Below are 71570 nucleotides of genomic sequence, written 5' to 3' on the forward strand. Positions count from 1 at the left end.
CTGTCTCAGCCTCCAGTATTTATGCTGCAGTAGTTAATGTGTCGGGGGCTAGGGTCAGTTTGTTATATCTGGACGACTTCTCCTGTCTTATCCGGTGTCCTGTGTGAATTTAAGTATGCTCTCTCTAATTCTCTCCTTCTCTCTTTCTTTCTCTCTCTCGGAGGACCTGAGCCCTAGGACCATGCGTCAGGACTACCTGGCATGATGACTCCTTGCTGTCCCCAGTCCACCTGGCCTTGCTGCTGCTCCAGTTTCAACTGTTCTGCCTGCGGCTATGGAACCCTGACCTGTTCACCGGACCTGCTAAAAAGCCAACTGACAATTACTCCTGAGGTGCTGACTTGCTGCACCCCATAACTTACTGGTGGATATTCATTATTTGACCATGCTGGTCATTTATGAACATTTGAAAAATCTGTTATAATCTCCACCCGGCACAGCCAGAAGAGGACTGGCCACCCCTCATAGCCTGGTTCCTCTCTAGGTTTCTTCCTTGGTTTTGGCCTTTCTAGGGAGTTTTTCCTAGCCACCGTGCTTCTACACCTGCATTGCTTGCATTTTACGCTGCTGCTACTCTCTGTTATTATTTATGCATAAGTGACTTTAATAATTCTACCCACATGTACAGTTGAAGTCGGAAGTTTACATYCACCTGAGCCAAATACATTTAAACTCAGTTTTTCACAATTCCTGACACTTAATCCTAGTAAAAATMTAGGATCACCACTTTATTTTAAGAARGTGAAATGTCAGAATAATAGTAGAGAGAATGATTTATTTCAGCTTTTAATTCTTTCATCACATTGGCAGACAGACCATTGGCCACTKTACCATAAAGGCCTGATTGGTGGAGTGCTGCTGAGATGGTTGTCCGTCTGGAAGGATCTCCCATCTCCACAGAGGAACTCTGGAGCTCTGTCACAGTGACCATCGGGTTTTGGTCACCTCCCTAACCAAGGTCCTTCTCCCCCAAATACTCAGTTTGGCCGGACAGCCAGCTCTAGTTAGAGTCTTGGTGATTCCAAACTTCTTCCATTTAAGAATGATGGAGGCCTCTGTGTTCGAGGGGACTTTCAATGCTGCAGAAATGTTTTGGTGCCCTTCCCCAAATCTGTGCCTCTACACAATCCTATCTCGAAGCTCTACAGACAATTCCTTCGACCTCATGGTTTAGTTTTTGCTCTGACATGCACTGTCAACTGTGGGACCTTATACAGACAGGTGTGGGCCATTCCAAATCATGTCCAATCAATTGAATTTACCACAGGTGGACTCCAATCAAGTTGTAGAAACATCTCAAGGATGATCAATGGAAACAGGATGCACCTGACTTTGATTTTGAGTCTCATAGCAAAGGAACTGAATAGTTATTTAAATAAGGTATTTTTAATACATTTGCAAACATTTCTAAAAACAGTTTTTCACATTGTCATTATGGGGTATTGTGTGTAGATTGCTGAAGATTTGTTTTTATTTGATCCATTTTAGAATAAGGCTYTAWCGTAACAAAATGTGGAAAAAGTCAAGGGGTCTGAATACTTCCCGAAGGCACTGTATGTACTTATAGTAGGGCAAAGTGACTAGATAAGTAACGGATACACACACACGTTCTGTACATTACATAAGGGATGATCAACAAGAGGCTTTGCGTTCTATGGAGAATAATGATGGACGTGGAAGGTGTGTACCACGACATGCTAGAGGAGATCAAATTTCAATACTGACGCAATGCTGCAAATTTCAGAGAGACAGAGAGCAAGGTTATTACAAATCTCCACTGTTGAAAACCAAATGCTAGTCTAAAAGAAATGGTAGATAATGCCTAGATGCTTTTTACAATGTAGATCTAGTATATAAATTGCCTGGCTGAGTTGATGAGACAGTGGATTGCGCAGTCAGATGGAACAGAGTAAATAGGCATTTTAAGGTCATAGATTTAGCAGGTGGTAACTTGTGGAATAGACACCGTCTGGAATGCGGTTTTAACCAATCAGCACCCAGGATTAGAAACACACGGTGTATAAGATGTCAAGGCACCAGTCAGTTTCCCAACACTCCTTACTGATTCTCTGGACAMGTCTGTCTGTTAGCTCCATACCAATCAACAGGAACATGTGTTATAGTCAGAATATAGTGACAGGACCAAGTAAATCACCCAAAACCATTCACCCAAAGCCTTTCACATACATTGAGTAGAATTCTAAGTTGYGTAGAATTTGTATATACGTATTTCCATATTTGAAGAACTAAAGTTGTAGATATCATGGTCAATCTGCCCTCCGTTGCCTTAGTTATGTTTATTGCTCTGTGTCTGATTAATAAGTAAGCCAGGGWACAAAAGGAGAGGGCGTGCAGGTCTTCTTAAAGAGAAAGACATTATAGTCTCCCTCATTCAACAAAGACTATTATCCCAGGAGGTCAATCTTTTTCTCTTAACCTTCCATTTGGTGTTATAGACATGTAAGAAACAGTTTATTCAACTCGAATTTGCTTGTTTTATCTGGCGAAGGACATTGCTTTTTGGACTGGGGGATGACACAGGTAAGTCATAGTGTTGTTTGCATGTACAGTACCAGTCAAGTTTGGACACACCTACTCATTCCAGGGTTTTTCTWAATWTTTTACCYTTTTTARCATTTACCATTTTTCTACATTGTAGATTAATAGCAAAGACATCAAAAATGTGAAATAACACATATGGAATCATGTAGTAACCAAAAAAGATAGGCACCTGGAATGCTTTTCAATTAACAGGTGTGCCTCGTTAAAAGTACATTTGTGGAATTGCTTTCCTTAATGCGTTTGAACCAATCACAAGGTAAGGGTGGTATACATAAGATAGCCCTATTTGGTAAAAGACCAAGTCCATAGTATGGCAAGAACATCTCAAATAYGCAAAGAGAAACGACAATACATCATTACTTTAAGACATATATACTGTATATTTACATATATATATGTTGCAAAAAAAGATATTTGTCCTCCGAAGAGGGGGGGCGGTGGAGGGGTTAATAAAAAAATTAATAAAGAATAATAGAAGGGGAAAAAAAGAAATGATGGTCAGTCAATCTGGAAAATTTCAAGAACTTTGAAAGTTTCTTCAAGTTCAGTCGCAAAAACCATCAAGTGCTATGATGGAACTGGTTCTCATGAGGGTCGCCACAGGAAAGGAAGACCCAGAGTTACCTCTGCTGCAGAGGATAAGTTCATTAAAGTTAACTGCACCTCAGACTGCAGCCCAAATAAATGCTTCACAGAGTTCAAGTAACAGACACATCTCAACATCAACTGTTCAGAGGAGACTGCGTGAATCAGTCCTTCATGGTCGAATTGCTGCAAAGAAACCACTACTAAAGTACACAAATAAGAAGTCTTGCTTGGGCCAAGAAACACGACCAATGGACATTAGACTGGTGGAAATCTGTCTTTTGGTCTGATGAGTCCAAATTTCCGATTTTGGTTCCAACCGCCATGTCTTTGTGAGACACAGAGTAGGTGAACGGATGATCTCTGCATTTGTGGTTCCCACCGTGAAGCATGGAGGAGGAGGTGTGATGGAGCGGGGGTGCTTTGCTGGTGACACTGTCTGTGATTTATTTAGAATTCAAGGCACACTTAACCAGCATGGCTACCGCAGCATTCTGAAGCGATACGCCATCCCATCTGGTTTGCGCTTAGTGGGACTATCATTTGTTTTTCAACAGGACAATGACCCAACACACCTCCAGGCTGTGTAAGGGCTATTTGACCAAGAAGGAGAGTGATGGAGTGCTGCATCAGATAACCTGGCCTCCACAATCACCCGACCTCAACCCAATTGAGATGGTTTGGGATGAGTTGGACCGTAGAGTGAAGGAAAAGTAGCCAACAAGTTGGAACTCCTTCAAGACTGTTGGAAAAGCSTTCCAGGTGAAGCTGAGAYAACGCCAAGAGTGRYAAGCTGTCATCAAGGTAAAGGGTGGCTACATTGAAGAATCTCAAATCTCAAATATATTTTGATGTGTTTAACACTTTTTTGGTTACTACATGATTCCATTTAATAGTTTTGATGTCTTCACAATTATTCTACAATATAGAAAATAGTAAAATAAAGAAAAACCCTTGAATGAGTAAGTGTGTCCAAACTTTTGACTGGTACTGTATATTGTACTCTTGTCTGATAACGGTTCTATTTGCAGATAGACTTCACTGTTCCCCTTTTCTGACATGATATTTACATGGAGAGATATTCCTCTTTTGTTTTAGACTGGTGATGGATTCTGCCAGGAGGCCCTGTTTCATGACAGTGTGTTTGTGTGTACTGGCAACCACCTGTCTTCCATGTTCCGGTATGGCCATAAATAAATCAAATCAAATTGTATTGGTCACATACCAATATTTAATTAAGTGATTATGAAGCAATTGTATAAATGCTAGTGTAAAAGTAGTGTCAATAGAATGCATTATGGCTGAAGACTGAACTCCACTAGAGGAGGTTTTGTCCAATTGTCCCCAAAATGTCCAATGTCAGTGTGTGACGTTGGTTCTGTGTTTGTGCCAGGCTCTCCGAGCCCCAGCCTGTGGGGTAGGAAGGCGGTGTTCTTGGGCCGTCCATGTATGTGGCAGCTGGGTAAGGAGTGTGTAATGCCCCCCCTGGAAGAACTCAGTGTGTGTGTGCACCTGTGCCAGAAGATCATGACGCCTGAGTGGACCGGCTTTGTGTACAAGGCGCCTGGCGAGAGGCAGGTAGAGCTGGGGCTTGCAGGCCGGGTAGGGCTCCTGGTGGCATGGCTGTTTGGGCAGGAGTGGTCGGTACCAGAGAACCTGCCCCTGGAACACTGGCAAAACATCTGCCTCACCTGGTCCAGCAACTCAGAGAGGCTCAGGCTCTACATCAATGGGAGCAGTCGCCTGGACGCCCACGTTAACGCTAGCCTGCCCCGGCAACTGGCCCACAATGGCACCCTGACCCTGGGGGTGTCCCATAACATAGTAGATGGGGTGATGGAGTTTGAGGATGGGAAGAACTTTCTGGGGGACATCAGCCTGTTCAGGATGTGGGGYCGGGAGCAGACGGCTGAGGAGGTGAGGGCCCATAGCTGTGCCGATGGGAACGTGGTGAGCTGGGACACCCGCGACTGGGACTACCAGAGCTGCCTACCTGAAGATGACACTAGCCTCCAGTGTGGTTAGCTTCCGTACTTATTGTCTTCTACTGTATTCTATTTTGAGTCCTATTGAGAAAGGCAGCCCTGGGCACGATTCTATTCTATTCAAAGGGCCCCACTGAACAAATGTACAGTAAAGGGGTAAAAAGGATTGTGACAAAATATGTATTCTTTGAGTAAGTAGGGAGATTTCATCCTCTTGATATAATGTGTGAGGGAACATCTGTAGGTAATGTGAGGGAACATCTGTATGTGATTTCTATAATGGAATATCTGGTTAATGCCCTGTCTTCTCCGGTTGGATTGTCTCGGTCACCTTTCCCAGCATGGTCAATGTTCAAAATTCAAATGAAGGTCGTCATAGCACAACGGCACCCTCTTGACAAGTCTGTCAATTCCCCAGAGGACATCATACGCATATGGGTAAGAAYAATGTGATAAAGGATTGCTTTTTCCATTTCATAAAGGTGCCATGATATTCAATCCCAGTTGAATATGAACCCTATTTGTCTCTTTTGTCATTTTCCATCAGCTGGGGACCATATTTCCTGGGAACATTTCTGTGCGTGACATCTTTGTGTCGTCTCCAAGGTAGTTTTATGTGTCAATTGAACGGATTTGTCCATTGGAATACAATGTACAGCATTGCTCGAATGGGGGGGGGTGTTTTTGTATGTGCATGCGTATGTGCGTACGTGTGTGCAAGTGTGCGTGTATGTTTGTGGGTGCTTGTATGTGCGTGTACTATAGCGAAGCCATGTCTATATGAGAAACTAACATAAAGAACAACACTGTCTAGACTTTCAACAGTCGGTTGGATGCAATTGTTATTTTAACATACATCACATCTTGTGTGAATATAGATGACGTGTGTATGTGTGTGTTGAAGCAACCTAGAACATTGAAATGAACACTGTGTGGACACATGCCCCTTCGTCTAATCTCTAGTGTTATCTGTGTTCCCACACAGCCAGATCTGTCAAGTGGGCTATAATCCTAGTGTGCGAGACACAGAGAAAGCTCAGGTACGTCACTATCCAGTGCCTCATTTTGATTTTCCATAATGAGGATTGCAATATCCTCAGAGAAGCACCGTGCTGATAGGGACAGCACTGAAGGACTCCAGATAACGTTGTTATTCAACAGGACAGGCAGGAAACTGTCAGACAGGCTTTCATCGTAAACCCTTTTGTCAGGTTACAGACGAGGGGAGAGGTAAACTCATGAACAAGTAGGAGAATTGTAATTAAGAGACCTTACAAGTTAGAACTAAAATCATAAATATGTGTCTGTTTCCAGGAATCAAGAAAAATTCAAATTAAGTTCAACTCAACTTCTGACCAGTGGTACGAGGAGAATGCATAAGTAATCTTCCTCAGGAAAGTCAATAGTATGCCAGCATGAGGATGCATAATGGACATTATAGTTTCTAGTCTGATGTTGTGTTGCTTCACTGTAGTGTCTCTCTCCATAGTGTCAGCTGTCTGGTCTATGTGAGTGTTAGTCCTGAGACTGATGTTGGAGTGGCCCAGAATGAGATCTTTGGAAAGCTGAGTGTAGCCTTCAACTCTGGCCYAGTCACCCTTATTGCAGACCCCAGCAGCCTCAGTGTACGCCCCATAGGTGGGTAGACACACACGCATACACATACACACACATACAGTACCAGTCAAAAGTTTGGACACACCTAGCTGTTCAAGAGTTTTTCTTTATTTTTACTATTTTATATTTTATACATATAGAATAATAGTGAAGACATCAAAAGTATGAAAAACACATATGGAATCATGTAGTAACCAAAAAAGTGTTGAACAAATCAAAATATATTTGAGATTTGAGATTCTTCAAAGTAGCCACCCTTTGCCTTGATGACAGCTTTGCACACTCTTGGCATTCTCTCAACCAGCTTCACCTGGAATGCTTTTCCAACAGTCTTGAAGCAGTTCCCACATATGCTGAGCAATTGTTGGCTGATTTTCCTTCACTCTACGGTCCAACTCATCCCTAACCATCTCAATTGGGTTGAGGTCGGGTGATTGTGGAGGCCAGGTCATCTGATACACTCCATCCACTCCATCACTCTCCTTCTTGGTCAAATAGCCCTTACACAGCCTGGAGGTGTGTTGGGTCATTGTCCTGTTGAAAAACAAATGATAGTCACACCAAGCGCAAACCAAATGGGATGTCAAATCGCTGCAGAATGCTGTGATAGCCATGCAGGTTAAGTGGGCCTTGAATTCTAAATAAATCACAGACAGTGTCACCAGCAAAGCACCCCCGCTCCATCACACCTCCTCCACCATGCTTCACAGTGGGAACCACACATGCGGAGATCATCCGTTCACCTACTCTGTGTCTCACAAAGACATGGCGGTTGGAACCAAAAATCTCAAATTTGAACTCATCAGACCAAAAGACAGATTTTCACCAGTCTAATGTCCATTGTTCATGCCTCTTGGCCCAAGCAAGTCTCTTCTGCTCTTTTTTGTCCTTTGTAGTGGTTTCTTTGCAGCAATTCGACCATGAAGGCCTGATTCAATCAGTCTCCTCTGAACAGTTGATGCTGAGATGTGTCTGTTACTTGAACTCTCTGAAGTATTTCTTTGGGCTGGAATTTCTGAGGCTGGTAACTCTAATGAACGTATCCTCTGCAACAGAGGTAACTCTGGGTCTTCCTTTCCTGTGGTGGTCCTCATGAGATCCAGTTTCATCATAGAGCTTGATGGTTTTTGCAACTGCACTTGAAGAAACTTTCAAAGTTCTTGAAATTTTCCGTATTGACTGACCTTCATGTCTTAAAGTAATGATGGACTGTCATTTCTCTTTGCTTATTTGAGCTGTTCTTGCGATAATTTGGACTTGGTCTTTTACCAAATATAGCTATCTTCTGTATACCACCCCTACCTTGTCACAACACAACTGATTGGCTCAAATGCATTAAGAAGAAAGAAATTCCACAAATGAACTTTTAACAATGCACACCTGTTAATTGAAATGCATTCCAGGTGACTACCTCATGAAGCTTGTTGGGAGAAAGCGCAAGAGTGTGCAAAGCTGTCATCAAGGCAAAGGGTGGCAACTTTAAAGAATCTCAAATCTAAAATATATTTTGATTTGTTGAACACTTTTTTGGTTACTACATGATTCCATATGTGTTATGTCATAGTTTTGATGTCTTCACTGTTATTCTACAATYTAGAAAATAGTAAAAAAATWAAGAAAAACCCTTGAATGAGTAGGTGTGTCCAAACTTTTGACTGGTACTGTATATATTCACATATACACATACAAATAGCATGCCCACACATGCACATGGATGCAAATGGATTGCACATTCACATTTTTGCATGCTGTTATGCACACCGTTGTGTAATATCTTGCTCATTCCTCACAGGGGCTTTCCCCAACGTAACAGCTTCTCCTCCCACTGACACCAACACCACTGCTGGCTCACCAACCAGCACCACTGCTGGCTCACCAACCAGAACCACTGCTGGCTCACCAACCAGCACCACTGCTGGCTCACCAACCAGGGAACATTCATGCTGGTCATCTTCTTGGTGGATTGTTTGTTAGTATTGGATGATATGAGATTGTGGGTATCTATTTTGTTTTTTTTTTTTTCATTGTTGTAAATTTGTTCTGATTGTTTGGCTTGATGTTTAACTGCCACCCCAGGGAAACTGCTGGCTACAACCAGCACCCTGGCTGGGCTTGCACCAACCAGTACCACTGCTGCTCACCATCAGCACCACTGCTGGCTCACCAACCAGCACCACTGGTGGCTCACCAACCAGCACCACTGCTGGCTCACCAACCAGCACACTGCTGGCTCACCAACCAGCACCATGCTGGCTCACCAACCAGCACCACTGCTGGCTCACCAACCATGCCACACCACTGCTGGCTCACCAACCAGAACACTGCTGGCTCACCAACCAGCACACTGCTGGCTCACAACCAGCACCACTGCTGGCTCACCAACAGCTACCATTCGCTTGGCTCACTCATAGACTACTGCTGGCTCACCAACCAGCACCACTGCTGGCTCACCAACCAGCACCACTGCTGGCTCACCAACCAGAACTACTACTGGCTCACCAACCAGAACTACTACTGGCTCACCAACCACCACTACTGCATCTGGTGACACAATTCTTTCATAAAATAGAAATGCTTAACTGCTATGCACTAAGGTTGACCTGAAATTGGCTTCCATTACATTTTCACCAATCTATTCTAAAGAAGCTGGTTCCTTTCTTGTCTGTAGACCCTGGCACTTCTACAGAGACACCGCAACCATCCATTGGAGTGCCTGCAAATCCCACTGGCCTGTCTACAACCAGAGAATCTTTAGACTTCAACTCAACAAAACCAGGTCAGCCAATACGACAGATTTGATTACCTGTCTGCTAACGCTACAAAATTTTCATAGAAAAATATCAGTGACTCTGAAATAAGTTTATTTTCCATAGGTGTAAGACCTCTAGGTTGAGAGATGAAGGCTGTTCAAATGTACAATCATTTCCACTGTTATGCTGTTATTAGGCATTGCATCCACCTTCTACAGAGTTAATATGAAACTGAATATGACAACTACTGTAACTGGCAACGACCCAGGGGAGACCATTCAGAAGTGGGTAAGAAGCACTGGAGGATGAGAAACGTATAATAACATTCTCTTCAGCCTAACGGTCGATACAGCGTCTTTTTGTCTGGGTTACAGGTTCAGAGAAAGCTTGGGAAAGCCCAGATGAACGTATTAAACATCAATATTTTAAACTCGACTTATAAGTAAGTCCTGGCATTACCTACATTATGACATGTTGTGTAGCATAAGAAAAACAAGACCCTGAGGTGTGCCTTTTAACGGGGGCTTGTTCCATGTGTTTTTGTTGTAGAGTCAATGATCATAAAAAGATTCAAGAACTGGAGATGGTGAGGCTGTTTTTAAAAAGATGATTGTATCAACAATGGAAATTGATTTAGGGTGTAACTACATTGAATCATAATCGCAGCAGTAAGGAACCAGTTATACATTTGCCAAAATGAATGTGCATAATCTTTATTACCACACTGTAAGTTTATGGCTTTCAATATGAGTAAACAATTTATTGCCCACAAGCCATGAATTGTGTTTGGTTAAGTAAGATGTATAGTGCATATTTAATTGTGGTGTCTTCTCTGTTAGACTGCTGAGCTGAGACATGAGAAAAGGTAAGAGATGATAACAAAGTTAAGAGATGATAACAAAGTTAAGAGATTATAAAAATGGAAAGAGATGATAAAAAAAGTTAAGAGATGATCAAAATGGAAAGAGATGATAAATAAGTTAAGAGATGATAAACAAAAAGTTAAGAGATGATAAAAAAGGTAAGAGATAATAAAAAGGTAAGAGATTTTTTTTTAAATGGCAAAAAACAGTTGCCATTTTGTTATGTAGACTTGATAGATATTGATACCAACATGTTGTGTTTTGTTTTTTCCCCAACTTGTTTTAGTATGCTGTTGACATTTCAGTAACCATTTTTTTACTGAATCTGTTTTTTTAAATTGACCTTTTATTTAACTAGGCAAGTCAGTTAACTTCAAARTCTTATTTACAATGACAGTCTACCAGGCTAACTGCCTTGTTCAGAGGCTGAACGACAGATGTTTATCTTGTCAGCTCAGGATTCAATCCAGCAGCCTTTCGGTTACTGGCCCAACACTCTAACCACTAGGCTACCTGCGGCCCCAGGTTGGTTGCCAGGTTGGTTTTGGGTTTTCATCCCACATTTTGTCTGTAGGTTTAGATGTACCTTCCAGGTTGAGGATGCTGATGCACGTAACGTCACGACCACTCAAACACTCATCACTGACCTTCTGTCTGGGAACCATGTTGATGAAGAGATCCAGGTTGACCGCAGAGATGTCCACGTTTCACATATAGGTACAGTATGGCTGACCTTTGACCGTTCCTCCATCTGTATTCGATTTTCGGATCTATATTAGAGTGAATGAATGGTGTCCACCCAACTGCTGTCACCAATCATACTTTCTCAGATCATACCTTCAGGAGGGAGGCATGGAAGAAAGAAAGAAAGAAAGAGCGAGAGAGAGAGAAAGAAATATAGAAAGAAAGAAAGAAAGAAAGAAAGAAAGAAAGAAAGAAAGAAAGAAAGAAAGAAAGAAAGAAAGAAAGAAAGAAAGAAAGAAAGAAAGAAAGAAAGAAAGAAAGAGAGGAAAGGAGGAAAGAGAGAAAGGAGGACGGAACGTGCCTGACTTATTAACCTATTTTCTCCTCTCCAGATCCTGGGAGCTGCCATAAGGACACCCATGAGAGTTTCTGGGGCGTGTATAAATGGCCAATCACAGAGGTCCAGATGACAAAAACTATGATCTGTGAGAAGAACCGTGGATCAAGGGCTTCCAGGAAATGGTGAAAGGCCCAGCTAACGTTACATTTGCAATAATGCTTGTTAATTGGGGTCGGAAAATCTCATGGCTGTAGTGATGATGGTGGGAGTACCATAAATGGTGGTTTATATAGTAGATACTGTGAAATAAAATGATGTGCATTATATTCCATGGTTTGGTAGATCTTGTTAGCTTTATTCAAAAGCTRTATTCTTGCTGAATCATCTTAGCGCTATACGTCTTTCTGAGGGTTCAGAATATGTCTTTTAACCTGTTCAATAGCAGAGCTGTGACTACGGTCAGAGMGCAAAATCATATTTCTATGGGTAAAATCACCTGTTGCCATAGAGACGGCTCAGCGAAGAGATCCTTCAAATGTCTTCTAGACACAGTGCAACCCTGTCACACACGCTCTTACCTATGTGCACACAATCACTCAGTCACAGAGATGACACTGGTGGAACACTCAGTGCGAGCAATCAAGCAAGAATAKATTTCCTTCAATTGAATTGGGTGGACGGAACGCCTCTGGTGTCAGAGTGAAACATTGTCCTAGCGTGTATTATGCAAGCAGTGATACATTATGTCAATGTTTATTAAGCCTACCAGGGGAAGGTTTACTGCAGGAAGTAAACATTGAAGGCGAAAGAAAAGGATCATCACCTATAATTGAAAGAAAGCCCTTTGAGCCCTTTGACTTATGTTTCCCATGATGCCTCCGTAGTACACCCTTCTCCCTGAAATGTCAATACACAAGATCTTTGTTTTTGATCATCGTAAAAAGAGGTGTGCAATTATGCAAAATAGTAACAAATTGGTTATTGACTACAGATCAGAACAAGACAAGACTGGTCCTCTCGTCTTCTGCTCATTTCACCTTCATCTCTTTTTCTCCTGGCCCCCTTCTTCCTTTTAGTGAGTTAGATGGAGTGACTGAGAAAGCCAAATGGGCTAAGCCAAACCTGAAGGCATGCAAGCCGGTAATCACCATCTCTGATCTGGATAAAGTCACCGTCACAGCAAGTAAGTGCCTTGTGCAGTCTAAATACCAGTCACTATGTTTTGGTGAAATAACAGTCATTTGTTATGTATTGTTCTGTAGCTATGGCATGCATGTTCTTCCCTAGCCTCTTCCCRTGTGTTTTTCAGTAGTATTATATTGAAATATTCCAAAGTGCAGTGTGTTACATAACATTGGACTTTGTGTCCTTTCCTCCCAGACAACTCAGCAGATGTGGTGGACARGATTAAGAACCTCCTGGGTGACGAGGGGGACCTGAGTGACTCTCAGGTGGCCACCGTGGTCCAGAAGCTGGATGAGGTTCTGTGGGTCAGCACAGTGACCCCTCAGCTCGGCGGGGATATTGTCAACATCATCGCTGACATCCTGGTGTCCAATTCTGACCTGTCAGRGGTCGCCAACGAGTAAGGGGAAGGGGCAATGGGGAGAGGGAATATGGTTGCAAGATTTAATGTAATTTTTCCTCATTTTCTGATGTCACCTGTGTATTTTCCTCCTCCTCTGCTGTTCTTTAAGACAAATCTGTCACTCACATTTTCCATCATGTTCCCAACAGAATTCTGGGTATCACAGACAGCATTGGGGACCAGATGGATTTCCCTGAGGAGTCARTAAATGTGACCGTCCCTTCCCTGGCCCTCTCCATGATCAACGTAGATCCCGAGCAGTTCCAGGGCCTCACGTTTGGTGTCTCCTCGTTTTCGACTGGCCTTGATCCAGAGGTAAAATTGTAACATGACCCTATTGTCTGATCAAGCACATTCTGGCTTTGACTGGGAGACAGTGAGTATCACAACTCAGAGTTACAGTGTCCATGCTCCAGCAGTGCAACCAAATAACTGTCCTGTCAATATGTCAATATAAATGTTCTGTTCTTTTTTGCTCCCTGTGATATACTGAGCCCTTCCTTACCAAAAATAAATMACATGATTAACTGGACTGTTTTTATTCCATCTAAATGAGGACATGTCCTTAAGTGAACAGAGAAATGTATGACACATGTAGATGTTATATGGAAAAAGGAAAAGATACATAATCCTGCATAACAGCAAATGTGAATTATTATGTGGACATTACAAGTTTTTACATTTCCTGCATTGCAGAAAAGCTCTCCTGCAACAGGGTGATCAAATTAAGATCCTACATCTGTAGCATTCATTTCAACTGTGCTGAAACAGCAAATAGTAATGAACTTATGACGATTTACAGAAACAAGGACATTGCTTTACAAGAACATTGTTTATTCCAACACGTGTCCATTGTTGTCATTGTGGTGCAATGAACAAGGACCATTAGTTCCATGATGAAATTTAGTTATATTTGTCCACTTGAATAAATTATTGTACATGCGTTTTGATTATTTGTACACCACTTTCTTTTATAGACCTTTGTCAACCAGACATTCCTGAGTCGGCCTTGTGATGGCACAGTCGCGTCKATCTCCCTTCCGCAGTCCCTTCACAACTTCTTCCCCCAGGGAAACAAAAAAAAGAGAGTTCAGTTCCACTTCTATGGCATACAGGAGCTTTTCAAGGTACCTGGTTAAGAATGGCTTGCTGTCGTAAACAACGTATGAGGTGCATCATGGTTTTTGGTTAATTAATAACCTTTTACTTCAGTGGACTAAATCAGGGTCACACAGAGTGTMTCTTGGTAGTCTTAAAAAAATCTACTTTGAAACAAAAGTATACACCTCACACACAAGGTTATGGCTTAAAAAAAGAAGACACCTGTACCATGTCAGATATAGAGTTGAAATGTATTACATTTTGAGTTTGCATCCCAATATTACACTTAATATATATCACAGAAAACTGAAATATATATAATTTAAAAACGTTTTAAAAGTAATTTTGGAAATGATGAACAARATTAATAACGTTCCACCCATGAGGCCACTAGAGGGCGATGTGGTCACTTGACTGCAGGAAACTATGAAGGATGGTTTACTTATTTCGAAGGAAAGCTTGCAGCAAATGTACAGTAGTTCAGTGTTAAAGTTTTATGATCATTCACAGGACCCAGCAATCAACTGGACGCTGAATAGTTATGTGGTGTCTGCCAGTGTCAACAACAGCAATGTCAGCAACCTCAGGGATCCCGTGGTGGTGACACTTCGTCACCTCAAGCCTAAAGAGGTGAGGAATGAAAAATAGCTTCATCTTACCACTGAACYTAGTGATGATTCTGCTTTAGAGCCTGACTAGCTGCACCCTTTGCTTCCCCAACAGAAAAACGACAAGGTGGAGTGTGTATACTGGGACTTCCAGAAGAACAATGGGAGCGGTGGATGGGACAGCAACGGCTGTGAGACACTTCCAACCACCTCCGCTTATCAGACCACCTGCCAATGCTACCACCTGACCCATTTCGGCGTGCTCCTGGTGAGTCATCTTTGTTGTCGACTGAGGGAAACAAAAGACATTAGTGCACTGCATCTGGACTGATATGAGGCTCCTATTGACCTTTGACCTCTGTGGTGTCCTACAGGATGTGTCCAGGACTCCTATCAGTGAGGCTGACCAGGAGATCCTAACGGTCATCTCTTACCTGGGCTGTGGTGTGTCCTCCATCTTCCTGGGCATCAGCCTACTCACCTACGTGGTCTTTGAGTAAGTCAGCATCCGGACAGATAGTCAAGGAGGCAGATTCATGGATGGGACAGACAGGGCAGACTATTTGGTGATATTACTACACACTATGTTCTCTACTTTTCTGTAGCCTTTCACATCACATTCTCCATCTCTCCTCCTTTCTCTCTGTGTCATTGGCTTATTTCCTCCTGTGCTTCATCTGCCACTCACACTATTCTTCTCATTCTCACCCTCTTTCCATTCATCTCTCTCTCTCTCTCTCTCTCTCTCTCTCTCTCTCTCTCTCTCTCTCTCTCTTCTCGGCTCTCTCTTCTCTCTCTCTCTCTCTCTCTCTCTCTCTCTCTCTCTCTCTCTCTCTCTCTCTCTCTCTCTCTCTCTCTCTCTCTCTCTCTCTCTCTTCTCTCGCTCTCCTCTCTCTCTCTCGCTCTCTCGCTCGCTCTCTCTCGCTCTCTTCCACTCCGTCAAAGGAAGCTGCGTAGCGACTACCCATCTAAGATCCTCATCAACCTTTCTGTGGCTCTGCTGTGCCTGAACCTAGTCTTCCTGCTGGACTCCTGGCTGTCCTCCTTCGGCAGCTACGGTCTCTGCATCAGCACGGCAGCCACYCTGCACTACTTRCTGTTAGCCTCATTCACCTGGATGGGCCTGGAGGCCGTCCACATGTACTTCGCTCTGGTCAAGGTCTTCAACGTCTATGTCCCCTTCTACATCCACAAGTTCTGCGCCCTCGGCTGGGGTAAGGCAGTCTGAAGCAAAATAAGGACACTTGTATTAAAATCTTTTAGAGTAAGAATTGTATGACTACAATTATCTTTTTATATTTGCTTGTATCGGAATAACATTGAAATATGTGTTGAGAGCCTTGAGTCGAGAAAAAAAGAAAAGATAAATCAATTCAAGGTAAATGACAGTGATTTACTTTCCTTTTCAACGCTTTTGTATTGTAGTCAGTGTTTGAAACGTTTACACAGGCCCTGATCTAACGGATTAGCTGACCATGTTTGATGAGGGAATAGAATGAAGAGGTAAAGTTCTCTGTCTCCACACAGGCATTCCTCTGGTGATTGTCTGCCTGGTCCTGGCCATAGAGAAGGATGCCTATGGCAGTGTTCTATCTGAGGCCTCGCTTGACTCTCTACAGGGCTCTGAGCCATTGTGAGTGTGCTGCACGGCCAGTTGACCAGTGTTACTGATACAGGTTATTGATAGGGGTGTGTGGCAGTTCATCACATCCATGTTATTAATCATCTCTCTCTCTCCCACTCCCTTTCTCAGCTGTTGGATACAGAGTAATGTTTTCTTCTACGTCACGGTCGTGTCTTTCGTGCTGCTGGTCCTGGTTTTTAACGTGGTCGTGTTCATTGTGGTTCTGGTCCAAATTCGCCACATGCAGACCAATAAGCCTGCAGCAACAGGAAACAAGCACTGTGCCATGCATGATTTGAGAGCGGTGGCCAGTCTCACCTTCCTATTGGGTCTCACCTGGCCAATAGCCTTCTTTACCTGGGGACCAGCCAGGGTCCCTATGCTCTACCTCTTCTCTGTCCTCAACAGTCTGCAAGGTAAGGGGACCAATATAATGGTGTCTATTGTGCAAGAAGGTATGGAAGAAAGAGAGAGCGAGAGCGAGAGGCAAGTAAGCAGGCAGGCGGAGAGAGAGACAGGAGATAATGGGGCTTCTCTTTTTCTCTCTGTCTATGTTTCAGGGTTCTTTATCTTTGTCTTCCACTGCCTGATGAAAGAGAATGTGAGGAAGCAGTGGAGGATCCATCTGTGCTGTGGCCGATTCAGGCTCAATGACTACTCAGGTACAGTCGAGGGACCTCCGAGCAGTTTGTCTGCTAAATGACTCAAAAGTAAATGTAAATATGGTTCATAGAGAGTGTTCCTGAAGTTGCTTCATTTTTACCTTTAACCCGGTTTAGATTGGAGCCGCTCCATGACGATGGGCAGCAAGACCAAGCAGAACCAGTTGGTGCACCGCTCTCCATCTGTCAAGTCTGTCAACACCTCCTCTAGGAAGATCTCTGATGACTCCACTACAGCTAGCTGTAGCTCTGGCACACCCTACCAACAGGGGGCCTAGTCTACTGTAGCTCCACCATGGGGCCTAGTCAAGTGCCACCAGGGAACCTAGCTCCACCAGGGGGCCTAGCCTAGCTCCACCAGGGGGCCTAGTCTAGCTCCACCAGGGGGCCTAGTCTAGCTCCACCAGGGGGCCTAGTCTAGCTCCACTAGATGGACTAGCTTGGCTCACAGCATAGGGACACTGAACTTTACACAACATGTGCTATAACATCCTTCACCTGAAACAATGGGAAAAGCTTGAGCTCAGGACATCATAACAGACACCTGAGTTCAGTGCATTCTGAATTACACTGTCGTATGTCTCTCTGCAGTGCAGTCTCAACTTCCTCAGGAGATAAACAGAATCTAGGTGTAAGTGTTAGCCTGTTCTGTGCATTAAATGACACAAACTCTATGAATGATGTGTATTGTAAGTGGACTATTGTTGTAGTAAATTATCAATATGTTGGTACCTTGTGCATTCTATTTGGTAAATTGCATTTCTCTTCTCCATAATGTGTTTCTGTTTATCTTTTCATGATGTTAAATTAAAAACTTTTGCAAATAAAGAAGAGGAATGAAAACCTTGAAGTTTAAAGAGTCAACGACACTTCAAAACCTTTCTAGACTTCATAGAAACATATATTTTCAAAGCCTCGTAATGTAGGCATTCTGTTGGGCTGTGTCTCTCACCATTTTAACAGGAAACAATCCATGACATTTAATGAAACACGTTATGTTTACCGCCATCTCTAAAAGACTTGAAGGTTGATGAATGTGGTTTAGCATAGGGTAGAATCTTTTATTTTCAGTCTTTTCTCCATCTCAAATACAGCTTATGAATAGCACTTGCATTTTGACACAAAGACAAGGCTATGTGGTCCATTCAAAAGGTGCCGAATATGAACTTGGGGACATTTCAATGGAAAGTTCAACACATCTGACAATGACGATCTGTGTCAAGCATATGACAGCATAACATCTCATGTTGTTTCAGCTGTATGGTTACAAGGCAATGTGTCCTTGTGTTGACTAGTGAAAAGATGTCTGCATCACCTCTTCATTGGTGGCTGTGACTTTCATTGTGGTTCTCTGTATGAATATGGAATARTGCTCTCGTTTTCTAAAGAGAGCTGTTTCAAATAAGAATTTCAAGTCTAATTGTCACGTTCATCTGAATGAATGGACCAAGGCGCAGCGTACTTAAACATGAGTTCCACATGTTTAATAAATATGAAACTCACCAAAAACAATACAGAAGAAAACGAAACGTGAAGTTCTGGGCTGCTCACAGGCAGCTACACAAAAACATGATCCCACAAACAACAGGTGGGAAAAGGCTGCCTAAATATGATCCCCAATCAGAGACGATAGACAGCTGCCTCTGATTGGGAACCATACCAGGCCAACAAAGAAATAGAAAACATAGATTGCCCACCCTAGACACACCCTGACCTAACCAAATAGAGAATTAAAAGGATCTCCTGGCCGTGCTGCTGCTCCAGTTTCAATTGTTCTGCCTGCGGCTATGGAACACTGACCTGTTCACCGGACGTGCTACCTGTCCCAGACCTGCTGTTTTCAACTCTCTAGAGACCGCAGGAGCGGTAGAGATACTCTTAATGAGATCGGCTACGAAAAGCCAACTGACATTTACTCCTGAGGTGCTGACCTGTTGCACCCTCGACAACAACTACTGTGATTATTATTATTTGACCATGCTGGTCATTTATGAACATTTGAACATCTTGGCCATGTTCTGTTATAATTTCCAACAGGCACAGCCAGAAGAGGACTGGCCACCCCTCATAGCCTGGTTCCTCTCTAGGTTTCTTCCTAGGTTTTGGCCTTTCTAGGGAGTTTTTCCTAGCCACCGTGCTTCTACACCTGCATTGCTTGCTGTTTTGGGTTTTAGGCTGGGATTCTGTACAGCACTTTSAYATATCAGCTGGGCTATATAAATATATTTGATTTGATCTCTAAGGTCAGYGCGTGACACGAATATAAAATATTTATTTATTGCATTATTGCAATTACGTTACTGTCTGAAAATGCTCAGCTGTCTGKATTCTGCTCGTAGGAAACCATCTATACTGAGCATTCAATGCTTGTCTTATATTGACATTAGGATTATTACTTGCACAGTGCACAGAAAGTATGATAATGTAAATATCACAAAGCAATAGCCATTCTATAACCATGCTATTATTTATTTTAACCCTTCCAATATCAAACTGTAGATAGWTCCAAACTTTCTAACTGACAAACCCTTCCCATAGAGAATGTGTTCCCATAAACTCTTTTCTAAAAGTGAACAGACGTTTTTGGCAGTGCAGTTCACTAAGGAATGTTTTTATAAAGGTACTGCAAGTGTGTGGAGGAACTTGTTGAGTTACATTCTCATCATACCGAGTTTATAGCGCGTCACACCCTCCCTCCCGACGTCTACTGCACAGCAGACAGCTGGAGCGCTGGATGTGTTGAATGGAGGCAGGTTGTCTGACTCCAATAAGCGGAGAGTTTGATGTTTACTCCYTCAATCTGGAAACTTGAGAGAGCACGACGATCTTCAAAGGTTGTGTTATATCAGCAGCATTTGAAGAATGCCAGTTCTGTTGTCAAAGGAATGATATTTTGACTCATTTTTGGCAATTACATGTAGGCAACAACAGCAAAGGTTCCTTCAATCAGTCAAACCAGGAACTTGGTCCTTGGTCAGAGGAGCTCACCTGCTCAGGTAAGAGTACATGTCATGTATTCCTTTCTTCTGATATAATCTAAGAATACTGTCAATGTAATATATGGTATTAACAATATTTGCAAATACATCTCTGATTATTATAATTCACCACAACKATTTATGGTGTATCTATTATTCTCTGATTTATGTCACTTAGGAACTTTTTCATTCAATATTATATGGTTGTTGATTTTTATCAGATTTTTATCACTAAGTTGTGATGAAAGTATGTAGCCTGTAACATGTGGACAGCAATAAGCATCGATTTACTTTGTACCTATAATGTGTGTATTGACAAGCAGACATTGTTTTCAAATAACAGATATCTGCAATTAAAATATGTAATTTCAGTCACGTTTTGGAAAGCTTATCCTGCCCATTCTGTTATGGTCATACATACACGGCTGACGGGGATTTTTCAACTGTTGGTGAATCAAATAAGCCCCTCAGGACTTTCCTTTTTTTGATTAAAACAAAATAAAAAAATAACTATTTGACTACTTCATGGCGAGATGATCGGTTAATTCCCCTGGATGCTACAGCCTCCATCCAAGTCAGGAAATCCGATCCAAACCGAGAGAGTTATAACATTTACATTTTTATTTCACCTTTATTTAACCGGGTAAGCTAGTTGAGAACAAGTTCTCATTTATAACTGCGACCTGGCCAAGATAAAGCAAAGCAAATTAAATCCATATGCTAAATGATAGACTTACAAACGGCATAATTCCAATTAATGAAACAATCACATGCTGTATGAGTAGCCTAGCCTACAGATGGATTTGCTATTCACAATATCAATGTTCTCTACCTTCCAACTACTGTACTCTACCACAGGAGGTTGGTGACACCTTAATCGGGTAGGACGGGCTCGTTGGTAAAGGCTGGAGCGGAARGGTATCAAATACATCAAACAKATGGTTTCCAMGTGTTTGATGCCATTCCATWTGCTCRGTTYCYGCCATTATTATGAGCCGTCCTCCCCTCAGCAGCCTCCACTGTACTCTACTATGTTCCACCAGGATCTGAGTTGAGTCAGCGATGGCAGTTCGTTCAGGTAGCCCCCAGGAAGTTGTAAAGACAGAGGTGCAGTCCGATAGAGTCATCTTCACCTACTTCCAGGGTGACATTGGTAGCATGGTGGACCAACACTTCACCCGTGCCCTCGGCAAGGCCGGCAAGAACAAGGCCCCCAGCGGGAAGGGCAAAAAGAGCCGCAAAGCTGTCAAATCTGGTGAGCAGACTCATATCTCATACTGTGCAATTAAGTTTATCATCCTGATGCTGTGTGCACCGAACAAGAAAACAAGTGTTCACTGACGTGAAATGTACACAATGAAATACAATTCTAGATACTTTTTCTCAATCTGTTTCAGAGTCTGACTTAACGTCTTGTCAGTGGGGTGTCTCAACCCCGTCCTGGTCTGAAGGCCACTTTGCCCCTGTCTCTGGTTCCCTTCAGCTGAGCAACACCAAGGAGTCCAGCTCCAGCCACCCCCCCGCCCTCGACTCCCCAGACGAGAGCCCCAGCCCCTGGGCCTTCGCCTCCAGGCAACATGGTGGTCTGGGCCTGCCCGCCATGGCCTATCCCCATGCCATGTCCCCTGAGGGCCTGGGGGTCACTGGACAGCATTACACCAACTCCCTGCTCAATCTCCTCCACAGTGACCGGTCAGAGGTGGCTGCAGACATGGTCTCAGGCTCCAAACCAGAGCTTTTCCCTAGCTGGACAGGTCACCCGGTCTTCAGAGAACCCATCAACCCTGACTCAGGTATGGCTTCCTCAACACAGATCCCTTATCACTATTCATGTGTAGGAAGAGGAAGACGTCTCTCTTACACATAGATTAGATAGTGAACTGTAGCCTAGATCACTGTCAGATAAATCTACCATCCAAAATTCATTGGTGTTGTGAAGATTAGGGAGGTTTCACAGTACCTGTGCTTCAGTGCTTTTTCTCAACTTTATATCATTTGATTGTTTGGTTGGTTTTCAAAAGGTCTGTTTTGAGTTATTCATCACCTATTCTTCCCTCTTTCAGGAATAGTTCTGGAGAAAAAGGACCTGTATTGGTATTAAATGAAGTGTCAGTGCGCAGGGAAGAGAGAGAAGAGTCTGCAACACATGCATGCTGTGCTCCCTCTGGTAATCAGACAATTTCCTGCCAAACCGGCCTCCTCCACAGCCACTCTCGGAAGGATTACAGTTCCTTGAAATGCAACAGCTGGAACGGCCTCTCAGAAACAAAACACTTTCTGACTAACCTGTTTGCAAACCGGATTATAATTCAACGAGTCGGGGGGGGGGGGTCAGTGTTAAATCAAAAATCAAAAATAGCCTGTTTCGATTGTGGAGAAAGTTTACATTACATACTTACATCAAGTTCCTACGTAATTGTATTTTTAATTTTTTACAATTTAACAATTTCAAACATTTATTGAAATACTGGTGTTTATGAATAGCTGTTTCTTCCTTCAATGTGTGGACTTCGGAAGGAGGGGGTTCTGATGTGATTTTCATTTGTGATGTGGAACCAGCTAATAAGGTTTAGCTCATAGCAAATGAATGAAATGCAGTTGATATCCTTATAAATGATTGCCATGAAAATGAAAGGGGTTTATGGAGAGTTTTATGAAAAAGGTTATTCAGGAATTGTCTACTTCGTATGCTCAGCAGCAATCTACTTTGCACTGTAGGCATTGACACAACGCTCTTTTACTGTAATAATTTAGTTGTAAGACTTTGGATTAAACATAAAAAATTTATCTGTTACATCTTAATGAAGTGCAAAAACATCTGGACATCTGGATTGATCTGGATTAGATGAAATATCTTTTGCCTGGAAAGTGTACATTACTCTCCCAGGAACAGACCTCGAGCCATTTAGAACAAGTGTGACCATACTGCCACCATATGGCTGAAAACATGAAGAGGGAAGAGGTGCCAAATGTACAAAATGTCACTTGAAAATAATATTAGACTATTCAAATGTTAATTTGTTTTCTCATTCATTTTTCATGTGTGGATATTTTATTGATGCATAGTGGATTATATTCAGTAATACAAATAAAATATTTTTCCTCTCCGAACTGGGCAGAGAATTTTTGTTAAAATGTTGGTTAGAACAAAGTGGCCATGACAAAGCATCTTCCGCCCTGTAAATGTTTTTGAACGGTACTTTGCTAAAAGGTGTCAAACATAACTGTGAAATTCTTTATCCATTGACACTAAAAAAAAGAGGGACGACAGCGAGAGGGGTGTTGCATTGTGTTTCAGTAGTAGCATAGGAAGAGAGCAGACAGGTGAGACAGTAAAATAGGAAGAGAGCAGACAGTAGGATAGGAAGAGAGCAGACAGGTGAGACAGTAGGATAGGAAGGGGTCAGACGGACAGCGAGGCAGTAGCATACGGAAGAGGACATGACAGGTGAGTGCAGTAGCATAGGAAGAGGACAGACAGGTGAGACAGTAAAAGGAAGAGGACAGACAGGTGAGGCAAGTAGCATAGGAAGAGGGAAGACAGGTGAGGCAGTAGCATAGGAAGAGGACGGACAGGTGAGGACAAGTAGCATAGGAAGAGGACAGACAGGTGAGGACAGTAGCATAGGAAGGGACAGACAGGTGAACAGTAGCATAGGAAGAAGGAAGAACAGGGAGGCAGTAGCATAGGAAGAGGAAGAAAGGGAGGCATAGCTAGGAAGAGGACAGACAGGTGATGAGTAGACCTAGGAAGAGGACAGACAGGTGAGGCAGTAGCCATAGAAGAGGACAGACAGGTGAGGCAGTAGCATAGGAGAGAGGACAGACAGGTGAGACAGTAGCATAGGAAGAGGACGACAGGTGAGGCAAGTAGCATAGGAAGGAGACAGACAGGTGAGGCAGTAGCATAGGAAGAGGAAGACAGGTGAGGCAGTAGCATAGGAAGAGGACAGACAGGTGAGGGCAGTAGACATAGAAGAGGTCAGACAGGTGAGGCAGTAGCAATAGGGAGAGGACAGACAGGTGAGCAGTAGCATAGGAAGAGGACAACAGGTGAGGCAGTAGCATAGGAAGGACAGAACAGGTGAGGCAGTAGCATAGGAAGAGGACGGACAGGTGAGGCAGTAACAGGTGAGGCAGTAGCCATAGGAAGAGGACGGAACAGGTGAGGCAGTAGCATAGGAAGAGGACAGACAGGTGAGGGCAGTAGCATAGAAGAGGACGACAGGTGAGGAGTTAGCATAGGAAGAGGAAGACAGGTGAGGCAGTAGCATAGGAAGAGGGACAGACAGGTGAGACAGTAGCATAGGAAGGAGGACAGACAGGTGAGACAGTAGCATAGGAAGAGAGCAGACAGGTGAGACAGTAGCATAGGAAGAGGACAGACAGGTGAGGTAGTAGCATAGGAAGAGAGCAGACAGGTGAGCAGTACATAGAGAGGACAGACAGGTGAGCAGTAGCATAGGAAGAGGACAGACAGGTGAGACAGTAGCATAGGAAGAGGACAGACAGGTGAGGTAGTAGCAGAGGAAGAGGACAGACAGGTGAGGCAGTGTAGCATAGGAAGAGGACAGACAGGTGAGACAGTAGCATAGGAAGAGGACAGACAGGTTGAGGTAGTAGCAGAGGAAAGAGGACAGACAGGTGAGGCAGTAGCATAGGAAGAGGGGACAGGTGAGCAGTAGACAGGTGAGGCGTAGCAATAGGAAGAGGACAGACAGTGAGGCAGTAGCATAGGAAGAGGACAGAACAGGTGAGGCAGTAGCATAGGAAAGAGGACAGACAGGTGAGGCAGTAGCATAGGAAGAGGACGGACAGGTGAGACAGTAGCATAGGGAGGAGCAGACAGGTGAGTAGCATAGGAAGAGGACAGACAGGTGAGGCAGTAGCATAGGAAGAGGGCAGACAGGTGAGGCAGTAGCATAGGAAGAGGGCTACTTTCATTTTCACCTCCCTCCTCTCAAGGCTTGTGGAGAGCACATGAAACACAGAGAGTATGCTGGTTTACATCATTCGAAGGGAAGTATGTCAGCCTCAGTCAATCAAGCAACATGTCTGGAGGAGCTCTTGTGTGATTCTTCAGCCCTGCCATTCAAAAAAATATATATAATAAAAGATGAAACTGAACAACACAACAACAAAGCTCTTAAGGAACAATTTCTGCTGCATCCTATGGTAATGAGATTGTGGCTACCCTTGTGAAACACATGATAATAGATATGGGCTTGGTATGTACTGGTGCCGTCGCCCACACCCACCCTTTTCCTAATCAGACTGGCAAGCATGTTGAGGTCCACCCCTCACAACGACCCCCATTGAAAGCTGCAGATGGAGGAACAACTACTGTATCTCCACATGCTTGTGGATTATGGATGGCTCTGCACTCATTTTAGCACCTTCCCATCACTTCGTGACATTAGCTAATGTAAGAAGGGCTTTATAAATACATTTGATTTCTATCTGTCTCTAACATTTAACTGAGAAGCCTTTTTCCACCACTGGAAACTATCACCATGACTTGCATTTACTGACATGACAGAACCGAAAATAACTCAACACCTCTCTGATTCTGATTCTGTGTGTCACGTTCCTGACCTATTTATGTTAGTTTGTTGTATGTGTTAGTTGGTCAGGACGTGAGTTTGGGTGGGCATTCTATGTTGTCTGTTTCTATGTTGGTTTAAGGGTTGCCTGGTATGGCTCTCAATTAGAGGCAGGTGTTTGGCGTTCCTCTAATTGAGAGTCATATTTAGGTAGGTTGTTTCACAGTGTTCGTTGTGGGTGGTTGTCTCCTGTGTCTGTATGTATGTTCGTGCCACACGGGACTGTAGCGTTTGTTTGTAGTCGTGTACCTGTTCGTGCGTTCTTCATGTTGTATGTAAGTTCCATGTTCAGGTCTGTCTACGTCGTGTTTGTTATTTTGTAATTTTCAAGTGTTTTCGTGTTCGTTTCGTAATTCAATAAATATCAGTTATGTCATCATACCTCGCTGCACATTGGTCTTCAGATCCCTCTCTCCTCTCCTCGTCCGAGGAGGAGGAGGAATTAGAGAATCGTTACACTGTGTCTTCATAGCTCCTCCTCAATCAGCCTTCACCTTTTAACCTCTGACTGTAATGACTCAGAAAAACGATTTTAATGAGGCAGAAAAAGGAGGTCACAGGTAGGAAAAATTAAGGTCAGAAGTAAAAATAAATAAAAAWWTTAAAAAAAAGTGACATAACCTCTATGGGTTATGTGGTGAGGTCACCTTTTTTTGACCTCGGAGTATGAGCTCTGAGTCTGACCTTTCCCCTGCCACGTTGGAGCCATTTTGCTGAGTGTATGCAGTGGTGGAAAAAGTACCCAATTGTCATAGTAGTAAAGAAGTAAAGTAAAGTAAAGATACCTTAATAGAAAATGATTCAAGTAAAAGTGAAAGTCACCCAGTAAAATACTACTTGAGTATTTGGTTTTAAATATACTTAAGTATCAAAAGTAAATGGAATTGCTAAAAGTATAAATCATTTCTCAGCCTCCAGTATTTATGCTGCAGTAGTTTATGTGTCGGGGTCTAGGGTCAGTTTGTTATATCTGGAGTACTTCTCCTGTCTTATCCGGTGTCCTGTGTGAATTTAAGTATGCTCTCTCTAATTCTCTCTTTCTCTCTTTCTTTCTCTCTCTCGGAGGACCTGAGCCCTAGGACCATGCGTCAGAACTACCGGGCATGATGACTCCTTGCTGTCCCCAGTCCACCTGGCCGTGCTGCTGCTCCAGTTTCAACTGTTCTGCCTGCGGCTATGGAACCCTGACCTGTTCACCGGACGTGCTACCTGTCCCAGACCTGCTGTTTTCAACTCTCTAGAGACAGCAGGAGCGGTAGAGATACTCTTAATGATCAGCTATGAAAAGCCAACTGACATTTTCTCCTGAGGTGCTGACTTGCTGCACCCTCGACCACTACTGTGATTTTTATTATTTGACCATGCTGGTCATTTATGAACATTTGAACATCTTGGCCATGTTCTGTTATAATCTCCACCCGGCACAGCCAGAAGAGGACTGGCCACCCCTCATAGCCTGGTTCCTCTCTAGGTTTCTTCCTAGGTTTTGGCCTTTCTAGGGAGTTTTTCCTAGCCACCGTGCTTCTACACCTGCATTGCTTGCTGTTTGGGGTTTTAGGCTGGGTTTCTGTACAGCACTTTGAGATATCAGCTGATGTAAGAAGGGCTATATAAATAAATGTGATTTGATTTGATTTCAAATTCCTTYTATTAAGCAAACCAAGCGGCACACTAATGTTTTTATTTTATGGATTGCCAAGGGCACACTCCAACACTCAGACATCATTACAAATAAAGCATTTGTGTTTAATAAGTCCGCCAGATCAGAGTCAATAGGGATGACCAGGGATGTTCTCTTGATAATGTGTGAATTGGACCATTTTCTTTTCCAAAGGTAACAAGTACTTTCGGGTGTCAGGGAATGTAGTGAAGTAAAAGTTGGCAAAAATATGAATAGTAAAGTACAGATACAAAACAAACTACTTAAGTACTTTACACCACTATCAGTTTCAGCCAACTCCTTTTGATCAACCACATTGTCAATCTATTCCAATTTCCTTCCCAATCCATTGTCAAACCACATACAGTATGTAGCCGTATTAGTCAGTGCCAATAAAGGTAATAGTTTGGAGAAGCAATATTGATCATCATGACAGTCTTAGGAGGGGGATTCAGTTGGATAGGTGTGATGTACAGACCAGATCATCTCCTATGACACCAGTCTACAGGGAGGTGACAGGTGTAAGAGGACTCTCAGAGTCCAAACAGCCAAGCATGGGGTCACAGCCAAGCATGGGGTCACATCTGTGAAGGGCAGAAGAGAGCAGTGGAGAGGGAATAAAGAGTATCATTCCTGAATACACATTTTCTCCAAAACCACAGGTTTCAGCAGCTTGAGCTGTGGCTAAAGGGGTAGATGTCAATCAACAGTGTGTTTTCAATGTGTTATTCACGAAGACCACTCACTCGTAGGCTTTTAGATACTCAGGAAGTCAGTGACCAGGAGTAATAAACAAGCAGGGATTCATTATGAGACGTAGATAGGAAATGTTTCTTCGTAATATAAAAGAACACCTCTTCAAAGGCGATGCGCTGCTCTTTATAATACTGTTTGTTTTTTTTACTCCAGGAAACCGAAGCGCACAAGTCACCCACCTACCCAAGCATTCTATCCCACCCATTATCCCTTGTGTCAGTCATCGTAGGTGTGTTCTAAGCACCACAGGAAGGGCCGACGTGGCGAGCAGCCCTTCACACGTAAGTGGAGCTGATTGAAGACGGAGTAGAGGARGATTAGAGACATAACGGCAGCGAGAGGCTGCGAGGGGACGCAATCGACCGCCCGGCTACACCATTGACCAGCAGGTCGCCGAGGTTTACAGTGATCTCCTCTGATGATGACCGGCTGACAGAAGGCACTGACATCACTCACACAGGTCACTACTCCATGGAGTCACAAAATTCAGAAAGGCAGACATCTCTCCCTGGTTTCGTTAGATTCTGTTATTTTTTGGGGGGGTTGTGGCACAGCAGGTAGATTGAGAGAGGCTGGTGAGAGGAGAGAACTGCTACAGTGTCCACGACAATGTTGATGATAAGACAAAGGTAGTTGGGGTGGTCATTAATCAAACAGACACATGAGGATGGTTTGCACTGCAGGAGGTAGTGTCTGATGGATGGACTTTGCTGGGAAGAACAGAATGCATTGAGCAAGTTGCTGACACACTTACCGGCCATTTTCTAGTAACAGGAACTTAACATGGGTGCATTGTTGCCATGTTGCTGCTGCTGAAACAGAAAGAATGGTAAAGTCGTCTATCAGGAATTTAATGAATGCCACTGGAATAATGTTTTCTAGCAACGTAGTGTGGGTGATGGCCTGTTAGCCTAGATTTTTATCACAGGCACAATGAGTTTTCTTTAAAAAACAATATAACTACTGTAACATGAATTATTAAGGGATTTTGACAAATGTATCTCATTATGGATGTGGTAGTATGTTGGTTGCATGTACTTTGATCATAGAATACGTAGGATAAGTAATTTAATATAATAATACATTTTATTTTAAGCGCTTTTCACGACACCCAAAGTCACTTAAATCCGTTTTACCTAATTTCTACCAGCATGTCACGTGCAACCACTAGAAAAAAAAGAAAAAAAAACTCTAGACCACCTTTACTCTACACACAGAGATGCGTACAAAGCTCTCCCTCGCCCTCCATTTGGCAAATCTTACCATAATTTTATCCTCTTGATTCTTGCTTACAAGCAAAAACTAAAGCAGGCAGTACCAGTGACTCGCTCAATACAGAAGTGGTCAGATAACGTGGATGCTACGCTATAGGACTGTTTTGCTAGCACAGACTGGAATATGTTCCAGGATTCATCCAATGGACCACCATAGTCCCTGTGCCCAAGAAAGCGAAGGTAACCAGCCTAAATGATTACCGCCCCGTAGCACTCACGTCGGTAGCCATGAAGTGCTTTAAAAGGCTGGTCATGGCTCACATCAACACCATCATGCCAGAAACCCTAGACCGACTCCAATCCGCATAACACCCCAACAGATCCACAGACGAGGCAATCTCTATTGCACTACACAATGCCCTTTCCCACCTGAACAAAAGGAACACCTATGTGAGAATGCTGTTTATTGACTACAGCTTAGCGTTCAACATCATAGTGCCAACAAAGCTCATCACTAAGCTAAGGACCCTGGGACTAAACACCTCCCTCTGCAACTAGATCCTGGACTTCCTGACGGGCCTCCCCCAGGTGGTAAGGGTAGGCAACAACACATCTGCCACGCTGATCCGCAACACTGCGGCCCCTCAGGGGTACGTGCTTAGTCCCCTCCTGTACTCCCTGTTCACCCATGACTGTGTGGCCAAGCACGATTCCAACACCATCATTAAGTWTGCTGATGACACAACAGTGGTAGGCCTGATCACCGAAAACGATGAGACAGCCTATAGGGAGGTGGTCAGAGACCTGGCGGTGTGGTGCCATGACAACAAGCGCTCTCTCAATATGAGCAAGACAAAGGAGCTGATTGTGGACAATATGAAAAGGAGGGCCGAACAGGCCCCCATTAACATCGACGGGACTGAAGTGGAGCGGGTCAAGAGTTTCAAGTTCCTTGGTGTCCACATCACCATCAAACTATCATGGTCCAAACACACCAAGACAGTTGTGAAGAGTGCACGACAATACCTTTTCCCTCAGGAATGGCATGCGTCCACAGATCCTCAAAAAGATATACAGCTGCACCATCGAGAGCATCCTGACGGGTTGCATCACCGACCTAGTATGGCAACTGTTCGGCATCTAACCATAAGGCGCTACAGGGGGTAGTATGTACGGTTCAGTTCATCACGGGGGTAAAGCTTCCTGACATCCAGCACCTACACTACCGGTCAAAAGTTTTAGAACACCTACTCATTCAAGGGTTTTTGTTTATTTTTACTATTTTCTACATTGTAGAATAATAAACTATGAAATAACACATATGGAATCATGTAGTCACCCAAAAAATGTTGAACAAATCAAAATATATTTGAGATCTGAGATTTTTCAAATAGTCACCCTTTGCCTTGATGACAGCTTTGCACACTCTTGGCATTCTCTCAACCAGCTTCATGAGGTATTTGTATATATTAAGGATCCCCATTAGCTGCTGCCGAAGCAGCAGCTACTCTTCCTGGAGTCCAGCAAAATTAAGGAAGTTCATACAATTTCAAAAACATTACATTCACAGATTTCACAACATAATGTGTGCCCTCAGGCCCCTACTCCACCACTACCACATATCTACAGTACTAAATCCATGTGTATGCATAGTGTGTAGTCACCTGGAATGGATTTCAATTAACAGCTGTGCCTCGTTAAAAGTTAATTTGTGGAATTTCTTTCCTTCATAATGTGTTTGAGCCCATCAGTTGTGTTGTGACAAGGTAGGGGTGGTGTACAGAAGACAGCCCTATATGGTAAAACACCAAGTCCATATTATGGTAAGAACAGCTCAAATATGCAAAGAGAAATGACAGTCTATCATTACTTTAAGACATGAAGGTCAGTCAATACGGAACATTAAAACTTTGAAAGTTTCTTCAAGTGCAGTCGCAAAAACAATCAAGCGCTATAATGAAACTGGCTCTCATGAGGACCACCACAGGAATGGAAGACCCAGAGTTACCTCTGCTGCAGAGAATAATTCATTAGAGTTACAAGCCTCCGAAATTGCACCCCAAATCAATGTTTCACAGAGTTCAAGTAACAGACACATCTCAGCATCAACTGTTCAGAGGAGACTGTGAATCAGGCTTTCATGGTCAAATTGCTACAAAGAAACCACTACTAAAGGACACCAAAAAGAAGAAGACTTGCTTGAGCCAAGAAACATGAGCAATGGACATTAGACCGGTGGAAATTTGTCCTCTCCAAATTGGAGATTTTTGGTTCCAACCTCCATGTCTTAGTGAACGGATGATCTCCCCATGTGTGGTTCCCACTGTAAAGCATGGAGGAGGAGGAGTTATGGTGTGGGGGGTGCTTTGCTGGTGACACTGTCTGATTTATTTAGAATTCAAGGCACACTTAACCAGCATGGCTACCACAGCATTCTGCAGCGATATGCCATCCCATCTGGTTTAGGCTTAGTGGGACTATCATTTTTTTTCAACAGGACCATGACCCAACACACCTCCAGGCTGTGTAAGGTTTATTTTACCAAGAAGGAGAGTGATGGTGTGCTGCATCAGATGACCTGGCCTCCACCAAATTGAGATGGTTTGGGATGTGTTGGACCGCAGAGTGAAAGAAAAGCAGCCAACAAGTGCTCAGCATATGTGGGAACTTCAAGACTGTTGGAAAAGCATTCCAGGTGAAGCTGGTTGAGAGAATGCCAAGAATGTGCAAAGCTGTCATCAAGGCTATGCATGGCTATTTGAAGAATCTCAAATATAAAATATATTTTGATTTGTTCAACACTTTTTTGGTTACTACATAATTCCATGTGTTATTTCATAGTTTTGATGTCGTCACTGTTATTCTACAATGTAGAAAATAGTAAAAATAAACAAAAACCCTTGAATGAGTATGTGTTCTAAAACTTTTGACCGGTAGTGTATATAACTAGGTGGTGTCAGAGGAAAGACCCAAAAATGGTCAAAGACTCCAGTCACCCAAGTCATAGACTGTTCTCTGCTACCGGGCGCCAAGTCTAGGACTTAAAGGCACCTTAACAGCTTCTATCCCTAAGCCATAAGACTGCTGAACAACTAAACTAATCAAATGGCCACCCGGACTATTTACATCGACCCCCCCCCCACAGACAAGAAAATCAGCGGGGTAAAAAACTATAAAATCACATATTAAATAAGTATACTAAACATAAGAGACTAACCATGGAGAATACTAAACATAAGAGACTAACCATGGAGAATACTAAAACATAACGACAGACTGACCATGGAGAATACTAAACATAAGAGACTAACCATGGAGAATACTAAACATAACGACAGACTGACCATGGAGAATACTAAACATAACGACAGACTGACCATGGAGAATACTAAACATNACCATGGAGAATACTAAACATAACGACAGACTGACCATGGAGAATACTAAACATAACGACAGACTGACCATGGAGAATACTAAACATGAGGACAGACTGACCATGGAGAATACTAAACATGAGGACAGACTAACCACCATAAGTCTGACAAGTGTTTTGGCAGGGAGCCCGTAGAGAATGGCGTTGCAGTAGTCCAGGCGTCGTAAAACAAAGGCGTAAAACAAAGGCTGAAAAAGTCTACTCATCCTAATAGTCTTTATGACATCTTTGAGATTCTTTTCTATATGAAAAATAATTGATTCTAAGTCTATAAATGGCTATGCTGTGCTATGCTTGTATTTCTCCAAACAAAAACAGACTAGAGTGATGAAACTCACTCTATACATAACAATTTAGGTTCTCTCCCTGCGTGAACATTTTCAGCCAAATCCCTCTTTATTTGTAAGTTTTATGGGCAAATGTTTGTTTTTAAGGGGTGAAAGTCGGTTTTTCCACCAGCTGTATTTTTCTTAAACTGCCCTGAGCATTAATGTCAAAGATTTCAAACTAGCATAATTTCCATCACTACATGTTGGCWAAACATTGACATGTTTTGAGGAACCGAAGGGCCATTCGCAAATAGGGTTGTCACGGTTGGTTATGTACATAAAAATACTTATATTTCTTACAAAATAATTACATATGTATATAATAATTCATAAACATTAATGTTTTTGAAGTTAAGTGAGTTCATCTGGTTCATTTTTAGGCTTTACATTTGACCCCAGCTTTTACAATTGCCCCTGTCAGGGGGCAAATATAACATCCAGACTTTTCAGATGAAAATCAATATCTCATTGGTCTACCTCTAAGTTATAAAAAAATMTAAACTTTTTACAGGCAGCCCAATTCAGATCCACTAATTGGTCTTTTGACCAATCACATCATATTTTCACATCAGATTGGTCAAAAGACCAATTAGTGAATAAAAGATAAGAATTGGGTTGCCTGTGTGAACGCAGCATATGCACAGAGACATGGTCCACTGGATAAGTAACCTTACCTGGTTGACTTCTAAGGGGGTGCGAAGACACTCACTATCTTGCACTGAGGTCACCCAGTTTGGAGCGAGATACTAACTGGGAGTACTGTATGTCTTTTTTTGTCACCAAGACTGTTGGCGAGCATGTACGCGAGTTTGAATGCGTGAGACAGCTTCGACCCCAATTGTTCCTAGTTTAGCCCGCGTGCGCTATGGTTGTTCGCATACCAGTTCTGAATTTCAGCACCACTAACAGAGGGGCTTCCAACCTAAGCACCAATGTCAGTGATGGGGACACCTTGGTGCCCCAGGACTCCTTCGGCCTGAGCAGGACTGGCCACACGGTGGTGGCAGTATGCCTTGGGCTCATTTTGGAGTTGGGATTCCTCAACCTTCTTGTCCTCCTTATCTTCGGTCGCTTTGGACGCCCACCAACCCCATTCTGTTGAACATCAGCGTGAGCGACATCCTCGTGTGTGTTTTCGGAACTCCGTTCAGTTTCGCGGCAGGTATCCAAGTAAGATGGCTCATTGGACACCATGGTTGCAAGTGGTACGGTTTCGCCAATTCGTTTTTCTGTTATTTTTCTAATATTTCAACATGCGACAAAAGCCATGTAGCCTACACTACACTACTGAACTGCTCTCTTGAGTTGAGGTCAAGACTCTGACTGGGCCACTCCAGAAGGCGTATCTTCTTCTGAAGCCATTCTGTTGATTTACTACTTTGTTTTGGGTCGTTGGGTGACACAACAGGACCATTTCTGTTGAGCTTCAATTGGTGGACAGATAGCCTGACATTTTCCTGCAAAATGCCTTGATAAACTTGAATTCATTTTTCCGTCTATGATAGCAAGCTSTCCAGGCCCTGAGGCAGCAAAGCAACCCCAAACCATGATGCTCCCTCCACCATACTTCACAGTTGGGATGAGGTGTTGGTGTGCTGTCACTTTTTGTCACGAGAATTATGTTCTCAATGTTCATAAACCCAATTCAATGAACTACTCAGCCTGAAACCCAGAATTTGTAGGAAACTGGTTGAAATGAATCAGACGGAGGCCCAGCTACAATAGTCAGAAAGTGTATTTACGAGAGCGCGCTACTCTATGGTACAAAACAATTCATTTTATACTGGCTTGTCATGAACACACATTCACACTCACTAACACACGCACACACATTCACACTAACACAACCATACGCACACACATTCTCACCAACCTTAGCACACAATGTCCTGCTACCCAGCCGACAAGATTAGGGGATTCCGTGAGACTTACTCCCCCTCCTCCCTCAAGATAGGGAGACTGGGAAGTACTCTCAGTAGCCCCATCCAAGGTCGGCACTGAATCTTGCTCAGACAGTCTGTCTGTTATTCAAATAAGGTTTATAGACATATTGTACAGACTATGGTCATACATAATTCTAATCAATTTCATACTCATACGATTATACGGCTTCAGGGTTCAGAGTGGATTATTCTAGTCATTCATATAAATTCCATCAACACATTTATTTTCTTCTCCACACATAGTGTTGTGTGTTCCTTCCAAACAACTCAWCTGTAGTMTKATCTGTCCACATAATATTTTMCCAGTATCGCTGTGGAACATCTTGGTGCTCTTTTGCAAACTTCAGACGTGCAGCAATGTTTCTTTTGGACAGCAGAGGCTTCTTCCGTGGTGTCCTCCATGAACACCATTCTTATTTAGTGTTTTACGTATCGTAGACTCGTCAGAGATGTTAGCATGTTCCAGAGATTTCTGTAAGTCTAGCTGACTCTCTAGGATTCTTCTTAACCTCATTAAGCATTCTGCGCTGTGCTCTTGCAGTCATCTTTGCAAGACGGCCACTCCTAGGGAGAGTAGCAACAGTGTTGAACTTTCTCCATTTATAGACAATTTGTCTTACCGTGGACTAATGAACATCAAGGCTTTTAGAGATACTTTTGTAACCCTTTCCAGCTTTATGCAAGTCAACAATTCTTAGGTCTTCTGAGATCTCGTTTGTTCGAGGCATGGTTCACATCAAACAATGCTTCTTGTGAATAGCAAACTCAAATGTATTTTTTTTTTTTTAAATGGGGCAGGGCAGCTCTAACCAACATCTCCAGTCTCATTGATTGGACTCCAGGTTAGCTGACTCCAATTAGCTTTTGGAGACGTCAATAGCCTAGGGGTTCACATACMTTTTTACAACCTACACTGTGAATGTTTAAATTATGTATTCAATATAGACGAGAAATACAGTTTGTGCTATTAGTTTAAGCATGCTATGTTTGTCTTGTTGTGACTTAGATGAAGATCAAATGTTATGACCAATTTATGCAGAAATKCAGGTAATTCCAAAGGGTTCACATTTTTTCTTGCCACTACATGAACATTGTGTTTATAACACCGGTTATGGGCTACAAGGCTCAGTCTAATTGAGCATCTAAGAGGTGTCTGGTGACAGACAGAGAGGAAACGTTTTACAGGAACTGACATTGTTATTACTCCTGATTGGCTGGTATATCCCTAGTCGGCCATGCTCATTAGCTACGTTAGGACATTACACAATGTTAAATCAACTCTGGGGAGGTCTCATGCCAGGACTGGGCTACTTTTAACCCCAAGACATGATGCAGAAGAACCTTCTGTTCTGAGAAGTGAAATTGACACAGTTGATCATTTAGCTCTTTCACACATTACATAAGATCCACTGTCTTTGAACCCCTAACATGCATGACTAGCATCACAGCATTACAAGTGGGTGCTACACATTGATAATAGCAACAATAATAAAAAAAATTGGCAGTCCAACTCTTCTCTCCCTCCTGTTCCCAGGTGGCTAAGACCAACCTGCAGTTGGCCCAGAGACGAGAGCAGCACATCCTGATCATGGTGCTGTCCATGGTGTCGTGCTACCTGTTATGCTGGATGCCCTACGGCGTCATGGCCCTAGTGGCCACCTTCGGCCGGTCAGGCCTGGTCACCCCTGTGGCCAGCGTGGTGCCCACCGTCTTGGCTAAGAGCAGCACCGTCATCAACCCTGTCATCTACGTGCTGTTCAACAACCAGGTGAGAGGGGGCGCTAAAGGGCAGACCAGAGGGACAATGGTGTTCAACTGTCYTGTAGCCTTTACAGCAGTGGGGTGCAGCTTAGACAGCCTTCTATTGCATCCTGGCATGTGAGCCCAGAAAAACAAGCACAGACAGCCTTTCAGAGTCCATACTGTGGATATCATTGAGGTTTAATTTTATGTGGTTTGTCCTACCATGCTGACATTATGTTTTTGCTAAATACTCTTGTTCAGTTTCAGTGTTGTACTGAACCCGGGTTCAGGTTCATAGACATGACTTTAGCTTGACCAGATAATCAGGTCTCTTATGAGAGCTCGGTTGATCAATGGGGATCAAAGTACTTGTCAGTGAAGAGCAGACAGGGGCTGGGTGGAGTGACACTGCTAATGTCCCCACAAGGACTACTGACAGTGACACCCTGGCTCCTGTCATTGTGAGGACACACTCCCAGTAATTACTCTGTGCCTCTCAACACCCTCTGCAATCCTGCCTCCCAGATGCTACCAATGACACTTAAGAACGGACTGGCTGACATCTGTCGTCTCTGGCTTCCCTTGAGCCAAGAAGAGGAGTCGAGTATCAACACAGACTGGATTTAAAATAACTCCTGTTAATAGAGTACACATACTAAACTAGAAGTACAGTGTGTTCTATTTTCATGGATGAGTTGTCAAATGCTATTGCTTCAGTGTGCGTGAAAGAGATTGATACTCAAAGTGGTGTGTGTGTTTGTCAGTTTCACAGATGTTTCGTGGCCTTTGTGAGGAGGGGAGCCCCAGTCTGTGTACGGCTTCAACACCCAGCAGAGAGGAGAACACTCCCCCGGGACACCTCTCTCACACCCCTCCCTGGCCCCAAAACAGCACTCGCTCGGCTCTCCACATACACTAGGCTACAGGAACCCCAGCAATTCCCCCCCGTGTGGCCTGCGGAGTGAGTGGCACACCGGGTCTCTGGTGGGCCACTACACCCCCTGAGAGCGCCCTCTACAGGGCTGGGAGAACCACTCTCTGAGGTGGATTTTTATTTCAGATGCCCATTTGCTACAGACGAAGCAGCAGCTATTCTTCCTGTGGTCCACACAAAACACTAATGGACAGGAACCGCAACACAAATCCAAACTCAGAACACCATGACCTGCGAACAGCGGAGAACGACTGCTCCCTCTCATTGAAGCCACCAAGGAAGAAATTGCTTTTAATACACCAGATGTATGTCTTTGAACCGATTTACTTTAAAATCGCACACAGACGATACAAGGATAATGACAGCCTGCAGTAGCCCAGTGTGCCTACAACTTGAGTTACTCAGAGAGGGCAGCACTGAGKTAGCCTGCAACATCACTTCCTGGTATGTTATCCTTTCCCTGAGAATACTTTGTTAGTTACTTTTGATGTTGACTGGTTATACACTATTAAAGAACAATATGAGTGATATTTCACCCGATGTATAAATGTTAAGCATCCGCTTGGTGCTTCCACTCAATACCAAATATGGTAGTGAGAGGAAGCCCACTGGCTGGCAGTGGCAGAAGATGGAACAAGAGATTTTTGCCGACATACTGTAAATTCTCTCATCAATGAAACATTTGATCTCAATAGTTTTCGGTTCCCAAAACAAGAATGTTATGAACAGAGTGGACTAAGTTATGTAGACTTTAGCCTTTGCAACCCKAAAAAAATGGCACTATTTAAGAGTGCCAAGGCGAATTGAGTTATTGCATGTGCACAAAGGTTGCGTTCCCTAACGGAAATATGCAGATGCAGACTAGAACGCGCCAATAGGATCTCGCTAGCTCATGCTTGGCTCTGCCCACTTCCTTGATTGTTCTGCCCTCTGACTCATTTGTTCACATTGGAAACGACAGGCTGTGTTCTCTTGGTTTAGTTATAAAAATCTTTGCTAATATTCCACATGAGAGCGGTATTGAAGCCATGGAACATTTTTTTTTTGTGATCCAAATTAACTACCCTCCAGTGCATGCATTATAACGTTGGCTGAAATACTGAAATAGTACTCACTATTTAATGTTTCAAAACAACTTCTTTATCCAGACTAAGGGTACTGCTATGGGATCCCCTATCGCTCCTAACTATGCTCATGTGTATGTGGGTTACATGAAGTAAATAAAAAAGGTCAATTATCAATCATCTCACCAACAAAACAATGTGCCTAACGTTATGAAATGGTGCATTGATATATTTGTTTTATGGAGGGGTGACGCAAAACAGCTCCAGACGTTCCAAGCTTAACTCTTGTTCTGAGCACCTGAGATTCCCTATGCAATCTGACGTCAAATCAGTTTCCTTGATCTTTTGATTTTGTGTGAGGATAATGTTATATACACTGATCGTAGACGTTTGAGGGCTGAATGCTGTCGCCGCCCCCCKGCGACAGGAGGTTGAGCTTGGTTGAGCTGTGTAGAAACGAATGAAACGAATGAGACCGATTGTTTGACCACAAGTGAGTTTGAGATCGTTGAATGTGGTAAAAGGTTAATGATGAGTAGTGCGGATGAAATGGAGGCAATTGAAAAGCCAGGAATGGTCGGTAGTGGAAAGACATGGGGGGGGCAAATAGAGCAGTGGAGCGTCTAGTAAAGAAAGCATAAAGAGGGCCAACGTAGGAAGCAAGAGTAATGATGTGTTGGAGTGGGAAGTGGTGATGGTGTTTGTGACCACAGGGTGTAAGTGAGGCCCTATCTGACTAACTAATGGTAGTAAGGCTCAGCAAGAGAAGATTTTGAAAATGGAAACTTAATGGGATGAAGATTAAAAGCCATGTACCTGCGCGTATGCTAGGTTAAGGGGAGTCATCACTGGGGTCTGTCGTGACTTTACTTTCATTAGATAAGTCATCAGATAATCAACTATGTTTAATTGTTACCCAATTGAAATGAATCATGTAACAATTAACTCATTAGGATTTGGGGAACCACGAGAGCGGTTGTTTTAGCGTTACCTTCTCCTGAATTAAACTCAAGGTCTTTACCCATCACATCCATAAAACAGTCAACGTATTAATCATAACCTTGTGTTATATCATCATTCTGAACAGTTGTAACCTCCTGCATCTGCAAAACCCCCAGCCTTACTTATGATTCAGTACTACACAAATCGGTTGATTTATTAGCTAACTAACACAGGATAAACATACAGTAATACATTAGAAAAAGGTCCCTAGCAGACTGACACAACATATGTCGGCTTGTTACAAAGGAGATAGAAAGACGCTTATCATTGATACATTTTAGGAACTACTCTCACAGTAATCATATACTTTGCACACGAACCGCCGCCCGTTTGGAATAAAATCATGAATGTATTTACGTATAAATGTCTTCGTTCGCCATGTATCTATGTCGGAACCAAACTTTCTTGGATAGGATTTGGTTGGGTCTTTCCGCGGCACGCGGTCTCTTCTACTGTTGCTCTCCTCTGCCATCACCCGGAATCCAGTGACCCGTTGTGTAGTCCTGAACAGAACTAGAGCTCACTCTGCTTCCACTTGATCTGGAAGAGAATTATTTGAAGATAAGCTAGCCAGCTGTGCTGAGAGTAGCATACTACAGTGATTTGAGAATAGTAGAATGGTCCCACTAAAATTCGCTTTTCTAGATACTTTACTTAGGACCGCTAATCAGCTGTACCAGTGATTGTCCAGGAGGTGAGCTTCTCGCCTCTACCTCGTGTTGATAGTCAGAGTTCAAACCACTTTGGATGTGAGCTGCAGCTACATGCCTCTCTGTTCTAAATATGAATTTCTTTACCAATCCTTTTATACACTCTGGTCYAAAGGGACGGTTCCGTCAGGCTATTTACTGTGCAAAGTTTATAGAAAACAAATTCTCTGYCTCCAAAAATATTTTAACAAATACTTTCAGAAATGTTCATATTTCATGCACAATGTAGAGGATGGATATTTTGTACATGTAGTGTTTATACTTTAACTTACAGTATTTCCTTTATAACATGTTTAATTACATCACAAAATAACCCATATGTCATTCTTTAGATCACCTCTGGCCATTCCCCACGTTCTCTGTTAGAAATATTGTCCCAGTATTGGCTTTAGAACGTGTTAGAGTTTCTTCGGGAAACTGTTGGTGTAGACAAAGGAACATTCCTGTGTCAATTTGGAGAGGGATGTTCTCTCTTTCCTTGATTTACAACAGGGTGTGAAATGTCACCCCCCCCCCCCCCGACATCTATTCATTGCAAACCTGATCTGACCCATTTTGGATCCTCACAGGACAGTCATGACAGATCCCAATATCTATGTCCACAGATGATATTAAAGAAAATGTGAAGGGAGGCAGAGTGATTGAGGCCAAAGGGTTCATCAGTAGGAAAGAGGGTCAAAGAAGTGAAAGCTTATCAGTGACGCTGAGGTAGGAGAAAGTCTTGCTGGGCAAAGTACAGATTGAAACTATGTTAGAATTTGAAATGTTTTAAATGTCAAAGCATGGGACATGTACTGTAGTTGCTCAGTGTAAAGAAAAGATGTGGGAACATGATTATGGTGAATGTAGATCCAATGTGAAGGTTAAGTGCTGTACATGTGGGGGAGAACACAGTGCAGCATTTGGTGGATGCCAGGTACAGAGAYAGGCTAGAGAAGCTCAGAGATATAAGATCAGTCATGATGTGTCATATGCAGAGGCCGTGAAACAGATTGGTAGAACTACAGTGGGGACTGATGGAGATTACATGGATGTACCTGTAGTTAGTGGACCTACTGTCAGGGCTGATGCTTCTCATGGTCCTGGCAGGGTTTTGAGGCCTGTTCAGAAATGTTGTGCTCATGAATGTGCGGCATCCAAGGACACTTTAATAATGAATAAAGTTTCCTTCATAACTTTTATTGGTATTATCAATACGACTTAGGTTGTGGAAAGCAGAAATGCCAGGTTGAAGATTATTGTGGAGACGGAAAAATAGATATTATTGTGGGTAACAGATGTTACTGTTGAAATGGTTGTTGACATGCTGAACAATCCTAAGGGTGGAGTGTTTCAGCATGATATAGAGAAAGTTTAATGGAAGGGGTTTTGGGGGAGGGTTTGGTAAAGTTGGTAAAGTTATTTGGTTTGAATTTTATTTTCATGGTGTACAGAATTGGGCAGATCATGATTTTACAGTACGTGGCGACATGCACTTAAACGATTGTTTGCGGACTGCCATAATATCAGAGTTTTTGCTCTACAGCCAATTCTGTCGAATCAAAATAATTAGCAAAAAACAATCGGATTTCAACGAACGATATGGAAATAAATTTAAAGGAAAGGGGGGTACAAAAATGGTCAGATCAATACTGCAGTTGAAGAAATTAAAAACATTATCTCTTTCAAGGACAGTCTTGTTAAAAAAGTTTTCTTACTACTTCCTATTCAAAGTGCTCTGAACAAATTAATGGACTGCAGTTGTGAAGCTTTCTAACAAAAAACATTTCATGATACAAATACTCGCTCGTATCGACATTCTTTCACTTACACACTTCCCTTTTACTGTATGAATCTTGTACGCTCCGTCTATGCGGAACTAATTTCATTAATCTGCTTTTAAAATTGAATGTGTATTTTAACAACAGTGTTTGAGCATCTTTTTCTCCATTTGTGCTAATTCAAACCTTAATTATGTAATTACATTTGGGAGGGGAAAGAATGCCCTCCTGCAGTTAAATCAGCCATTTGTTTGGCCCAGTTGCAGTAGAGAGAATGACTTTGCTTGCACTCCAGGCACCATAAGAGGTACTTGAAGCACACTCAAGTCATAATTTCATTTTCTAATAGCCAATACAAGTAGGATGCTAACAACTGGGTCAGGATCTGACATCCCCCATGGAACCAAAGTTAAAAGCACTAACTAGTTCTCCCTGAATTTTTACCCCTGGGTGCAAAGGAGAAGTTTCTGTATGTGAGCGCGTTTGAGTGGTAAGGCTACACTAACCGACTGTAAACGAAAGTCGAGGGGGTGCCTCTGCAACAGCCAAACGTCAGACACTGATCTGGTTATCCAACAAGGCTCAGAGTAACATGGCAGTGTTGCCATTATTTAGAAGTTTCTTTGATGTAAAAAAAACTATCTCATCACACACACCCACCAACTGAAATACTGTGTGTACATGGTATAGTCAGCCTCAAATATCACAGCAATTTGTAGCCACTGTATGAATCTCGGCAAGGTTGGTTCCTGTTTCAGTCTGGTCACGTTTGCGTCAAAACCAAACAAACACCCTCACGATTAGGGGATAATAGAGCCTCCCACTATGCAGGTGACGAAAGGCGGTGATCAACGACTTGATGCCAGATCTTACAAGATAGGTATTGGGTATATATTTTACATATCATCTAACCACATGTTGCAGGGCAGTCCTACAGAGCCAAAACACTTATTGTTTTCATTCTCTCCTTCTACTCAGACCTGGGACACCAGGTGAGTGCAATTAACTACAAGGTAGTAAGAAAAAAACAGAAGTGTTTCAGCCCTCCTGGATCAGAATTGCACAGCCCTGTAAATCTGGTGCCCGAAGGCACAGTCAATGAAGTGGCAAGAGACCATTGATTGACGCATGCAACGTGTGAGTATGGGCACACACACACACTGTAGAGGAATCACAAGGTGGAACTCAGAGCAAGGGAAGATTATGGTCAAGTCAGGATTTCTCAGTAAATGGAAAGATTCTAATTTAATCCTATTGAGTCAAGCAGTTTCCATAGCATTTCATCAGCAGACTCATTTGGAATGGTAGTCTACTTCCGAAATGGCACCCTAGTCGCTTTATAGTGCACTACAAGAGCCATGTTCAAAGTTGCACTATAAAGACAATAGGGTGCCATTTCGGACGTAGACTACCACTAAATGTCTTGAGTTAACATTCACTCTGCACTAGCAGTAAAAGAGGACTTAAGACAAACTAGGGGGGAAAAAACCCTGAAACTTTCATTTTCATAATGCACATTGCTGAACAGAGAAATGACAGTTTGAAGTGTTCCATTATTAAATGCAGCCTTGGCAACATTTTTCTTTTTTTTTTACTACAAAAACGCACTGTTTTGGAATCAGCTTAGTTTCCTTGTATCTAAAATATATGAACCATGACATACATTGCAACAATATAGAAACTAATACAGCGGCATATTAACATGACTGGCAAGCTGTCTAAACAAAGTTCACCAATACACAACTGCCAAAGCACTAAATTCTACATTATAGGCATAAGGGAAATACACATTTATATTTAGTATGGTGATCAGTAACAAACCAGGGCTTCCCTTAGTGGCATACATATGAATCTCTGGTGGTATGCCCCTTGAGCTATAGTATTTGTTTAACTGATGATAAAGGGGTTTAAATCCATGTATAAATATCAAGTTATGATTCAGCCCTAAATGCAGTAGAAGTCTGATTTATAACGATATGAGGATGAAGATGCAAGAAGGCTAACGCTAAGAATGGAGCAGGAATGCTAACACTAAGGTTAGTGCTGGAATTCACAAGCCAAAGCAAGTCAATGGTACCCATATTAGCATTTTCTTGCACTTCATGTCCAAATCTATAACTATTGAGTTATACAATTTATTTTTMGGACATGAAGTACACAAATTCTAATATGGGTAGCTTACCATTGACTCACTTTGGATTGTGCCATCAATGCTAAAATATTAGCATTTGAAACAGTGGTCAGGTAAACAAAACCAAAGCACAGATTTGTCATATATTGTTAAGAGTATTTTACTTTCAATTGGTATCAAGAATATGCATATCCTTGCTTCAGGGCCTGAGCTACAGGCAGTTAGATTTGGGGGTCATTTTAGATGAAAATTGGGAAAAAAGACTAATCCTTAAGAGGTTTTAAAGCGGCAATATGTAACTTTTTGGGCGACCTGACCAAATGCACATAGAAATGTGAGTTATAGATCTGTCACTCATTGAAAAAAAGTCTAAGAAGCGATAGATCTGTTCTGTGTGCTATTTCTATGCTTCCTGTTCTCAAGTTTTGTTTTTGCATCTTTTACTTTTGGTTTAGTACACCAGCTGAAAATATTCTTTGTTATGGAAAATATATTAAACAGCGGTTTAGATGGTGCAATGATTCTCTACACRATATTTGCTTGTTTTGTCACAACCTGAAATTAGGCAAACTGTTAACATTTTAGCAACCAGGAAATGGCAGAGTGATTTCTGCATAGTGCACCTTTAAGCAAAAAGGTTACATCAACTCTGGGGTCTGTTTTGAGGCAAGCCACAGGGGAAGACTTTGTGCCCACAACCCACCTGTGAAATTTTGCATGCGAATGTGGAACACTGTTCCACTTTCAGTAAAACCCTACATATATTAACATGCCTTCAAGCTAGCAGTCTTTCCATTCTCGCTCGTCCTGTGGTCCAACTCAAATGCTTCACTATGAGAGGAGGCTGGGGGTGGCTCTTACAGCAATTTACAGAATTCTGATGAAAACCAACCATCCCCGCTGTTGATTTGTGGGATAACATTGGCCTCTCAAGCGTTGGTGTGGTTGACACTGACTAATTCTTTCTGTAACCAGTGTGGGTTTTTGGGCACCTATACTTGAAAGAGGGGCGGATTTCCAAAAATGTCTTCCCACTGGGTACAAGCTGGTTGAATCAACATTGTTTCAATGTAGTTTGTCAACGTATTGTTACGTGAGAAATACATTGGATTAGAAGAAAAAAAATGTTGAGGAAGCAATTTCAACCACAGGATTATGTCAAGGTAACTGAATTTCAACAGACAAACCTTGTTTAAAATACCATATGACCAAAAGTACGTGGACACCTGCTCGACAAACATCTCATTCCAAAATCATGGGTATTAATATGGAGTTGCCCCCCCTTTGCTGCTATAACAGCCTCAACTCTTCTGGGAAGGCTTTCCCACTAGATGTCGGAACATTGCTGCGGGGATTTGCTTCCATTTAGCCACAAGCATTAGTGAGGTCGGGCACTGATGTTGGGCTATTAGGCCTGGCTCGCAGTCGGCATTCCAAATCTTCCCAAAGGTGTTATATTTGGTTGAGGTCAGGGCTCTGTGCAGGCCAGTCAAGTTCGTCCACACTGATCTTGACAAACCATTTCTGTATGGACCTCGCTTTGTGCACGGGGGCATTGTCATGCTGAGACTGGAAAAGGCTAAGTTAAACGCACAAAATAAACGCTCACAATTGGCCCAGCGTCGTCCGGGTTAGGGGAAAGTTTGGCCGGCTGGGATTTCCTTGTCCCATCGCGCTGTAGCTGCTCCTTGTGGCGGGACGGGTGCCTGCAAGCTGACTTAGGTCATCAGCTGGACTGTATTTCCTCTGACACATTGGTGCGGCTGGCTTCCAGGTTAAGCGAGCAGTGTGTCAAGAAGCAGTGCGGCTTGGCAGGGTCGTGTTTCGGAGGACACATGGCTCTCGACCTTCTCCTCTCCGTAGGGGAGTTGCAGTGATGGGACAAGAGAACTAAATTGTTATTGGGGCATATGTGTAAATTGTATATGTGTAATTTGTACTTTAAAAAAAACATCAGATCTAGATCCACGATCAGATAAAAAACATTAGGCTGTGCGGCACCTCCCATCCAAGGTTTTAACCAAACCTATGTTATTTGTCACTGACTGTTACCAATGTGCTATCAACCTAAATACTATAAAGCATTTGTAAAGTCATCAACAGCTATTGTTTCAATTCAACCCATAATTCAACTAAGAATAGACAATACAATAGGCCTAGGGTTTCAAGCTRGGGTTGATTTCAAATGGAATGATATTTAGTTATATTGAATTGTGTTTGGCTGTCAACGCAACCAAATATCAATATTTAAAGGTGATGTATTTTCTGCTGGGTTAGTTCAATCTGTGCCACTGAATTAGTCTGGCTTTAATTCTAGTTTGTCTACAAATGTATAATGATGTTGGATTCGCAGCTCCATCTCAACATTCTAAGTAAAACAAAACAGGACTAAATCAAATAACTTTATTTAAAGTGCACATAAAGTTAGATTTTATCCTGTTCTTTAATTTACATTTTTGGTTGAGATGGAGACATGAATTCAAACATTAATTCCAGTTTGTCTACAAATGAATAATTTAAGCCAGACTAAATCAGTAACCCAGATGGACCTATCCAATGGCTGTAATAATCTGCGCAGACGGTTGAATGGCATTGATTATTTCCACCATTCTATTGTAATCTCAACTGGAATGCAGGTCATTTGGTTCTGTCATTAGATTAAACACAATGGCAACACAATCTGTCCTATAAATAGACAAATCTGACATTGAATTCCCATTTACTATCTTGTGCTTTTAAATAGTTGATAGCGCAGTGTTAAACATTTGGGTGACAACTAATCCAAAAATCTGACATTTCTCCATTGGAATTTGGTTGAGCTTTAAGAGAATGCTGCCTATATACATATACTTGAAATCACTGGCCACTTTAATAAACGGAACACTAGTCACTTTAACGTTTACATATCTTGCATTACTCATCTCAACTGCATATACCGTATTCTACTGTATCTTAGTCTATACTGCTTTGACATTGCTTGTCCTCCATATATTTATATATTCTTAAATTACATTCCTTTACTTAGATTTGTGTGTATTGTTAGATATTACTGCACTGTCGCAGCTGGAAACACAAGCGTTTCACTACACCCGCAATAACATCTGCTATATGTGACCAATAAAATTTGATTTGAGGTTTGATGAAAGCACAGTGATAACACATTGGAAATTCAGTTAACTTTTGGCTGTCTTTTGGAGTGGGTGAATATAGGTTGTAATCCCATTGATCAACGTCTCAACCACAGGAGGCTGCTGATGGGAGGAAGGCTCATAATGCCTTGAATGGAATGGTATCAAACATATGGAAACCACGTGTTTGTGTTCAATAGCATTACATTTAATTCTGCATACTCCAAGAAAGGTTCATCTCACCTTTTTGGTACATTTAAAAAAAAAAAAAAACATTCAGACTATTTGCTATGAGACTTAATTGAGCTCAGGTGTATCCTGTTTCCATTGATCATCCTTGATGTTTCTACAACTTGATTGGAGTCCACCTGTGGTACAATTTATTGATTGGACATGATTTGGAAAGGCACACACCTGTCTATATAAGGTCCCACAGTTGACAGTGCATGACAGAGCAAAAACCAAGCCATGAGGTTGAAGGAATTGTCCATAGAGCTCCGAGACAATTGTGTCGAGGCACATATCTGGGGAAAGGTACCAAAAAATGTCTGCAGCATTGAAGGTCCCCAAGAACACAGTGGCCTCCATTCCTAAATGGAAGAAGTTTGGAACCACCAAGACTCTTTCTTTAGAGCTGGCCGCCCAGCCAAACTGAGCAATCGGGGGAGAAGGGCCTTGGTCAGGGAGGTGGTCACTCTGACAGAGCTCCAGAGTTCCTCTGCAGAGATGGTTGTCCTTCTGGAAGATTCTACCATCTCTGCAGCACTCCACCAATCAGGCCTTTACGGTAGAGTGGCCAGACGGAAGCCACTCCTCAGTAAAAGTCAAATGACAGCCCACTTGGAGTTTGCAAAAAGGCAACTAAAGAATCTCAGACCATGAGAAACAAGATTCTCTGATCTGATGAAACCAAGATTGAAGACTTTGGCCTGAATGCCAAGCATCACGTCTGGAGGAAACCAGGCACTGCTCATCACCTGGCCGATACCATCCCTATGGTGAAGCATGGTGGTGGCATCATGCTGTGGGGCTGTTTTTCAGTGGCAGGGACTGGGAGACTAGTCAGGATCAAGTTAAGATTAACGGAGCAAAGTACAGAGAGATCCTTGATGAAAACCTGCTCCAGAACGCTCAGGACCTCAGACTGCAGGAAAAGGTTCACCTTCCAACAGGACAACGACCCTAAGCACACAGCCAATACAACGCAGGAGTGGCTTCGGGACAAGTCTCTGAATGTCCTTGAYWGGCCCAGCCAGAGCCCGAACTTGAACCTGATCGAACATCTCTGCAGAGACCTGAAAATAGCTGTGCAGTGACGCTCCCCATCCAACCTGACATAGCTTGAGAGGATCTACAGAGAAGAATGGAAGAAASTCCCCAAATACAGGTGTGCCAAGCTTGTAGGGTCATACCCAAGAAGACTTGAGGCTGTAATCGCTGCCAAAGGTGCTTCAACAAAGTACTGAGTCTGAATACTTATGTAAATGTGATATTTCCTTTTAATTTTTTATAAATTTGCAAAAATGTATAATAACCATTTTTTCTTTGTCATTGTGGGGTATTGTGTGTAGATTGAAGAAAAAACATTTTAATACATTTTAGAAATAAGGCTGTAACATAATAAAATGTGGAAAAAGTCAAGGGGTCTGAATACTTTCTGAATGCACTGTATTTGGTCTTAGAGAAAATGTGCATATTTTGAAAGATCTTTCTTGATCTAAACATTAGCCTCCATCACTGTTGACGTATCACAGGACTCTAGCAAGGCTTCCTGAATTTGTTAGGAGCCTGCCTTTCATCTAATATTAATCTTGTCCATCTATGACAAAGTGAACGTTGTTTCTGTTTTAAAATCTATGAATTATTTTAGATTACTGGCTATAAATTGATTGCAATGTGCTACAGCGACGAAACCACTTTCCTGTTGCGTTACGGTGTAAGGATTCCAGGCATATGCGTTGTTAGTGGATGTGACGTAGGGCTCAGACAGGAGTTGATGGACAGTCCGAAGAGCAAACAAAATGGTCAGTGGGACATCCCAGCTACAAGTGGTGTCAGATTTCAGAGACATACTCCTGTGTCTGTGAGAATCAGGGCTACCGCTCAATGCAAGCAGTCTTCGGTGTCCACAGATCTATTTATAAACAAATGGCTTCCAGTACCAGAACCACGCAGGTCCCCTAAACAGTGGACTTAGAGGTTTTAAAACTAATTTGATGACGCAGTTAAAATGTGTATTTTATTCGGTGTCGGAGAAGATGGCTGACGTTTTACGTGCTCCTAACCATTTGTGCTTTTTTGTCTGTATTTTTGTGTTTGTAACTTATTTTTTTAAACTTATTTTGTACATACTGTTGTTGCTACCGTCTCTAATGACTGAAAATAACTTTTGGACATCAGAACAGTGATTATTCACCACGAACTGGCAGAAGCTTTTTTTTACTTTAACGAGTCCGACGAGTCCGACGAGCCCGACGTGAAGGACATACTGCTTTCCCGGGAACAGGCCCAAATCCCCMTCATTTGCGTGAAGAGCCGACGGCGAAAAAGAGGACGGAGGTCAGGCTGCCTTCTGAGAATTCGTAGGTGATTGATTAAATCCCCCCTGCCTTCAGTTCTACTAGCTAACGTGCAATCATTGGAAAATTAAAATCGACGACCTACGAGGAAGATCAAACTACCAACGGGACATTTAAAAACTGTAATATCTTATGCTTCGGAGTAGTGGCTGAATGACGACATTATCAACATACGGCTGGTTATACACTGTATCGGCAGGATAGAACAGTGGCGTCTGGTAAGACAAGGGGGGGCGGACTATACATATTTGTAAACAACAGCTGGTGCACGATATCTAAGGAAGTCTTGAGGTTTTGCTCGCCTGAGGTAGAGTATCTCATTATAAGCTGTAGACCACACTATCTACTTTGAGAGTTTATCTGTAATTTTCCTAGCTGTCTACACACCACCACAGACCGATGCTGGCACTAAGACCGCACTCAATGAGCTGTATTCCGCCATAAGCAAAGAGGAAAACGCTCATCCAGAGGCAGCGCTCCTAGTGAACTTTAATGCAAGGAAACTTAAATCAGTTCTACCAAATTTCTATCAGCATGTTAAATGTGCAACCAGAGAAAAAAAAKCTCTATACCACCTATACTCCACTCCACACACAGAGACGCGTACATCGGATTCTTCTGATGGCATTGAGGAGTACACAACATCAGTCATTGGCTTCATCAATAAGTGCATCGATGACGTCGTCCCCACAGTGACCGTACGGACATACCCCAACCAGAAGCCATGGATTACAGGCAACATCCGCACTGAGCTAAAGGCTAGAGCTGCTGCTTTCAAGGAGCGGGACTCTAACCCGGAAGCCTATAAGAAATCCCGCTTGGACCTCAGATGAACCATCAAACAGGCAAAGTGTCAATACAGGACTAAGATCGAATCGTACTACACCGGCTCCGACGCTCGTCGGATGTGGCAGGGCTTGCAAACCATTAGACTACAAAGGGAAGCACAGCCGAGAGCTGCCTAGTGACACAAGCCTACCAGATGAGCTAAACTACTTATATGCTTGCTTTGAGACAAATAACACAAACATGCATGAGAGCACCAGCTGTTCCGGATGACTGTGTGATCACGCTCTCCGTAGCCGATGTGAGTAAGACCTTTTAAACAGGTTAACATTCACAAGGCCGCAGGGCCAGACGGATTACCAGGACGTGCACTGCGAGCATGCGCTGACCAACTGGCAAGTGTCTTCACTGACATCGTCAACCTCTCCCTGTCCGAGGTCTGTAATACCAACATGTTTTAAGCAGACCACCATAGTCCCTGTGCCCAAGAACACTAAGGTAACCTGCCTAAATGACTACCGACTCGTAGAACTCACATCTGTAGCCATGAAGTGCTTTAAATGGCTCACATCAACACCATTATCCCAGAAACTCTAGACCCACCCCGATTTGCATACCGCCTTAACAGATTCACAAGTGATGCAATCTCTATTGCACTCCACACTGCCCTTTCCCACCTGGACAAAAGGAACACCTGTGTGAGAATGCTATTCATTGATTACAACTCAGCGTTCAACACCATTGTGCCCTCAAAGCTCATCACTACGCTAAGGACCCTAGGACTAAACACCTCCCTCTGCATCTGGATCCAGGACTTCCTAACGGGCCGCCCCCAGGTGGTAAGGGTAGGTAACAACACATCCGCCACGCTGAACCTCAACACAGGGGCCCCACAGGGGTGCGTGCTCAGTCCCCTCCTGCACTCCCTGTTTACTCATGACTTCACGGCCAGGCACAACTCCAACACCATCATTAAGTTTGCCTATGACACAACAGTGGTAGGCCTGATCACCGACAACGACGAGACAGCCTATAGGGAGGAGGTCAGAGACCTGGCCGTGTGGTGCCAGGACAACAACCTATCCCTCAATGTAATCAAGACAAAGGAGATGATTGTGGACTACAGGAAAAGGAGGACTGAGCACGCCCCCACTCTCATCGACGGGGCTGTAGTGGAGCAGGTTGAGAGCTTCAAGTTCCTTGGTGTCCACATCACCAACAAACTAACATGGTTCAAGCACACCAAGACAGTCGTGAAGACTGAAAAGATTTGGCATGGGTCCTCAGATCCTTAAAAGGTTCCACAGCTGCACCATCAAGGGCATCCTGACTGGTTGCATCACTGCCTGGTATGGCAACTGCTCGGCCTCCGACCGCAAGGCACTACAGAAGGTAGTGTGTACGGCCCGGTACATAACTGGGGCCAAGCTTCCTGCCACCCAGGACCTCTATACTAGGCAGTATCAGAGGAACGCCCTAAAAAATTGCCAGGCTCCAGCCACCCTAGTCATAGACTGTTCTCTCTGCTACCGCAGAGTGGAACCGGAGCACCAAGTCTAGGTCCTTGAGGCTTCTAAACAGCTTCTACCCCAAGTCTAGGTCCTTGAGTCTTCTAAACAGCTTCTACCCCCAAGCCATAAGACTCCTGAACATCTAATCAAATAACTACACAGACAATTTGCATTGCCCCCCCCCCCGTTTTACACCGCTGCTACTCTGTTATTATCTATGCATAGTCACTTTAATAACTCTACCTACATGTACATATTACCTCGACTAACCGGTGCCCCCACACATTGACTCTATATACAGGAGGTACTGGTACAGTCTCACTATTGTTATTTTACTGCTGCTCTTTATTAACTACTTGTTACTTTTTCTTATTCATATTTTTTAAACTGCATTGTTGGTTAGGGGCTTGTAAATAAGCATTTCACTGTAAGGTGAACACACCTGTTGTATGTGACAAATACAATTTGATTTATTTGCTCTATTTTTTTGGATCAACTGATTCAGTGGAAGTATAGAAAAGAAATGACACACTTGTGAATCATATCCTGTGTGAGACGGTCAGAAAGGTTAGCCACCAGTTTTCACTTCCACTTTCTTTGCAGGGTGCAGTGTGTGATAAACAACCCAGCTAACAATTCTAGGGGGAGAGAATGTTCTTGTAATGTTCTCCTGATGTTTGTGCCCATTTTTTTCTTTAGTTATGGGAAAATTCTATGTATGTTAGCAAAAAACTCCGGAGAACTTATTTAGCATGTTTTGGCATTAGACTTAAGAGAACATTCCCTTTCAAGCACAGTCTCGTTAAAAAGAAGCGTTCGTACTACTTCCTATTCAAAGTGCTCTGAACAAATTGTCAAACAGAACATGGTTACCATGTTTACTGAATATCCTAAATTAATGTTCTAGACACGTGTCATGGGAACGTTGCAAGTACATGCCTAACCAATGATGTTTAAAACAAATGTGGTGGCATAGCAGGAAGATCAGATGAACCAAAAAGTTGTGAGTCTTAGGTGAGGACATGTGGAATAATAACTGTATAAATGAACAATGTAATCATGTGTCAAATATGTAAGTTGAAAACATTGTATATTAAAATCACTGTTTGTGTGGATGTCCCTAACCTTGACAACAGACAACGAGCTGTGAATGGATCAGTGGTTCACCAATCAGGGCCTTGATGAGATCTGAAATGGTAAAAAAAAATATATTTGGCAAAGTCCTTTCAACTGTAAACCTATGAAAACGTTTGATTCAATTGAAATATCTAACATGCCCAACTCTAAACAGAAATATATAGATGCATCTCTAGGTGCTGGTTGAATTGTTTTCTGTCAGATGGACAAATTTCAGCCAAAAAGCCTTGGTCAGCAAATGCATTGATTGTGCAACATTCAAACCCTTCTTTAGGTGATTTCCATCAGCATTTCTACTAAGCTCTATCATATCACACACCAATCACTTCAAGAAAGGAACCTTTTGGAATCAGTCCCTGGGTAAACGTGGACTGGAGAAGCCAACAGGTAAAAATGGGATTGTTTAGAGAGGTTGATGCATTCAAATCAAACCCAGACACAATGTACACACACACACACACACACACACACAGACATGCACTCAGAGGCACACACCTAAAAGTTGAGAGCTTCCGGGAAGTGGCCTCTGAAGAACACACTTGCTAGTGACAGTCGACTGACAGTAGCTATTCAGAAGTGAATGGTGTGTGAAGGCAGCCAGACCTCCCCAGAGTAAATCTCTCTGCACCACCATGATCAACATGTACCAGACCAACCTGCCTCCACCACCGATCCCCCCCCGGCTAGGCTCTGTCAAGTCAGCACCAGGCCCGGGCCACAACAAACCTCTCCTCGGGTTCCTCATTGGTATGATAGTGCTCCAAATGCTGCTACTACTGGGGGGATTCACCTACCTGTACCACAAGGAAAACAAGGTAAGAACTCACCTTTCTAGATATGGTTATACATGTATTAGTTTCTTAGTGCCACGTTCACAACTATCATAGATCATGGATACAAGTTTATTTTTGGTAACACTTTAATTGGATAAGTCCATCCGTGAATGCTCTACAGACTCTCAATAGCATTTCAACTAACTGTCTACGAACACTAGTCCTTATCCTAACCTTTATTCTAAACCTAACCTTAGCCAGCAGTTGCTTATGAACAGATAGTATGACCACCTGTAGAGCATATCTAGACGAACTATKCGGACTACCCAAATAAAGTGTGACCCGTTTAATTATTTTATAGCTGAAATCTATCCTGAACTCTACTAGAGTGAGATATTGTTTGAATATGACTGCCGTCGGCTCTACGTGACATAGTATAGTGTATTTTCAAAGAGCATTGTGGTTTACAGAGTAAGAGCGTCTTTTCAACATCTAAAGTATTTCAGTTTCAACCTAGGCCTACTATTCTTCAAGCACAGGAAACAACCTCCGTTATAAAACAATTAAAATAGGTTCATGAGAACATTTTCCATGATCAGAATAAACATTCGACAGAAACATTTAGAAACAACACACACAAAACAACTGCTTAGTCCTAACATGCTTCATGAGCTTGTCCTGATGTGAACTTGAAAGACACGTGTGATCCTCCTTAATCAGTGCTGATATTAAATATAATGTTAACATTAATTCCTGCTTTGTTTGGGCTCAGTATGACGAGGACTTTGAACACAAGTACCTGGATGACATGATTGTCATGAGGAGACTTGGGGAGTGTGAGAAAGACAGCCAGTCAATGCTGGACTGTGAGAAGCTTGTGGAGAAATACAAAAACATAATGGAAAAGGTAGGCTATGGTTTCTGAGACTCAAATTAAGATAGAGGTTTTAGGAGTACATTTGGAGAAGAAGAAATATGCAGTATTAACAGATAATTAAGCAATGCTATGCTCTCTCTCTCCTCAAGGTCTCAGAAGTGGAAGGAAAAGGTATGTCAAAATATTTAATTACATACAGTGAGCTCCAAAAGTATTGGGACAGTGACACGTGTTGTTGTTTTGGATCTGTACTGCAGCACTTTGGAGTACAGGCTGTCATCTTTCATTTGAGGGTATTTTCATCCATATCGGGTGAACCGTTTAGAGATGACAGACCTTTTGTACATAGTCCGCCCATTTTAGAGGACCAAGGGTTATTGGGACAAATTCTCTGATGTGAATTAAAGTAGTAGAATTTGAAGTATTTGGTCCCATATTCATAGCACGCAATGACTACATCAAGCTTGTGACTACACCTTTGTAGGATGCATTTGCTGTTTGTTTAAGTTGCGTTTCAGATTACGCTGTGCCCAATCAAAATTGCTGATAAATAATGTATTGTGTTACTTTTATTGTAAATAAGAATAGAATATGTTTCTAAACACTTCTGCATTAATGTGGCTGCCATGATTACAGATTGCTACCATGATTACAGATTGCTACCATGATTACAGATTGCTACCATGATTACAGATTGCTACCATGATTACAGATTGCTACCATGATTACGGATAATCCTGAATGAATCGTGGATAATGATGAGTGAGAAAGTTAGACACACAATTATCATACCTCCCCAAAAAACAATGCTAACCTCCACTGCCATTGTAACGGTGAGAGGTTAGCATGTCTTGGGGGTACGACAGTTGTGCGACTCCACAATGACACAATACATTATTTACCATTCATTATTATTGGGCACAAAATAATCTGAAACACAACCAAAACAAACAGCAAATGCATCCAACAAGTGTGTCACAAGCTTGGATGTACTTAATTCATTGCATGCTAGGAATATGGGACCAAATACTTAACGTTTGACTACTTTAATACATAAGTGAATTTGTCCCAATACTTTTGGTCCCCTAAAATGGGTGGAGTATGTCCAAAAAGTGCTGTAATTTCTAAGCAGTTCACCCAATATGGATGAACATATCCTCAAATTAAAGCTGACAGTCTACACTTTAACCCCAGTCAATGTATCACTTCAAATCCAAAGTGCTGGAGTACAGAGCCAAAACAACAACATGTGTCACTGTCCAAATACTTTTGGAGCTCTTTATATGTGTTTCTGTACTTCACCTGCTTTACTTGCCACACTGTCAGCAGAGAACCTCCTATTCTGAGAGGGTGAAGACTGACTGTCTGTTCTCCGTTTCAGCTGTCAAACTCACTGGGGGTTTGCTCTCGAATGGAGCCATGGCACGCATGATAGTCAAGCAACCTGTAGTTGGTGCACTCCCTTCATGTAAGAGATGTTACTTATCACGAACATTCTTGGTTTGTCTTTTTCCTATGGAATTGCAGCCTCAATTCAAGATGTGTCAGTATGAGGTACTACATAGAACCATGACTACATGGAACTCTTAACTAATGTAAGCAGTCAAATCTGATTCAAACAAAAGAACTACACCTTATGGAACAGCGCCGACAGTGAAGACACACACACACGCAAACACATACACACATCGATTTTGTATTGGAGATATGTTGTAGTAGTGTAATAATGTATTGCGAAGTGTAACGTTTGAACTGTATGTACATTTCCTTAATGTTGCTGGACCCCAGGAAGAGTAGCTGCTGCTGCTTTGGCAGAAGCTAATGGGGATCCATAATAAATGCAAATTCTTAAAATATAAATTGTTTGGTTGAACAGCAAAGTATCTGGAGTGGAACATAGGCCACTCAGTGCTGAGGAACGTCCAGTACTTCAAGTCCAGCTGGCTGAAGGTTCAGCAGTCTGGAGACTACGACATTTACTCCCAGGTGGCCTTCTCCAAATGGCACCCCAAAACCCCTCTGGCCAGCCGGGTGAAGCTGAGGAAGGGGGAGACAGGAGAGGAGAAGAACCTGATGACAGCCTACTGCAGCCTGGGGGACCAGAATCGTACAGACGTGTGTACGGCCTTCCAGGGAGGAGTGTTTAGTCTGGAGCCTGAAGACCAGATCTCTGTGTGGGTGACGGACCCCAGCCTGGTCAACTATGAGGAGGGGACGACCACCTTTGGATTATATAAACTGTAGGCTAGACATTACCTACAGTATGGAGAGGATGGACTCTATTACTTTGGATTATTACTGTATTGGAGTGATGGGTGGAATCAAAGCCCTGCGTGCTGTTGGATTTGTTACAGGACTGATCACAGATCTGCTCATGGACTACAATTTGAACATCTTTCTAAAAAAAGGCCATGGTGAAAGGAATCCCTGGAACTTATCGCTGTTGATTGGATAACCTGCTCTCCCTGCCCCCACAATGTTAGATATGAATATGGCAATGACTGTGTATTTATTGTGACGGATGGTGTTTGTATAGTTAATAAATTATTATATTTTAATTTAAAACGTGCTTGATTATTTGAATTAAAAAGAACCATATCTCTGTGGTAAGTTTCCAATTGGTTTATTGCATACAGTATCATCTCAGTGCTTGGAACTGACGCAACCCGCGAAACCTTTATTTCCACAAGCCCCCCCCGCAATTTCGTGGGTTGCTAAGCATAATTATCAAACTAAATGGTGTGTTGTTTGACTCATCACCACAGACAAATGTCATGTACTTTATGGTTATGGTCCCCAACACAACTTGTGAAACCAAGTTGYYAAAAAAAYAAAAAGTGTCTCACGCAAACCTTCTGCAGCAATGTTGCATCCCCTCACAACAAACGCTGCAGTAACCTCTAGAATTAGCACCAGAGCAAAAAGACCTGTGCAACAAAACCAGACAGGTCTAATGAAAATCAGTGCGTTTCATGAGGATGCTGTGACAGCAATATGAGGTCTTCACACAGGGCACTGACTAAGCCATTTTGTATACTGTAGTAACAGCTACTCCAGGGGTATTCAAATCTTACCCTACGACAGCGCTTCCCAAACTCGGTCCTGGGGACCCAAAGGGGTGAACGTTTTCTTTTTGTCTGTAGCGTTACACAGCCGATTAATTTAAAAAAAGAATCAAAGCTCGATGATGAGTTGATTATTTTAATCAGATGTGTAGTGCTAACCAAAACGTGCACCCCTTGGGGTCCCCAGGACACAGTTTGGGAAACGCTGCCCCACGAGGTCCGGAGTACTGCTGTCTTTCTGTTCTACCTGAATTAATTGCGCCATCTTGTCCCAGGTCTAAAATCAGTCCTGATTTAGAGGGGAAGAATTAAAGAGCAGTGAAACTGGCTTCCAGGTTTCGATTGGGATTTCAGGGAAACAATGACTAATCTGGTTTATAAAAACAGTACGAACGTATGGCGACAAACTCCACACAGCCCTGCCGTCATATAGACCATTCCACTCCAGAGGTAGAGGGGTTGTTGAGCAGCATGGAAAGAGTAAGTCTACAGAGCAGAGGTGCAGCGTACCCTGTCAGGAGGTGAAGTGGCTTTCACAGGATGTCATCTTTACTCAGTCATTCCATCCCGTCATGGGTGTCTCTCAACATACACTAGTCACTGTAGCGTGGTCTATGTACCTGTGCAATCACTCAGAAGTGGAGAACAGGTGGAAAGCAGTTTACCAATGGACTTTTCCAGCATGAAAGAAAAACTGATGAATCACAACGGATCAAGTTTGATTTTTATTAAAAGAATGACCATACTGAAAACATGACAGTATGCCGCCACTAGAAGGAAAAAAATGCCTTACAATAGAGTTATAATTTGCATCAAACAACTTTTTCAAATGATACACATGGAGTGGTCTGCCGACAAGTCGTCATGAGCAGGATGGAACAGTCCAAGTGCTCGCTTAGGCTATCAGGCATTGAAAACTTTAAGACACTTTATGAAGAAAACAAAATGCATTGATAAAAATATTGATGGTAAAAAATAATCTCAGCAATAAAACAAACAAACAATACTGAAGGACATTTGTACAGGTGACAAAACATGTGGAGTTGACCTGACAGACCGTGGGACCTGAACACAACAGCTTGTAACAGTATACTGCTATACATCAGGACTGCAGAGAACACAGTGGCCAGGAAACAGGGACAAGGCAATAGGCCCATTTGGTTAAGGGGGTGAAAGAGTCATCATCACTGTACAATAACAGAGATACGTTTCTTTATACATTCTGGTCTACTGCCCAACTGACTGTCTCAGAGTGACACTAAAGTAAAAACAGTCATACTGAAGTGGTCACATTGCATTTTCATGAAGTTCCTACTGTCACTCTGCAGTATGAGGTTGACATCAGGTCCTACAGTGTATGCACTGCACGTCATCCCGGGAGGAAGTGCTGTGATTCAACTGAATAATCTTTCACCTAAGTGCTGTGATTCAACTGAATAATCTTTCACCTAAGGCCTTGACATAAGGCATCAAAGCCCGGTTCACATTGAATTGTTACACGACCCTTACCTGTCCCCATGAACGTCTAAACAGTGCCATCAGCCCCATTGAAAATGGGAAACATGACAGAAAACCTGTGCATGTAAATCCCTGCCACTTCCTCTGTACCTCGTAACTTAATCCACTGTGATCAGGAGGCCCTTGATCCCACTACTCATACTTTACACTCTCCATCAACACAATCAAAGTGGGGACATATCTCCATCTGCATTAACTCATGAGAAAGAAGCATAAGAACGACAGACCAGGGACGAAATTTACAAACCGTCCAAGAAACGGATCATCTTTGTTCCCTTTTAGACCATAATTAGTTAAGATTTTAAAAAATGGACAGGAGGGTCCTGATCCTAGAACAGCAGTCCTACTCAGACACTCTGAAAATGGGCGCAGGACACGGATGCAATGAGACTTCCTTGGAATGTAACCCTAACTCACATTGTGGGACACAGTTTACGACGTACAAATAACATTGTTCCTGTGGTACCAAATTCTTAAAATCAAAATGGGTTGTGTTTTGTCTTCCCCAATGGACAATGCCAAATAAATAAAGATCACTTTTTAAAAAATCCTTAGGTTATCATTCTGTAGAGGTGGTTTCTGCGGTGCGGGTTGGTTTAAGGCAGAAACCCAGAGACCGCCCCAAGTGGGTTCCCAGTACCATATAACCTACATACAATACACACGTCTCTACCTACATAATGAAATGTTTTCATGGAAAATAAATAAGCAATATATATTCTTTAACTCCCGAATAAAGCAAAGCTATGTATTATTAGTACATGTATTTAATTGTTATATCGTTTCGGTAAGAAAGTATAGGCCACACCGTTGTCATCTTTACATGTGTCTATTTTATACGCAATACACCATATACGGGTATTCTATTTGTTATATATCTATATCCCTGAAAGCTTTGGCCTATATATTGATCGTCACATCTAATGTGTGACAATATCATAAAAARACTGTACATCCATGCAGATTGTAAGAAACACAGTCAAGGACATTATTCACTAATGTTAACACCAGCGTGGATATGAGCGGTATTGAAATCCACTTACCATGAGCTAGAGGACTGTTTGATAGTTCATGGATAGGTCTCACCCATCTGAAATGAAAAGCTAAAGCTTTGAGGACTATGAAATAGCTTGGAGACGCAGAGTCTCACGTCTTGAACGTGCATTCTCAAAATGCCAATGATGTTCACTAAAGCTCGACGCAAGCCTCGCTCTTTCCCGACAAGGCTGCAGGGGGTGTCCAACACCAAAATAAAGAAACAGTGCTGTAACAGACGTAGAGTGGGACAGATGAGCCCTAGTTATGGCTGAGGGAGTCGCTCTCCTGCTGAAACAAGTGCATGCAAGAGAACACTCCATTGAACTGAAAGATGGCTTCTCGTTCCCATTAGATGTTCTATTGAAAATGTAGACACAGTAGTCCACAGTGGCGATGCAGCTGGTGACACTAGAGCAGTAGTTCTTTCTCCTTTGTCCAAAATTCTTCCATCAGAGTTGACCAGTGCCAGTAGACGGGAGGCAATCAATCAGAATTTTCGCTTCTGGTTATTCCCCCCCCTCCAAGCATCAGACCAGAGAGTTGCTCTAACCATTGTCCAGATACATGAATCCAACCCTTCTGTGTTGTAGGGATTGAAGGCAGTCACACACAGTCGCACACACACACACACACACGGGCTAGGTAGGTAGGTAGTTGGGTAGGTATGGGGAGTTGTTCAGTGCCCTCCATCCTCCCAGGTACAGTCGTTCTTCTGCTTGGCCAGCTTCCTGACCACTCTCTCCAGCTCCTTACGAGACTTCTGCTCCTCCTCCAGACAATGCTTCATCCACTTATTCTCCTGACAAGACCCATACAAGTTAAATATTACACAGCACAGATGTGAGAACACACCTACACCCACAAGTATGAACCCACACAAACCACAATTACCCACTACACCAACACTACTTAACAAAAATGGCTTGTCAACCTTTACATTTCTCAGAGTGAACAATTCTTGTTTTACCTTCTTTAATTCATGGACCTCATCCTTTAAAGCATATACTGCATCAACCAGACTCCTGCCAGTGCAGAAACAAAAAGGTTATCAGAAAGTGGGACAACAGCATATCTTAATGTCACATTATGTTCTTTGACAAAGGCTTTGGAATTTGAGTGTTCCAGGCAGTCGAACATAATTTCACAAATATTGACGAGGCAATTTCTTGCTTCTCAATGTTCAAGGTAAAACCACCACTTGCTAATACCTTAACGTTATTATGTAAAGAAATACATTTCTTAATTTTAACTGGATTAATAAATACCACAGATTTGAAAAAGCATCGTATTAGATGTGTTGAAACGACCACCTAAACAAAACTAACTGCAGATCCATGTCATACACAGGAGGGCTGGGCGATATGGCCAGGTGATATACATAATACTCTGAGTAAAAGAGAATGTTTTTGGATTTTCACCCTCCAGACATTATTTCCTAGAGGTCTTAATGATGAAATGCCTATGTATGTTATGTTGTAAATGTGAACATTTAGGATTACTCTGACGTTTTTCTTGCGCTGTAGCCGATGATTTATGAAAACTTGCTTGGTAGGTCGATGTCCTCATTGTGTTTAATACGTTTAACATACACACTATTTCAAATATTTATGAAATGCACATTGTTATATTGGTAGCACTTATTTGTTCTCTTGACTCCAACCCCATTCGATGCGTGGAACGGATGTGGGTGGAGCCATGTCTACATAATAGTGCTAAGGCAGTGTGTCCGATACATAAAGCTTATTAAAGAGCAGTGACACTATCAAGAGCGGCGACACTATCAAGAGCGGCGACACTATCAAGAGCGGCGACACTATCAAGAGCGGCGACACTATCAAGAGCGGTGTGCAGGTTTCTAATTTTACTCAACTGTTACCATGCACCTGCAACAAAGACAGCTAGATGTGCGAGTGCCTTTTGAATTCTGGCCAATATATCATATTTTTCACATTTTTGACGGTATTTTATGTTTTTAATAATAAAAAAGTTCTAAAATAAACTTTGAGTAGTTCATGATCTTAGGGGGCAACAAATAAGTGATTTCAAATGAGTCTTTCTCCATTCTGATGGTATACCGCCCCGCCCTAACACACAGTGTTGTAATGGTTTAATAAACGTCTATTCTCCTGAGTGGTGGCCATCTTACTTTTCCTCTATGCTTGTCTGACCGTTGTTCTTCATCTCCTCCACCATGATCTTCTCTTCCTCTGGCAGCAGGACCTGAGGGACACACACTTTCCTCACCGCTGCAGAAAGACACAATAACACACATGTAAGTCTGAGTCATTGCCATGCCTATCTATGGGCCATTAAAGGTGTGACACACACACACCTTGTACCTGTTGAAATAAATTATTTGTCTGTATAACACACACATCTATGACAGGTTGAAAATAATCACTCACACACAGATGCATACAAGTGCGCGTGCCCACAGACAGACACTCTCTTCAGCTCACCTGTGCTGGCCTGATGCTGGCTGGCATGATGCTGGCTGGCCCCTGTGCAGTAGGCCTCGATCACCTTCAGAATCTGGGCATCCTCCTCCAGAGCAGCTGTACCTGTCAATCAAAGGCACACAGGGGAAACTGGGAGTCAGGAGCCTTCTGAACCACAAAGACTGACTTTAAATTACAACATTCAACTGACACACAGACCTGACAGACAGACAGGAACAACTGATTTAGCTACTTCATCTCTATGGTAACTGTCTGTGTGTCTGCTACAGATGGTCAGTTCCCCTCTCATTGTTCCAGTTACTTTAAATTAACTGTCTAGTTTTTCCAGATTTCTATTAAATATGACCTATAATTAATTACAATATGAGTGAAATAGTTTTCCTTCCAATAAATGGTAATGAAGTGTGTTTAAAAGCAGCTTTTCTGTGTTAGAATGGTTAAGGGCTACAACAGAATGGTGTCTACCGTCATTAAAAATATTAAATGGCAAAAGCTGATTGGCCAGCTCAGCCAACTTGACATCACGTTAAATGAGGAAACAGCAAGCATTTTTAAACAGTCTGTTTGAGTAGTATTTTTTCCCCCCGAAGTGTTTTTATTTTATTTACACTTTGGCCACAAATATGAGTATAGGATGAGTCAACAACATTATTTGGGTATGAGTTAACGGACTATGAACTTCAAAAAGTGAGATTTTACTGGACAGTTACTAGGAGCTGGATGTCTCACCTAGCGATGACACTGAATGTGTGAGGTACCATAAACCACGTGAGACATGCGTTTTGAGTTACGTGCAGTGAATTACACTGGAGTGTTGATTCACAGTGAGAGAAATGAGTTAATTGTTTAGGCAGCGACTGTATTTTGCCACGCAGAGTGTGAATCTGTGCTTTCCTTGGTGGCAACACATTTATGGTTTCATTTCCTAGAGTGGAATGATCAAACCTACTTTTCCGTAAGAGGAACTCATCATCGGAATGTTTTCTTTCTGCTCTGCGTTTTGGGAAGAAATTCTTAATGGGCCCAGAGCTCTTACTGGAGTCCTGTAGGAGTGACAGAACTGTTAGGAGGGTACGGTACACAGAGTCATAGCCAACACAGTGACACACACCTTCAAGCCAGGGGGAAAAACATCACGGTAAATGCAAGCCTACAGTAACACACACACATTGCCTCCATAGACGAAAACATACACGGTGACAAAGTCTTAGAAGTTCCACAAGCATGGGACAGCAGTAACCAAAGAAACCTGGGGCATGTTCATTAGGGCACGCAACAGGAAAATAAAATTATAATTTCTTATTGGAGAATTTAAGTAGCCACTCCCCGTTTCAGTCAGGTTTCTTCCATTTGGTGCCTAATGAACACAACCCTGGTATTATTTTAAACAGTTTACTTTTAGAAACAAAAATTGTCCCCTCCGAGTCATTAATTAACACATTTTGTTTTTAGCACAACCATGTCACACACTTGTTGCTAACTGTGTGGCCTATGTCATCACATCTGCTATAATGAATCACCTTTACCGTTAACGAGATCATTATTAAAATAATGAACAATTTTAAAACCCTCTTTTATGTAACCCCTCCCATTTTCAAACCTGTAAATTGCCATTTATTCTTTCTTATTTGATCATATGCTAGCCAAGGTGCAACAAGAAGCAGCTTCGTTGAAAATAAAGCACACACACACATTAATTTATGCACAATGTGTCCATCTCAATAAAGATGTGTGGGATGAGTGCTTCTGCATCAAATTCTACTTGTATCCGTTACCTAGAAATAACTTGGTGTTACCTAGAAAACAGAACGTCTGCCAGAGGCTCTTGGTGAGTACGGGGATAAAAGACAGACAAGGCAGCAGAGAACACAGGAAACCAACAGCTTACAACAGAGGAAGAGGCAAACAGAGCAATGACATGCCACTTCAGCACATGCACGCACACATCCACACAGAAGGAGAGCGATAGATCTAGCCTCACCTTCAAGATAGAAGACATCCTCTACAGCAGCCAGTATGGAGATAGAGAGAGAGAGATAGATAGAGATATAGAGAGAGATGCATGAGAAGAAAAAAGAAAGTGGGAGAAATTAGAACAGGGTGAACTGTGAAAATGGCAGTACCCCCCCCCCATCCTGCAGTATGAAGAAAACAGAGTGATGATTCCACAGAAAAAAAGAGAGGGAAAGGGGAGATGCATTCTCCAGAGAGGTAGAGGAGACCCCAGCTAATAGCTGCTTTAACCCTGGGGGCATAGAGCATAGTGGGTAATGCTGCACTCTAGCTTTAGAATATCGTGAAATCTCACCACAAATGACCTATTTTCAACCTACGTCATTGTACGTAACGTCTTTCTGTCAACGTTTTCATGGATCTCAGGAATCCGCAAAACGATAACCATTTTTTAAGAGGACTATTCTGGCAAAATAAATGGTCAGTGACCAAGCTCGACCTCACCGCACACTGACCACTTCCCGACCCTGTGGAGTAGCAGCTGGTGCAGCCCACCACCAGGTCAACTTGACAGCCAGACAAACGCCATTCAAAAGACAAGTCTGTACCGGAATGAATGTAGTTACTTATCACCAACACAACCCCCCCCACCTTGTCTATACACTGTTTTTATATAGATTCGTTGACCCCCGTTTGCCTACTCATCTGGTAAGAGCTCTGCCCACTCAAACAGCTATATCTGACAGGGTTTTTCCATGGACCCGTTAAACTCATGTTACTGTAAAAGACAAAGCAGTGCTCTTTACCCCAGGCTCCGAATATACTTAGTGGGTGCAGGCTTTTGTCCTAACCCAGCACTATATCCTGATTCAAGTAATCAGCTATTCATCAAGAACCTGAATAGCTCCAGACTCTAGAGGGTTAGTGCTGGGCTGGAACAAAACCCTGCACCTCTCAGGTACCAAGACTGAAGAACAAAGAGATAGATGGATATTCTGTAGGTCTGGGTTGGCCTACCTCCTTGTAGCCCAGTGCAGCGGAGGGCTTGAGAGGTGGGGCGGGGCGCAGGCAGCTCAGGGACCAGGGCTTGGTGGTCTTGGGGGGCTCCAGGGGTCCCCGGTTGGCCTGGCAGGGGGTGCTGAAGCTGGGCAGGTGAGTGGGGGTGCCCAGCATACTGACCGGCTTTCAGTCAGAGAGATGGGATGTGTGACGTTCAATGCAAGTGCCAGCCATGTGTGAAGTACAGTGGATGTTCAAATGGTTCAGCGCAATGCGAGTTCTCGATACATGTGAAGTGGTGTAGATGTTTTCATACTATGATACTAAGTCGAGAGGGAAATACAGCACAGCCATTTTGTTTAGTGAACATTCTCTACGCAACGGCACTTTCTACATCTTTTCAAAAAGAAATCATGAACAGTGTGCCACGTCTTTACCTTGATAATGGTGCCCACGGGGCTGGCTCCTTCGCTGTAGGCATGGAGATGGTCCAGCCACTCCTGCAGCTCCTGGGGGTTACTGCAGAACACTGTGACGCGATCCATCGTGCTTCCTGCAACACACACACACACTTCAGTGGGTTGCACTTTGCAGGGAAGATTCAGGCTAGGTTACCTAGAGATAGGGCTGGGTAAAACTGTTAGCAAGACGTTTCGTAAAGCCCACATGTAGGGCACCTGGCATGAATCATAAACGTCCACCATGACAGCTGGCGAGTTGCGACTGGATGAAAAACTGGATTATGGTGTCATGGTTAAAAAATAAAATAAAAACTGTTAGCCAATCATAGCCTGTGTCCTGCGGCAAGTATATAAGACAACTAGGAGGAGTGGTTCTCCCTGCAGCCCTTGCATGTTAATGATAGCATTGCATAAACGCTATGACGCATAATTTCACGTAATTCATTAATGTAGCGTCGTTTCCCTTTCCCTCAGTGAACGTCATGAGTAACTGCATCATTAAACCCGAGATGAATCAAGGTTTTTACACAGTTTGTACTGAAGGCATTGGAATGAGAATGACATAATATAATAGGAAGCTGCTCTGTCAGAGGGATGTCAAGGAAGAAATCCTCCATTGATTCACTAAAAATGAGGCGCAACTGCATTACTGACCTTCAACCCACTGACGTGTAGAGTGTAATGGACCAGTGACCTCTGATCTATTCAACAGGACCAGTGTGTTAAGATATAGGCCTTTCACAGGAAACCCAATCCTTGGCACTGATCACAAAAATCACTAGAACGTATCTATTTGATGGAACTGCAGACAACACCAAAGCGTATGAAAATGTATGCACCCACTACTGTAAGTCACTCTGGATAAGAGCGTCTGCTAAATGACTCAAGGGTCCCTCGCTAACCTACGGTACCTGTGATCTCAAAGGTGTAGTGGCCGTTCTCCGTGTCCTCCGTCTGCCTGGAGACTGTGGAGCCTGTCAGCGGCAGCCTTCCCTGGGGGGGGACAGAGAGAGGGGGGAGGGGGGGGGGTTGACACACTTCCCCAGATTGAGTGCAATACTTTGGACGCATTAGGTTACCTGGTATATGAAGCCGCTCATGCGCGGACTAGCAGACAGCAGGACCAGCACACCGGGAAACAGCATGAGGTAGCGCTCCTCCTTCTCCTATGGGGAACACACACGCAGCYTCACAGAATCAATCACACAACGACACCCACGGACACAGGTGAGTGTCTGGGAACTCGGGCAATGGGATATGAAAATCCCTGTCACATGTACTCCATTGTTGAGGGAGCTAGCCCATAAGCATTTCGGTGCACCTTTTATCCCTGCTGTAAACTGTGTACGTGGCGAATACTTTTGATTTGACATCGAATGTGAATCCCAAATCACAATATTTCAGCTAAGTTAAAAAGGTCAAGACAACAGGGAATAGGTTTGAAAGATTGGCGTCAGGTGGTGCTTCAATCAGGCCAAAACACAGCCAGATAATTGTTCCTCTCAGCTTTCAGATCTTCATAGTCGACCCCTACACAGAAACCACACTGCGGGGGAGGGGGACTGGCTTTCCACTCTATATATGGCCAGTCTGGGGTTTCCGATTCATAATGAAATTAGATATTTGATTAACATAGGCATAACGTATGAGAGGGGGTGGCAATCAGCATATAGGACTCATCTATAGGACTACAGAGGGTAGTGCGAACGGCTCCGTACATCACTGGGGCCAATCTTCCTGCCATCCAGGACCTCTATACCAGGCGGTGTCAGAGAAAGGCCATAAAAATTGTCAAAGACTCCAGCCACCCTAGTCGTAGACTGTTCTCTCAGCTACTGCCTGGCAAGTGCACCGGAGCGCCAAGTCTAGGTCCAAAAGGCTTCTAAACAGCTTCTACCCCCAAGCCATAACCCTCCTGAACCTCTAGTCAAATGGCTACCCAGACTATTTGCATTGCACCCCCCTCCACATCACTGCCACTCTCTGTTATCATCTATGCATAGTCACTTTAATTAACTCTACCTACATGTACATACTACCTCAACTAACCTGTTGTATTCAGCGCATGTGACTAATACAATTTCATCTCCAGAATGTGTTCGACGGAAACAATCTTATCTGTGCCAAATAATGTGGCAATGGCACGTTCAGTCATTTGGAAATGCTATTCACAGGAGCTGAAATAATATAATTCTGGGGAAATAGGTCCTTGTATCAATTCTACGCCTGTGAGTGAACAAACGGGCAACAATTGTATTTCCTGGTCGTCAAGCAGAGAATGTAACTGGCCTACCTCACTTTTCTCGTTATTCGCCTAACCACCGTTCATACTGCTCAAAACATTGTTATTTTGAACTTTGACCGTCTCGGAGGTGGTCTGTAGCACTCTCTCTGGGTAGTTGCCCTTACACACAGATCTAGGATAGGCTTACCTTCCCCAGATCCTAACACTTAATATTGGGATACACCTGTATCTGTTGCTCTCACCTCATTGGTCCCGTTCTGCATGTGGACCAGGGACATGTAGGCCACGTGACCCAGAGACTTCATGCCGTCTCCCTCCCAGCCTCTCACTGGCTCTGACAGGATCTGTAGCTCCAGGTTCTTACGCTTCCGCAGGTCCTGACACTGGGTCTGAAAGGAGAGGTGTCCATTACTGTATAGTTCATATAAGAAATTGAAACACTGTTAATGTGTGGTGGATAGATTAACCATAAGATAAAAGCTGTTTTAAGCCTGGTTTAGTAAGCATTTCCACACTATAAATGCAAAAATGTCCATGATATGGCAATGCTGCAACAGGTATAAAAGAACTGTGCATCGTGCAAAGGTGAATTACAGAGAACAGTTTACCGGGACCAGAAGGGGGATTCCCCATCTCTCAAAGACAAAATGACAAATCAACACCAACCAGGTTCACGTTAAATAGGGCTGGTGGACCCAAAATATGCTCAAATACACACCTCAAGAGACTACTACAGTGTGTGTGAGTCAACGCTTCCCCGCAAACTCTCAGCCACACTGTGGAAACTGCCTCTCAAACTACTGCTCCAACAGAAAACGGTGTTTCATGCTGCTATTTCAGTCCACAACCCACGATTGGAAAACGTTTTTCACTGAGGACATATTACACAGGAAGCAAGATCGTTTTTTCTTTTCAATTAAAACAACCGAGGTGGGCGTATCATCTTGAGAATTTCTCTCATGGAAGACAGTCTTTTATGTGATGCTCCATCTCAGTTTGGAAACATAAGAACTATATACAAGCAACATCTCCAATCTTCTGAGAAGGACAGCCTTCAGTAGTTTCAAATTGCTAGGTGTGCTTTCATCAAGACAGACAGTGATGATTCTTGGTAGTGTGTTAGGTAATATAGACTAGATGATGCTACTGTAGACTTGTGAGTTGATACAGTACTCAGCGTACACGGCTAATCTCTATGGACCATGTCTACCTAAACATTGCATGAGGAACCACAGGGGTTCTGTACCTACCACCAAGCTTTTAAAAGCCACCGTAACCTTCAAGATGTCACTGTAGTCCGGGTGGGCCTCCTGCAAGATAGTCAACAAATTATAKACATTTAAATAATTTATATCTTACACAATACCCAATTAAAAATATAGAAATCAAATCTACATTAACACGTTTGGGAGGGATATCAATACATGGTATATCAATGGTATTTGGGCATTGTAGGGGAGTGCTATCTGGAACAGCGGAGGTGAGTTAAATCTCAGTTGCATACGGATCCATAGATGGGCCTATAGAGAGTTATGTTGGCTCCAGATGAGGCCTAATGTACCTCTATATGTCTCTCCAGCTCCTGCAGCAGGATGGGATACTTGTCCAGCCTCATGAAGGGTTTACTCAGGCTGGTGGTCAGGGTCAGGATGCCTGGCGTACTAGCCCCCTGGCTCTCCATGAACGTACCCAGCTCCTCACTACAACAGACAGAGACACACACACACAGTTTTACTGCTGGGTGACCATGTAAAGAGACAGAGAAAATATTCTACCATGGAAAAAAATCTAGATTTGTTGAATGTGTTTGGTAGTGAAAGAAAAAAGCTGAAAAGGATCCCACAGTATGAAAGATGCTAATTAGTTCAGTGTGAAATCAAAAGTGCCTCACCTGCCTGGAACATAACCACAACTATAGATATCCTGTGTGCAGCTTCCTGTGTGTGTGTGTGTTTGTATGTGTCATGACAGTGTTCTCTTGTCTCTGCAGTGCATGTTTTCACATGAACAATTACGCAGCAAGAGACCGAGGGGGGGGGGGGGGCGACGACGACACCAGTTCCACAATAGTGTACATGATTAATTGCGTTACTAACATAATAATTACACAACCGCTTGATTCATTGCTCTGTTTGCTCGTTACAACTACATTGCGTGTGATGGACAGCGCTGTGATTAACTGTTCACAGAGCCTCAGGGCCCGGCTGATTGTAGTGAGGGGATATGAATCAGGAGGCTACAAATTAAAAAAGGTCACTCACAACGGACGAGAAATCCTGACTGGTTGCATCACTGTTCGTTATGAGAACTGCTCAGCCTCCGACCGCAAGGCACTACAGAGGGTAGTGCGAACGGCCCAGTACATCACTGGGGCCAAGCTTCCTGCCATCCAGGACCTCTATATCAGGCGGTGTCAGAGGAAGGCCATAAAAATTGTCAAAGACTCCAGACACCCTAGTCATACTGTTCTCTCTGCTACTGCATGGCAAGTGGTACTGGAGCYCCAAGTCTAGGTCCAAGAGGCTTCTAAACAGCTTCTACCCCCAAGCCATAAGACTCCTGAACATCGAGTSAAATGGCTACCCAGACTATTCACATTGCACCCCCCTCCCCACACCACTGCCACTCTCTGTTGTCATCTATGCATAGTCACTTTAATTAACTCTACCTACATGTACATACTACCTCAACTAACCGGTGCCCCCGCCCATTGACTCTGTACCGGCACCCCCTGTATATATTGTCATTTGATTTTTTTACTGCTGCTCTTTAATTACTTGTTACTTTTATCTCTTATTCTTATCCATAT

The 71570-nt window shown here is 42.9% G+C and overlaps 4 protein-coding genes, 1 long non-coding RNA gene and 1 pseudogene across 8 annotated transcripts in view; 5 read left to right on the forward strand and 1 right to left on the reverse strand.

Moving 5' to 3' along the window:
• Nucleotides 1-6626: 6626 nt before the first annotated feature.
• LOC139028079 (uncharacterized) lies at nucleotides 6627-8641 on the forward strand. The gene is made up of 2 exons (XR_011480253.1): nucleotides 6627-6770; nucleotides 8542-8641. It is a non-coding gene; the product is annotated as an uncharacterized lncRNA (long non-coding RNA).
• A 1058-nt stretch (nucleotides 8642-9699) lies between these two features.
• On the forward strand, nucleotides 9700-17381 carry LOC111967429 (adhesion G-protein coupled receptor G4). Its single transcript, XM_023992440.2, has 18 exons — nucleotides 9700-9787; nucleotides 9874-9941; nucleotides 10049-10085; nucleotides 10339-10364; nucleotides 10937-11079; nucleotides 11439-11568; nucleotides 12463-12569; nucleotides 12767-12971; nucleotides 13124-13289; nucleotides 13952-14101; nucleotides 14586-14705; nucleotides 14799-14951; nucleotides 15058-15179; nucleotides 15629-15897; nucleotides 16211-16316; nucleotides 16437-16723; nucleotides 16868-16969; nucleotides 17087-17381. The coding sequence occupies exons 1-18, from the start codon at nucleotides 9725-9727 to the stop codon at nucleotides 17245-17247; spliced, it is 2415 nt and encodes an 804-aa protein (XP_023848208.1). The 5' UTR covers nucleotides 9700-9724; the 3' UTR covers nucleotides 17248-17381.
• A 2298-nt stretch (nucleotides 17382-19679) lies between these two features.
• Nucleotides 19680-23058, forward strand: LOC111967430 (transcription cofactor vestigial-like protein 2). Of its 2 annotated transcripts, XM_023992442.2 has the most exons (5): nucleotides 19680-19803; nucleotides 19891-19965; nucleotides 20991-21202; nucleotides 21345-21740; nucleotides 22011-23058. In XM_023992442.2, the coding sequence occupies exons 3-5, from the start codon at nucleotides 21010-21012 to the stop codon at nucleotides 22046-22048; spliced, it is 627 nt and encodes a 208-aa protein (XP_023848210.1). In that variant the 5' UTR covers nucleotides 19680-19803; nucleotides 19891-19965; nucleotides 20991-21009; the 3' UTR covers nucleotides 22049-23058. The 2 variants fall into 2 exon arrangements, with proteins under 2 accessions (XP_023848210.1, XP_023848209.1); XM_023992441.2 differs by having other exon boundaries at nucleotides 19680-19965.
• Nucleotides 23059-33810: 10752 nt separating this feature from the next.
• Nucleotides 33811-37636, forward strand: LOC111967164 (opsin-3-like; annotated as a pseudogene).
• Nucleotides 37637-53905: 16269 nt separating this feature from the next.
• LOC111966998 (CD40 ligand) lies at nucleotides 53906-57492 on the forward strand. Its single transcript, XM_023991909.2, has 5 exons — nucleotides 53906-54188; nucleotides 54919-55053; nucleotides 55173-55194; nucleotides 56405-56491; nucleotides 56900-57492. Exons 1-5 carry the CDS (start codon nucleotides 54006-54008, stop codon nucleotides 57265-57267), a joined length of 795 nt encoding a protein of 264 aa, XP_023847677.1. The 5' UTR covers nucleotides 53906-54005; the 3' UTR covers nucleotides 57268-57492.
• A 1308-nt stretch (nucleotides 57493-58800) lies between these two features.
• LOC111967431 (rho guanine nucleotide exchange factor 6) overlaps nucleotides 58801-71570 on the reverse strand; it is a 29401-nt gene continuing 16631 nt past the window's right edge. For 2 of the 3 annotated variants that reach the window (XM_023992444.1, XM_023992446.2), the window contains exons 10-22: nucleotides 70323-70461; nucleotides 70012-70071; nucleotides 69004-69150; nucleotides 67596-67682; nucleotides 67428-67509; nucleotides 66493-66608; nucleotides 66074-66238; nucleotides 65085-65105; nucleotides 64053-64146; nucleotides 63104-63205; nucleotides 62791-62890; nucleotides 61612-61666; nucleotides 58801-61443 (exon numbers count right to left, since the gene is read on the reverse strand). In XM_023992444.1, the coding sequence (XP_023848212.1) occupies nucleotides 61321-61443; nucleotides 61612-61666; nucleotides 62791-62890; nucleotides 63104-63205; nucleotides 64053-64146; nucleotides 65085-65105; nucleotides 66074-66238; nucleotides 66493-66608; nucleotides 67428-67509; nucleotides 67596-67682; nucleotides 69004-69150; nucleotides 70012-70071; nucleotides 70323-70461 (1291 nt within the window). In that variant the 3' untranslated portion in view covers nucleotides 58801-61320. The remainder of the gene's footprint in view (nucleotides 61444-61611; nucleotides 61667-62790; nucleotides 62891-63103; nucleotides 63206-64052; nucleotides 64147-65084; nucleotides 65106-66073; nucleotides 66239-66492; nucleotides 66609-67427; nucleotides 67510-67595; nucleotides 67683-69003; nucleotides 69151-70011; nucleotides 70072-70322; nucleotides 70462-71570) is intronic. The other variant, XM_023992445.2, reaches the window with a different exon arrangement.

This window comes from Salvelinus sp. IW2-2015, linkage group LG8, assembly GCF_002910315.2.
Source record: "Salvelinus sp. IW2-2015 linkage group LG8, ASM291031v2, whole genome shotgun sequence".
NCBI lineage: Eukaryota > Metazoa > Chordata > Actinopteri > Salmoniformes > Salmonidae > Salvelinus > Salvelinus sp. IW2-2015.

Bases quoted from the DNA above. Each gene is read 5' to 3' on its own strand.
- LOC111967430 (XM_023992441.2), top strand. From the start codon at position 21,010: ATGGCAGTTCGTTCAGGTAGCCCCCAGGAAGTTGTAAAGACAGAGGTG. The intron at 21,203-21,344 runs GTGAGCAGACTC...AATCTGTTTCAG, and splicing joins CCGCAAAGCTGTCAAATCTG to AGTCTGACTTAACGTCTTGT. The intron at 21,741-22,010 runs GTATGGCTTCCT...TCCCTCTTTCAG, and splicing joins ACCCATCAACCCTGACTCAG to GAATAGTTCTGGAGAAAAAG.
- LOC111966998 (XM_023991909.2), top strand. From the start codon at position 54,006: ATGATCAACATGTACCAGACCAACCTGCCTCCACCACCGATCCCCCCC. The intron at 54,189-54,918 runs GTAAGAACTCAC...GTTTGGGCTCAG, and splicing joins TGTACCACAAGGAAAACAAG to TATGACGAGGACTTTGAACA. The intron at 55,195-56,404 runs GTATGTCAAAAT...TCTCCGTTTCAG, and splicing joins CTCAGAAGTGGAAGGAAAAG to CTGTCAAACTCACTGGGGGT.